The sequence below is a fragment of the Leucoraja erinacea genome, chromosome 2, assembly GCF_028641065.1.
Source record: "Leucoraja erinacea ecotype New England chromosome 2, Leri_hhj_1, whole genome shotgun sequence".
In the NCBI taxonomy this organism is placed as follows: domain Eukaryota; kingdom Metazoa; phylum Chordata; class Chondrichthyes; order Rajiformes; family Rajidae; genus Leucoraja; species Leucoraja erinaceus.
The window spans coordinates 29,861,378-29,918,877 of NC_073378.1; the positions used below are offsets into that span (position 1 = coordinate 29,861,378).

The 57,500-nt window shown below is 48.3% G+C and overlaps 1 protein-coding gene across 2 annotated transcripts; it reads left to right on the top strand.

Moving 5' to 3' along the window:
- Positions 1-24,575: 24,575 nt before the first annotated feature.
- cd83 (CD83 molecule) lies at positions 24,576-53,110 on the top strand. Of its 2 annotated transcripts, XR_008725337.1 has the most exons (6): positions 24,576-24,732; positions 30,424-30,551; positions 43,284-43,512; positions 48,643-48,740; positions 50,600-50,808; positions 52,947-53,110. XR_008725337.1 is itself a non-coding variant. In XM_055654110.1 (5 exons), exons 1-5 carry the CDS (start codon positions 24,684-24,686, stop codon positions 50,693-50,695), a joined length of 600 nt encoding a protein of 199 aa, XP_055510085.1. In that variant the 5' UTR covers positions 24,576-24,683; the 3' UTR covers positions 50,696-51,052. The 2 variants fall into 2 exon arrangements, 1 of the variants encoding a protein (XP_055510085.1); XM_055654110.1 differs by lacking the exon at positions 52,947-53,110 and having other exon boundaries at positions 50,600-51,052.
- Positions 53,111-57,500: the final 4,390 nt, after the last annotated feature.

Sequence of the window (57,500 nt, forward strand, 5' to 3'; positions counted from 1 at the left end):
TAAATGGAGTCAATGGAAGGGGGCTGTTCTTGAAAATGACCTGGATTAAAGGAATAAGTGAAGGAGTGAAGTAGAACCAAAAGTGAAAACAAACGGAGGCTGTAATGTGAAACTGAGTCCATCCTGCAAGAATCTGTGAAGCAAACTGATTTAGTTTCCTATAAATTTCTATTTAATTTGGCAATGCGGTGGGTTTTCTCCGGGTGCTCCGGTTTCCTCCCCCACACTCCAAAGACGTGCAGGTCTGTAGGATAATTGGTTTCGGTAAAAATTATAAATTGTTCAGAGTGGCGGTGCTGCACTGGCAGCAGCGGCTCACCGGCAGTCCCGTTTGTTTGTGTTGTTTATTTCGTTTCGGTTAGTCTAGTTTTTGGTTCTTAGTTTGTGTTTGGGGGGGGGGGGGGGGGGGGGTTGTAACGGGGTTTGCGGTCTCTCCCTGCCGGGGAAATGCGACTTTTTGGTCGTATTCCCCTTCTCTGCCTCTGTCTGTGCTGAGGCCTAATGGAGCTGACGACCTCGAGGCTCCGGAGGCAGAGCCCGTCAGGACTCGCCCTGAGCTCGCTCCCGTGAGGGAGGTCCGGCCCGGGGAAGAAGCGACGCCCATGCCGGGGCGGCCCAGCCCGAGGGAGAAGTCACGCCGAAGTCGGGGCGTCCCAGCCCGAGGCGGTACTCACGTGAGGGTGGCTGGGACGGTGTTCTAGCGGTGGTGGCCTGAGTCCGGGGTTGGGCCGTGGGCCAGCGGCTGCGTTTGCAGGACTGTTGGGCGGCAGCTTCGACCACCCCGGGCCGCGGTGTTTGAGCCGCGGGACTGATTTGTAACATCGCCCGGGGGGGTATCGCCTCAGCGGAGAGGGAGAAGAGGAGGGAAGAGACTGCAGACCTAAGACTTTTGCCTCCATCACAGTGAGGAGATGCTTGGTGGACTCACTGTGGTGGATGTTAATGTGTGTTTATTGGTGTTTTATTGTTGTTTTTATTGTATTATATGTATGACTGCTGAAATTTCGTTCAGACTTCGGTCTGAATGACAATAAAGGCTATCTACCTATCTATCTAGTGTGTGTGGGAATAATGCTAGTGTGCGGGGTCAGCGTGGACTCAGTGGGCGCTGCATCTCTAAACTCTATCTCTAAACTTTAATGCTACATGCTGTTTATACGCTCTATCTCTAAAGTCCAAAAGTCTACAGTGTAAAGAATTATACATACAGAGAGATCATTTGCAAAATTTATCTTTCTTGGTTTCTTGGTCCTCCAAAATATTCCAAATGGAATTTACACTGGAGGTGGCAATGAACTCCGAACTAGCTGAAGCCAGGAATCGTATTGTGGAAACAAGGAAACAACAGTATGTAAACTCATAACATTATGTAAAACCCTGTGAACGGTTGCTGATTCTGCCAGTCTTTCCAGCTAGTCTGTTTATCGGTAGCAGAGATGGAAAAAACCCTTTCCACTTGATTAGATGGGACTGCGGGTGAACATGAGGAAGAGGACTGAATTTCGGGGCCTTCCCTCACAGTGGGAAACGTTGATTCTGCTGTGGGGGGGATGTGTTTTATGTTTAATGTTAAATTCTAAAGTGTTGCGCTTATCTGACTTGTGTGCTGCATGGTGACTCAAATTTTACTGCACCAATTGGTGTATGTGACAATAAATTTCCTTTGTCCTTTTGTCCTTGATTAGCAATGCAGGAACAAGGAACTGCCGATTGTTAAAAAAACATTTGGACCGGTTTAGAGGGATATGGGCCAAAAGCAGGTAGGTGGGACTAGTATAGATGGGACATGTTGGCGGTGTGGGCAAGTTGGGCCGAAGGGCCTGTTTCCACACTGTATCACTCTATGACTCTATCCTGGTTTACACAAAAAGGCACAAGGTAATGGAGTGACACAGCAGGTCAGGCAGGCAGCGACTCCGGAGAACATGGAGTCTCGACACGAAACGTCACCCATTCCTTCTCTCCAGAGATGCTGCCTGTCCCACTGAGTTGCTCCAGGAATTTGTGTCTACCATAAAGATTCATAAGTTCTTGCAGCAGAATTAGGTCATTCGGCCCATCGAGCCTACTCTGCCATTCAATCATGGCTGATCTAACTTTCTCTCTCAACCCCATTCTCCTGCCTTCACCCCATCACCCCTGACACCCGTACTAATCAAGAACCTGCTTCAGAGAAAATCTTTCAATCCCTTGATATTTAAATGTTTTCAAATGGGTTTCTTCCTGTGAATTTCTGCATCTATGTAATTATTTTCTTGTAAATAAATTGAGCTGTGAAGTTTATCTGCGTTAATGTTATTTATTACCTGTTAAAGCAAATGCGAGCGCACCATATATTTCACAAGAGTAAGCATTTTGTTCATTTATTGGCTTGTTTTTTAAGTTTAGTTTATTGTGAAAAGCGGAAAGACAATACATGATTACAATCAAGGTGCCCGCTAGTCCAAGGTTCTTCAGTGAGGTAGATAGTAGCTCAGAATGTTCACGAAAGAACTGCAGATGCTGGAAAATCGAAGGTAGACAAAAGTGCTGGAGAAACTCAGCGGGTGGGGCAGCATCTATGGAGGGAAGGAAATAGCTAACGTTTTGGGCCAAAACCCTTCTTCAGACTGATGTAGGGTGAGGGGGGAGGGGGAGGGGGGGGCAGGGCGGAGAGAAGAAAGGAGAAAGGAAGAGGAGGAACCAGAGGGCTGATGGAGAGCTGAGAAGGGGAGGAGACAGCAAGGGCTACCGGAAATTGGAGAAGTCAATGTTCAAGCCACTGTTCAAGCAGACTGCCCATATCAGGTGCTGCTCCTCCAATTTCCGGTGGTACTCACTATGGTCATGGGGGAGGCCCAGGTCGGATTCGGAATGGGAGGGGGAGATCAGGTTGGTTAATGCGGACCGAGCGGAGGCGTTTTGCGAAACGATCGCCAAGCCTACGCTTGGTCTCGCCGATGTAGATCAGCTGACATCTAGAGCAGCGGATGCAATAGATGAGGTTGGAGGAGGTGCAGGTGAACCTCTTTCGCACCTGGAACTCAGGACCCCGTACCACTTGTTTAGATACTTTGCGCTGACTTGGCAAGGCCTGACGTTGCCTGTCAGTTATCAGTTACTCATCAGTTGCCTGTTAACAACTGGGAAGAAACAGTCCCTGAATCTGGAGGTGTGAGTTTTCACACTTCTGTACCTTTTGCCCGATGGGAGAGGGGAGAAGAGGGAGTGGCCAGGGTGCGACTAGTCCTTGATTATGATGCTGGCCTTGCCGAGGCAGCGTGAGGTGTTTCAATGGAGGTTGGTTTGTGCGATGGTCTGGGCTGCGTCCACAATTCTCTGCAATTTCTTGCGGTCTTGGATGGAGCTGTTCCCAAACCGTGCTGTGATGCATCCCGATAAAATGCTTTCTACGGAAAAATACATCCAGCAGCGAGTTGGAATTTATTGGAAACTGCTAAAAAGCCCACGCAAGAAATACAGACCAATTGTCTCATATATGATCTGTTATTTAACCATGCTGGGGGTCTATTATTCAGCCAAATTAATTAATCTTGAGTCCTTGCGGTTGGTGAGAACTTTCCTAAAGGCTCGTGGGTCGGCATAACCGGGTGGGGATCTGGAGACGTGGGACGTGAGGAGCAAGCGCTGGTAGGAAGATGCCTCGAGCATCTTCAAGGTCGGCTGCAGGAGGTGCCCTCCCCTCAACAAAGGTGGCCAGGAGAGGAGAGGGATGTGGGTTTGCGGGAACTGCTCCAGTACATCAAGAGAGAAACATTGCTGGTCTAACTCAGCGGGACAGGCAGCATCTCTGCAGAGAAGGAATGGATGACGTTTCGGGTCGACATCCTTCTTCAGAAACATAGAAACATAGACAATAGGTGCAGGAGTAGGCCATTCGGGCCCTTCGAGCCTGCACCGCCATTCAATATGATCATGGCTGATCATCCAACTCAGTATCCCGTACCTGCCTTCTCTCCATACCCCCTGATCCCCTTAGCCACAAGGGCCACATCTAACTCCCTCTTAAATATAGCCAATGAACTGGCCTCAACTACCCTCTGTGGCAGAGAGTTCCAGAGATTCACCACTCTCTGTGTGAAAAAAGTTCTTCTCATCTCGGTTTTAAAGGATTTCCCCCTTATCCTTAAACTGTGACCCCTTGTCCTGGACTTCCCCAACATCGGGAACAATCTTCCTGCATCTAGCCTGTCCAACCCCTTAAGAATTTTGTAAGTTTCTATAAAGATCCCCTCTCAATCTCCTAAATTCTAGAGAGTATAAACCAAGTCTATCCAGTCTTTCTTCATAAGACAGTCCTGACATCCCAGGAATCAGTCTGGTGAACCGTCTCTGCACTCCCTCTATGGCAATAATGTCCTTCCTCAGATTTGGAGAAGGAATGGGGGACGTTTCGGGCCGAGGCCCTTCTTCAGAAGTTGGATGCCGACCCGAAACATCTCCCCCGTTCCTTCTCTCCAGAGATGCTGCCTGTCTCGCTGAGTTTCTCCAACATTTTGTATCTATCTTCGGCATCTGCAGTTCCTCCCTACACCAGTACATCGAGCATGCGGGCCGACCAGACTTTGGACTTTGAATAATGTCGCGAAAACTGGCGGCGCCCCCATGCGTAATATATGCAAAAATAATTTCACTGTGCGGTTACATATGTGACTAATATGTGACTAAAAGACTCGCCTATTGAGTTTCAATCTTGATCAGAGGTTCTGTCTTCGACTACTTACTATTCCCATTTACAGGCAACTCATTTCACTCAGATATTTTGCATTTATTTTTTATGTTTTGTAATGTTACAGCTCAGATCCCCACCCTCCATCCCCAATCGACCATTTACACCAGTCCTACACTAATCTAATTTTCATCAATAGGTAGATAAAAGTGCTGGAGAAACTCAGCGGGTGAGGCAGCATCTAGGGAGCGAAAGAAATAGGCGACTTTTCGGGCTGAGACCCGTCTTCCAGCATCTGCTGTTCCTTCTTAGTCATTTTAATCAATGGTTCTTTTATTATCACGTGTACCAAGGTATGGTGAAATTATTTTTTTTGCTTGTGGTTCAATTAGATTATTGAGGGCACAGCTCAGACCATCTCACGCCAACCTCCCTTCCATTGACTCCATTTACACTTCATGCTGCCTCGGTCAGGCCAGCGGGGTCAAGGAGAGAGTGTTCACGTCGCGGCCCTGTTTCCACAATCTTTCCACCACCACACACAAGAAGCGACAAGACGGACACCATTGTACGCAGATGCTGAGAAGTGTGCTCAGCTCTGGCTGAACAACTCCAATCTTGTGTGTGGACTCGATAAGAAGAAGAAGGCCAGGCTAGCAGCATAATCAAGGACCAGTCTTACCCCAGTCACTCCCTCTTCTCCCTTCTCCCATCGGGCAAGAGGTACAGAAGTGTGGAAACGCACACCTCCAGATTCAGGGACAGTTTCATCCCGGCTGTTACCTGGCAACTGAACCATCCTACCAACAAGTAGAGAGCCGTCCTGAACTACTAACTACCTCGTTGGAGACCCACGGACTATCCTTGATCGAGCTTCACCAGACTTTATCTTGCACTAAATGTTATTCACATTATTCCCTTTATCATGTGTCTGTACACTGTGGACGGCTCGATTGTAATCATGTATTGTCTTTCCACTGACTGGTTTGCTTGCAACATAAGTTCTTCACTGTACCTCGGCACGCATGACAATAAACTAAACTCACGTCAACTCGTACGTAAACACAATCCCAGATTAAGTACAGAATGTATGGAAACAGCCACAGAGTCCATGTACAAGAGTCGCCAGGTTTGGTGCCATTTCCCAGTCCCAGCTACCGTTGGCCATAAAGGCCCGTTGCCGCTGTTGCCTCCGTCCCACGAACAGGTTGTCCCTCTCTTCGCCCGCCCACCTCAGCCTTCGTGCCCTGGGGGTGCCTACCCCAGCCAACCCCGAGGGTGCAGAAGATAAAGGGCCTGTCCCACTTGGCAATTTTGCAGGCATCATATCAGTGTTGCCAAAAGATTGTGAACATTTGTGGAATTCGCTTCCTCAGAGGGCGATGGAGGCCGGTTCTCTGGATACTTTCAAGAGAGAGCTGGATAGGGCTCTTAAATATAGCGGAGTCAGGGGATATGGGGAGAAGGCAGGAACGGGGTACTGATTGGGAATGATCAGCCATGATCACATTGAATGGCGGTGCTGGCTTGAAGGGCCGAATGGCCTACTCCTGCACCTATTGTCTGTTGTCTATAACATTTCAAAATCCAGCGACGACAAAAAAGTGGTTGCGACGCTTGAAAAAACACCGCGCGTCCATACGGCATCACGCCGCGTATTTTTCGGTGACATGATACGTCAGTCAATGATGCCGCAGTTGCCGAAAAAATCCCCAAGTGGGACAGGCCCTTAAGACCCCAGTTCCTCTTTCCAGCCCTTTCATTGTCCCCTCATTCCTATCAACCCCTCTCGATCCTATGACTCACATACACACGAGGGAAAATTTGTAGTGGGATTCCTTGAAGGTGGTGTCACAGGTAGAAGGGGTGGTCTAAAAGTCTTCTGGCACATTGGCCTTCATCAGTCAGAGTATTGGGTATAGAAGTTGGGAGGTCATGTTGCAGTTGTATAAGGCGTTGGTGAGGCCACATCTAGAGTATTGTGTTCAGTTCTGGGCACCATGTTATAGGAAAGATCAAGGTATCAAGGTCAGTTTATTGTCACGTGTACCAATTAAGGTACAGTGAAATACGAATTACCATACAGCCACACTTAAAAAAAAAGCAACAAGACACATAAATACATAAAAGTGAACATAAACATCCACCACAGCTGATTCCCCACGTACGATGTTGTCATGCTGGAAAGGGTACAGAGAAGACTTATGCTGGAGAAACTCAGCGGGTGCCGCAGCACCTATGGATAGAAAGGAACTAGGCAACGTTTTGGGCCGAAAACCCTTCTTCAGATTTATGAGGATGTTGCTGGGACTTGAGAGTCTGAGCAACAGGGAGAGGTTGAGCGAAATGGGACTCTATTCCATGGAGCTGAGGAGGAGAGGAGTGATCGTATAGAGGTGTATAAGACAAATAGATCGGGTAGATGCACAGTCTTTTGCCCAGAGTAAAAGAGTCAAGAGAGTTTTATTGTCATGTGTCCCAGTTAGGACAATGAAATTCTTGCTTGCTGCAGCACAACACAATATGTAAACATAACACAGAACAGGAGATAAAGGTTCAGTGTGTCTATATTCCATAGACCATATATATACACAATAAATAAACAGATAAAGTACAATATTAATAATACTGTTATTGTTCAGAGTTTGTTTGATGTTGTGTTTAATAGCCTGATGGCTGTGGGGAAGTAGCTGTTCCTAAACCTGGATGTTCCAGATTTCAAGCCGGACATACGAGTTTTTGTTGTCCAAGTGGTCCAGAGCGGAGTGGGGGGCCAGTGAGATCGCATCCACCTTTGACCTGTTGTGGCGGTAAGCAAACTGCAGAGGGTTCAGGTTTTTGTCGAGGTAGGAGTTGATTTGCGCCAGAATCAACCTCTCAAAACACTTCATCGCCACCGGCGTTAGTGCCACTGGGTCGATAGTCATTGAGGCACGTCACCTTACTCTTCTTGGGCACTGGTATAATTGATGCTCTTTTAAAGCAGGTGGGAACCTCAGACCTCAGAAGTGAGAGGTTGAAAATGTCCGTAAAAACTCCAGCCAGTTGGTCTGCACAGGTTTTGAGAACACGACCGGGTATACCATCAGGTCCAGGCGCTTTCCGAGGGTTCACCCCTCTGAAGGATCTTCTGATGTCGGCCTCTATGACTGTAGGGACTGTCCCAACGTTTAAGAGACATGTCGACAATAGACAATAGGTGCAGGAGTAGGCCATTTGGCCCTTCAAGCCAGCACCACCATTCAATGTGATCATGGCTGATCATCCACAATCAGTACCCCATTCCTGCCTTCTCCCCATATCTCTTGACTCTACTATTTTTAAGAGCCCTATCTAGCTCTCTCTTGAAAGCATCCAGAGAACCTGCCTCCACCACCCTCTGAGGCAGAGAATTCCACACTCACCACTCTGTGAGAAAAAGTGTTTCCTCATCTCCGTTCTAAATGGCTTACCCCTTATTCTTAAACTGTGGCCCCTGGTTCTGGACTCCCCCAACATCGTGAACATGTTTCCTGCCTCCAGTGTGTCCAAGCCCTTAACAATCTTACATGTTTCAATGAGATATCCTCTCATCCTTCTAAACTCCAGAGTGTACAAGCCCAGCTGCTCCATTCTCTCAGCATATGACAGTCCCGCCATCCCGGAACAGGTCACATGGATATGAGGTCTAGAGGGATATGGGCCAAATGCAGGCATGTGGGACTAGTGTAGATGGGACATGTTGGCCGGTGTGGGCACCTTGGGCCAAGGGGCATGTTTCCACACTGAAGACTCAATGATTCTAATTAACCTACCGACCCACACATCTTTGGGATGTGGGAGGAGACCAGAGCATTCAGGGGACACAGTCACAAGTAGAATGAACAAACCACGCACAGACAGCACCAGAGATCAGAGTGAAACCAAGATCAATGGACCCGTGAGACCACAATGCTCTCCCCTTTACTCATATGCCTTCTTTCCAAATGCAACACCTGTTGCTCATAGTTTCTGACCCCAGAATACACCTCTCACATTCACCGCCATCTCACACCACAGCAGACATCAAACTCCAAGTTTTAGTTTGTTTTTTGTTTGACAGATACAGCGTGGAAACGGGCCATTCGCCCCATCGATTATCCGGTCACACTAGTTCTGTGTTATCCCAGTTTCCCATCCACTCCCGACACGCACGGGACCATTTACAGAGGGCCGATGAACCTGCAGACACGCACGCTTTTGGGAATGTGGGAGGAAACTGGAGCAGAGGTTTAAGATGAGAGGGCAAAGATTTAATGGGAAACTGATGGTCAACTTTTTCACTCAGTGGGTGTATGGAACCAGCTGCCAGAGGAGGTAGTTGAGGCAGGGACTAGAACAACATTTAAAGGACATTTGGACAGGTACATGAATAAGAAAGGGATGTGGGCCAAATGCAGGCAGGTTTCAATGGGAAACATAGAAAATAGGCGCAGGCGCAGGCCATTCGGCCCTCGTTGCAATCATCTTTAAGGTCACAGAGGAGCAGCAGCCGGACCAGCGAGTGAGTGGGTTGGCTGAGACATCCTAATTAGTTGTGTGGATGGTTGACTTGATGAGATAAAATGAAGTTCAGGTCTAGAGTGGTAACGGCCTTGTTGAGGGGAAGTGCCTTGGTGAGGTTAAGCGGGAGTCTTTGGCTCAAGAGTCTACGGCGAGGAGGATTGAGGCAAGGAGGCTACACTTGCATCAGTTGATTGTATAATTTCAGAATCAGAATCAGATTTTATTCGCCAAGTATGTTTTGCAACATACGAGGAATTTCATTGTCCAGGCCAGTCAAATAATTAAAAGCAACAGACTCAAAACCATATTTTAACATGAACATCCACCACAGTGACCCCTACACATTCCTCACTGTGATGGAAGGCGAAATAAAGGTCAAGTCCTTCACTTGTGTTCTTCCTCGGTCGGGGGCCTCGAGCCCCCGTTGACGGGACGGTCTTGACTCCCGTAGCCGGCGGCGTTCGGGCCCTTCACGTCGAGGTGATCAGCTCCCGCATCGGGGGGGATGTCAGCTCCCCCGCGCTGAGCGATCGAACCTCGTGTCGGGGCTGGTTGAACCTTCAGCGGTGTTGGAGCTCCCGACTCGCCTCTCCCTAGACTGTGAGCCCTTGATGGTATGTCCACAGGCCGCGGCAAGGGATCAGCTCCGATGTTAAGTCCGCGCCCCTCGTGGGGCTCACGACAGTCCGAGGAGGCCTCCAGCTCCAGCGATGGTCGGCTGCAGAGCCTGGAGAATGTGATCCGAAAATCAATCACATCTCCGCGAAGGTAAGAACTTGAAAAAATGTTTCCCCCGATCCTCCCCCCTCCCTCTCCCCCCACATAAAACAAACAGATGCTAAAAAAAAACCAAAAAGATGAAAAAACGAATGAACCGCCAGCAGGGCTGGCCATCTCCCTGGCCCCCCTCGTGGTCTAATTTAAATATTTAAACTTGTGGCGGCAGGAATGTTACAAGATGTGGGAAGTCAGGGTCACCGTTGGTGTCACAGACCACTGCATGAGAACATACATTGCAAGGTTAGCAAGTTTGCTGATGATATAAAAGTGAGTGGTTTTGCAGATAGTGAAGATGGTTGTGAACGATTGCAGCAGGATCTGGATCGATTGGCCAGGTGGGCGGAGGAATGGTTGATGACCGACGTCAGGCAGAGCCATAGTGGTGGGGGACTCCATTGTCCGAGGTGCGGACAAGAGATTCTGTGGCGGCAGGCGAGACTCGAGGATGGTGTGTTGCCTCCCTGGCACCAGGGTCCAAAACGTCTCAGCCCGACTTACGAACATCCTCGAGAGGGAAGATGCACAGCCGGAAGTAGTTGTGTATGTGGGCACAAATGACCTGCGTAAGAAAAGGAAGGGGATCCTGCCAAGGTGAATATAGAGAACTAGGCAGGAGGCTGAGAAGCAGGACTTCCAGGGTGGTTATCTCCGAGTTGCTTCCAGTACCTTGTGCTAGTGGTGGTAGACACAGGGAGAAAGGGGATCTGAATGTGTGGCTGAGGAGTTGGTGGAGGGGGCAGGGATTTAGATTTCTAGACCACTGGGATCTCTTCTGGGGCAGGGGTGAGTCAACAATGTGGACGTGTAATTCCCAGGATGGCGGGGCTGACATATGATGAAAGAATGGGTCGACTGGGCTTTTCAAGAGAGAGTTAGATTTAGCTCTTAGGGCTATCGGAATCAAGGGATATGGAGAGAAAGCTGGAACGGGGTACTGATTTTGGATGTAGACAAAAATGCTGGAGAAACTCGGTAGGTGAGGCAGCATCTATGGAGCGAAGGAAATAGGCAAAGTTTTGTGTCGAAATCCTTCTTCACAAGAAGAAACGTTGCCTATTTCTTTTGCTCCATAGATGCTGCTGCACCCGCTGAGTTTCTCCAGCATTTTTGTCTACCTTCGATTTTCCAGCATCCGCAGTTCCTTCTTATTTTTTTAATTATTTTTTTAAATTAGAAGTAAGCACAATAATATGGTATCATAGATACCTAGTATATATTGACATGTTACATTTCATGTACAGCTTTTTTTTTTAAAGGAGACAGAAAGAGAATAGAGAAGAAGTAGAGAGGTGTGTGATATCGGAAAGTGAAAAGGAGAAAAGGAGAAAAGGAAGAAAATAAAGAGAAAAGAAGATGTAGAAGGCAGAAGAGTAAAGGGGAGATAGCTATTTATTATTCTTGACCACCATTCACCCAATCCTGAAACAGGTAATTTCTACGTTGGTGTTGCACCATCTGCAGTTCCTTCTTAAACATACTGATTTTGGATGCCCATCCATGATCATATTGAATGGCAGTGATGGCTCGAAGGGCCGAATGGTCTAATCCTCCACCTATGTTTCGATGTTTCTCTGTTTCTATCTGCAGTTCCTTCCAGCACAGTGAATGAAGACAGATGTTTCTGCAGTATTTTTGTCTGTCGAGCGCAGTGCCAAACCATGGTTACCGGAGTTACAATTTTCTACACATTGCATGTAAAGACTTGTTGACAACGTACTGGGAAAAGTCTTGAATCTCAGCAGAATGACGGGCTGGGAGGGAATGAACTGATCAAAGCTGTAAACATACGGCTCGTAGAACGTGCTGCTACAAAGCACAAAGCGACCAGCAGCGTGGAAAGGTGAAAACTGGAACAGGAGTGTGTTGAAGGTGTGAAAATGGTGTCCACTGGTGCAAGTGAGTGCTTAGAAAATGGACGCATCAATGTTCCAACGAATCTGAGGACTGAGATGAGGAAAAAACGTTTTCACCCAGAGAGAGTTCCTGGTTACATCCTCAAAAAATTCCAGAAGATTAGTAAAGCATGATTTCCCCTTCGATAACCCATGCTGACTCAGACCGATCGTAACTCAGCGGGTCAGGCAGCATCTGTGGAGAACATAGACGTTTCTGATAGGGACCTTTCTTCAGACTGATTATTTTGAGGGTGGGGGGGAGAGAGGGAAGGAAATATTTTGTAAACCAGCATCCAAAGTTCCTTGTTTCTTCTCTAAGATGTAAGAATAATTGTCTGACACTCTTGTGTTCTTCTCAAATTTATCTTGAGATCACGACAGTGGTGATCTTATGGTGTACAAAATCATGAGAGGAATAGATCGGTTATATAGGACGTTGGTGAGGCTGCATTTAGAGTATTGTGTTCAGTTCTGGGCACTGTGTTGTAGGAAAGATGTTGTCAAGCTGGAAAGGGTCCAGAGATTTATGAGAATGTTGCCAGGGCTCGAGGGCCTGAGCTATAGGGAGAGGTTACTTAGGCTGGGTCTCTAATCCTTGGAGCGCAGGAGGATGAGGGGCGATCTTATCGAGGTGTACAAAATCATGAGAGGAATAGATCGGGTAGACGCACAGAGTCTCTTGCCCAGACTAGGAGAATCGAGGACCAGAGGACATAGGTTTAAGGTGAAGGGGGAAAGATTTAATAGGTATCAGAGGGGTAACTTACACTCATAAAGGGCAGGGGATGTATGGAACAAGCAGCCAGATGAGGAATTCTCTTCCTGAGGGCTAACGGAATCAAGGGATATGGGGAGAAGGCAGGAACGGGATGCTGATTTTAGATGATCAGCCATGATCACATTGAATGGTGGTGCTGGCTCGAAGGGCTGAATGGCCTACTCCTACACCTATCTTCTATGATTCTAAGTAGTTGAGGCAGGAACTATTTTAAGAAACATTTAAGAAGTGTTTAAGGAACATTTGCATAGGTACATAGATAGGACAGGCTTGGAGGGATTATGGGCCAAAAGCTGCCAAGTGGGACTAGTGTAGCTGGGACATGTTGGTCGGCATGGGCAAGTTGGGCCGAAGGGCCTGTTTCCGCACTTTATGTCTCTATGACTCTTTAGTTTGTTGTCACGTGTACTGAAGTATGGTGAAATGCTTTTTGTTGCGTGCTATCCACTTAAGGAAAGACTCTACTTGACTTGAATGAATACATTGACGTGTAATGAATCAGAGAAGAAACTCTTGGCTTCCATATCCAAGATAGGAAACAGTCGCTACATAGAGGGCTGCAGTCTCTTCCCTCCTCTTCTCCCTCTGCGCTGAGGCGATACGCCACCGGGCGATGGTACAAACAGTCCCGCGGCTCACCGAGCTCCGCGAACGGGCCGGCTCAAACACCGCGGCCCGGGGTGGTCGAAGCTGCCGCCCTCCAGTCCATCGGACGCAACCGCTGACAACGTCGTCCACTGGCCCGCGGCTGAACCCCGGACTCAGGTCACCGCCGCCAGAACGCCGTCTCAGCCACCGGAGCACCGTTCCAGCCCCTAGCCAGGTCGCCCTCACGGGAGCGCCGTTCCACCCTCGGGCTGGGCCGCTCCGACGGGAGCGTCACAGCCGCTCACGGGAGCACCGTTCCACCCTCGGGCTGGGCCGCCCACTGGGGAGCGTCACAGCCCCTCACATGAGCGCCATTCCAGCCCCAAGCCGGACCGCCCTCACGGGAGCGAGCCCAGGGCAAATCCTGACAGGCTCTGCTTCCGGAGTCTCGAGGTCGCCAGCTCCGCCATTAGGCCTCAGCGCAGACGGAGGCAGAGAAGGGGGATACGACAAAAAAGTTGCATTCCCCCGAAGGGAGAGACAGCAAGCCCCGTTTCAACCCCCCACATAACCACAACCTAAAAACCATAAACTTAACTAGAAAAAACGAAAAAAACAACACAAAAAAGTAAAAACAAACGGACTGCAGGCGAGCCGCTGTTGCCAGGGCAGCGCCGCCACTTCCCTTTTTTTGTGTGTTTTTAAAGTTTGTGTTAATGTTCTCTGGTTTGTTTTATGTGGGGGGGGGGGTGGGGGGTGGGGGAGGGGGAAACTTTTTTCAATCTCTCACCTTGCCGGAGATGCGATTGTTTTCCGGGTCGTATCTCCAGTCGCTCTGCGGCCTAACGTCGTGGAGCTGGAGGCCTTGCTCAGGACTGACTTTAAACCCCACCGTGGGGACGTGGACTTACCATGGGAGCCTGCGATCGCTTGCCTGGGATCGACGCTCCAACTGCGGCCTGCGGATTCCACCATCGAAGAGCCGCAGTCTCGGGTGTCAGGAAGCTCCAAACGACGCAGAAGGTTTCAACATGCCCCGACCCGGGGTAGATCGCCTGGCGTGGGGGAGCTGACACCCCCTCGATGCTGGAGCTTGATCGCCCCGACGCGGAGGGCCCAACCGCTGGCTATGGGAGCCAAGATAACCCCGACAACAGAAGGCTCGAGGCCCCCGACTACAGCAGAACAAAGAAGGCAAGAGAGTGAACTTTTTCTCGCCTTCCATCACAATGAGGAATGTGCAGGAGTCACCGTGGTGGATGTTCATGTTAAAATGTACTTTGTGTGTTCTGTTGCTTTTTATTGGTATCACTATATGGCAAATGAAATTCCTCATACGTTGCAACACATACGTGGCTAATAAAATATGATTATGATTATGAATATGACTGCCCTTCCCCCTCCATTTGGCACGGTTTCATGCTTCCACCCTGGAGCGGAGACTGATTAAGCCGGTGCAGTCTTGCCAACATGTGTTGTCGGTAGTGCTTGATCGGACCTGCCTATGGGTGACTGGGTTGCGGTGTTCTCGTTCAACCAGGCAAAACCAGACCGGTTAAGGTTGTGTAAGAAGGAACTGTCTGAAGAAGGGTCGCAACCCGAAACGTCACCCATTCCTTCTCTCCAGAGATGCTGCCTGTCCCGCTGAGTTAAGGGCCAGTCCCACGGGCATCATTTACACGTCATTTACGCGGCAGACCGGTAGTGACTTGCGCGTGACAGTCGCGCGGAAATCGTCTAGCAGTACAAGTCGCGCGCCAAGTGCTCTTGAGGGCCCTGCTTCTTTTGGGAGCCATTTGTGGTGTCGTTCATACTTAGTCCAATCTCCGTGGCAAGGATCTTCCCAGTGAAAAGTTTCAAAACTCATGCAACTGTTAAAGATGTTATAGCAGCGCATTTAGAAAGCAGTGACAGGATCGGTCAAAGTCAGCATTGATTTAAAAAGGGGAAATCATGCTTGACTAATCTTTTGAATTTTTTTGAGGATGTAACAAGTAGAATGGATAAGGGGGAGCCAGTTGTTTACTATATATATATTAATGATTTAGACGAGGGAATTAAATATAACATTAGCAAATTTGCGGATGACACAAAGCTGGGTGGCAGTGTGAGCTGTGAGGAGGATGCTATGGGGATGCAGGGTGACTTGGACAGGTTGGGTGAGTGGGCAGATGTATGGCAGATGCAGTTTATGCGGATAAATGTGAGGTTATCCACTTTGGTGGCAAGAACAGGAAAGCAGATTATTATTTGAATGGTGTCAGCAGGTCCGGCCTTTAGGGGGGTGCGGGGCCCAATTGGAAACAAATTGGTGAGCCCCAGGTTCCCAGCCAAGGTCTGTCAGTCCAGTTATCAAGATTCAAGAGAGATTCAAGATTCAATTTAATTGTCATTTGGACCCCTTGAGGTCCAAACGAAATGCAAACATATATTTAGTATATATGATGAAATTGTACACTAAGGTGCTATGGATTATACACTGTGTGAATCTCTCCTGCTCCCGTTTGACCATCAGTAGCTCCGCTGGCTTCCAACCTTTACCGTAGCAGCTAATTATCATTAAACTATATTATAGCAAAAGGATTTGAGTATAGGAGCAGGGAGGTTCTACTGCAGTTGTACAGGGTTTTGGTGAGACCACACCTGGCGTACAGTTTTGGTCTCCAAATCTGAGGAAAGACATTCTTGCCATAGAGGGAGTACAGAGATGGTTCACCAGACTGATTCCTGGGATGTCAGGACTTTCATATGAAGAAAGACTGGATAGACTCGGCTTGTACTATATAGATATAGTTGGGATCACGGAGACATGGTTCCACGGTGACCAAGGCTGGGAGCTGAACATCCAGGGATATTCAATATTCAGGAGGGATAGACAGAAAGGAAAAGGAGGTGGGGTAGCATTACTGATTAGAGAGGAGATTAATGCAATGGAAAGGAAGGACATTAGTTTGGAGGATGTGGAATCGGTATGGGTAGAGCTGCGAAACACTAAGGGGCAGAAAACGCTGGTGGGTGTTGTGTACAGGCCACCTAACAGTAGTAGTGAAGTTGGAGATGGTATCAAACAGGAAATTAGAAATGCGTGCGACAAAGGCAAAACAGTTATAATGGGTGACTTCAATCTACATATAGATTGGGTGAATCAAATTGGCAGGGGTGCTGAGGAAGAGGATTTCTTGGAATGTATGCGGGATAGTTATCTAAATCAACATGTAGAGGAACCAACGAGAGAGCAGGCTATTTTAGACTGGGTGTTGAGTAATGAGGAAGGGTTAGTTAGCAATCTTGTTGTACGTGCCCTCTTGGGCAAGAGTGACCATAATATGGTTGAGTTCTTCATTAAGATGGAGAGTGACATTGTTAATTCAGAAACAATGGTTCTGAAGTTAAAGAAAGGTAACTTTGAGGGTATGAGACGTGAATTGGCCAAGATTGACTGGCAATTAATTCTAAAAGGGTTGACGGTGGATATGCAATGGAAGACATTTAAAGACTGCATGGATGAACTACAAAAATTGTTCATCCCAGTTTGGCAAAAGAATAAATCAGGGAAGGTAGTACATCCGTGGATAACAAGGGAAATCAGGGATAGTATCAAAGCGAAGGATGATGCGTACAAATTAGCCAGAAAAAGCAGCATACCGGAGGACTGGGAGAAATTCAGAGACCAGCAGAGGAGGACAAAGGGCTTAATTAGGAAAGGAAAAATAGATTATGAAAGAAAACTGGCAGGGAACATAAAAACTAACTGCAAAAGTTTTTATAGATATGTGAAAAGAAAGAGATTAGTTAAAACAAATGTAGGTCCCTTGCAGTCAGAAACAGGTGAGTTGATCATGGGGAACAAGGATATGGCGGACCAATTATTAGACTTTATTAGACTTTATTAAACTTTATTAATCCCCTTATTCAGGGGAAATTCAGATGTCCTTGCAGCACACTAATAAAAATACAACATAGCATTCAAGAAGAAATTCAACACCAAAACATTCCCCCACAGTGGAAACAACTGTGGGGGAAGGCACAAAGTCCAGTCCCCATCCTCTTGTCCACCCAGAGTTGGGCCTATCAAGGCCTCCACAGTCGCCGCCACGGCGCCCGATGTTCTCGCTGGGTGATGGTGCTCCGGCGTCGGGAGAACCCCCAGCGGCTTGGGGTGCCAGGAACGGCCGCCTTCCCACTGGAGACCGCGGCTTCCAAGCCAACAGACCGCGCCGGACGGAGCTCCACACACTGGCGAGAGATCCCAGGCTCCGGGATGTAAAGTTCAGCGTCGCAGCTGGCCGCTCTACAGAACCGCGGCTCCACGATGTTATTATCGGCGGTCCCAGCATACTGGAGTTCCAGCGCGGCGACCCAGGAAAGTCATCGCCCGCTCCACGACAGGGCTCCAGCGTTGCGCCGCCACCAAAGCCGATGTTCTGCGCCGCTACCAAAGCCGATGTTCTGGCCAGGTCCCCTCCTGGAAACGTCGCTCCAGGACCCGCTGGTAGGCCGCAAGGACAGGTCGAAGACGCTGATTAGAGGAATGCAACCCCTCCGACCAGGTAGGGACTTGAAAAACAGTATCCCCCTTCCCCCCCACCACCCCCCACACATAAAAAGGTTCGGCCCCCTGTGCGCACTCAACGTACTAAAAATAATAAAAAAGAAGGGAAAAACTCCAATAACTACTTTGGTTCCGTCTTCACTAAGGAAGACATAAATAATTTGCCGGAAATAGCAGGGGACCACGGGTCAAAGCAGTTGGAGTTGGAGGAATTGAGTGAAATCCAGGTTAGCCGGGAAGTGGTGTTGGGTAAATTGAATGGATTAAAGGCCGATAAATCCCCAGGGCCAGGTAGGCTGCATCCCAGAGTACTTAAGGAAGTAGCTCCAGAAATAGTGGATGCATTAGTAATAATCTTTCAAAACTCTTTAGATTCTGGAGTAGTTCCTGAGGATTGGCGGGTAGCAAATGTAACCCCACTTTTTAAGAAGGGAGGGAGAGAGAAAATGGGGAATTACAGACCAGTTAGTCTAACATCGGTAGTGGGGAAACTGCTAGAGTCAGTTATTAAAGATGGGAGAGCAGCACATTTGGAAAGTGGTGAAATCATTGGACAAAGTCAGCATGGATTTACGAAAGGTAAATCATGTCTGATAAATCTTATAGAATTTTTCGAGGATGTAACTAGTAGCGTGGATAGGGGAGAACCAGTGGATGTGGTGTATCTGGACTTCCAGAAGGCTTTTGACAAGGTCCCACATAAGACATTAGTATACAAACTTAAGGCACACAGCATTGGGGGTTCAGTATTGATGTGGATAGAGAACTGGCTGGCAAACAGGAAGCAAAGAGTAGGAGTAAACGGGTCCTTTTCACAATGGCAGGCAGTGACTAGTGGGGTACCGCAAGGCTCAGTGCTGGGACCCCAGCTATTTAAAATATATATTAATGATCTGGATGAGAGAATTGAAGGCAATATCTCCAAGTTTGTGGATGACACTAAGCTGGGGGGCAGTGTTAGCTGTGAGGAGGATGCTAGGAGACTGCAAGGTGACTTGGATAGGCTGGGTGAGTGGGCAAATGTTTGGCAGATGCAGTATAATGTGGATAAATGTGAGGTTATCCATTTTGGTGGCAAAAACGGGAAAGCAGACTATTATCTAAATGGTGGCCGATTGGGAAAGGGGGAGATGCAGCGAGACCTGGGTGTCATGGTACACCAGTCATTGAAGGTAGGCATGCAGGTGCAGCAGGCAGCAAAGAAAGCGAATGGTATGTTAGCTTTCATTGCAAAAGGATTTGAGTATAGGAGCAGGGAGGTTCTACTGCAGTTGTACAGGGTCTTGGTGAGACCACACCTGGATTATTGCGTACAGTTTTGGTCTCCAAATCTGAGGAAGGACATTATTGCCATAGAGGGAGTGCAGAGAAGGTTCGCCAGACTGATTCCTGGGATGTCAGGACTGTCTTATGAAGAAAGACTGGATAGACTTGGTTTATACTCTCTAGAATTTAGGAGATTGAGAGGGGATCTTATAGAAACTTACAACATTCTTAAGGGTTACACAAAAAAGCTGGAGAAACTCAGCGGGTGCAGCAGCATCTATGGAGCGAAGGATGCTGCTGCACCCGCTGAGTTTCTCCAGCTTTTTTGTGTAACCTTCGATTCTCCAGCATCTGCAGTTCCCTCTTAAACATTCTTAAGGGGTTGGACAGGCTAGATGCAGGAAGATTGTTCCCAATGTTGGGGAAGTCCAGGACAAGGGGTCACAGCTTAAGGATAAGGGGGAAATCCTTTAAAACCGAGATGAGAAGAACTTTTTTCACACAGAGAGTGGTGAATCTCTGGAACTCTCTGCCACAGAGGGTAGTTGAGGACAGTTCATTGGCTATATTTAAGAGGGAGTTAGATGTGGCCCTTGTGGCTAAGGGGATCAGGGGTTATGGAGAGAAGGCAGGTACGGGATACTGAGTTGGATGATCAGCCATGATCATATTGAATGGCGGTGCAGGCTCGAAGGGCCGAATGGCCTACTCCTGCACCTAATTTCTATGTTTCTATGTACTCACTAGAATTTAGAAGATTGAGGAGGGATCTTATAGAAACTTACAAAATTCTTAAGGGGTTGGACAGGCTAGATGCAGGAAGATTGTTCCCGATGTTGGGGAAGTCCAGAACAAGGGGTCACAGTTTAAGGATAAAGGGGAAATCCTTTAAAACCGAGATGAGGAAAACATTTTTCACACAGAGAGTGGTGAATCTCTGGAACTCTGCCACAGAAGGTAGTTGAGGCCAGTTCATTGGCTATATTTAAGAGGGAGTTAGATGTGGCCCTTGTGGCTAAAGGGTTCAGGGGGTAAGGAGAGAAGGCAGGTACAGGATACTGAGTTGGATGATCAGCCATGATCATCTTGAATGTCGGTGCAGGCTCGAAGGGCCGAATGGCCTAATCCTGCACCTATTTTCTATGTTTCAATGTTTCTATTTGTGTTGTACTTCCGGTGGCGCTGGTGCCAGCAGCCTCCACCTTCAGCCGGGTATCTTTTTGTTTTTTTGTTTTTTTAGTTATGTTGATGTGTGTTTTTTATGATTTTTTAAATGTCTTTATGTGGGGGAAGAGGGCACGGTGCGGGGGATACCGTCCTTCAGCCGCTTCTTGGTGAGGACGCGACTATTATTCGAGTCGCATCCTCGCCCCCCCTCCCCCCACAGCGGCCTACCTACCTGGATTGGTGCGGCCTTTCCTGCCGGGATCGACCGGAGCTCCAGCAGCGGCGGGACAGCGCTGGAACATCGCGGGGCTGGCGATGCCTTACCGGAGGTCGCCGTCTGGAGCCCGGAGTGCTGGACCTGCTGCACCAACATCCTGGAGCTGCGGTTTGCAGAGCTCCCAACGCGGGCGGCGCTGATGGACAGCGCGGGGTCCTGTGACTCTGCCCGGCTCGGCCTGTGGACTCAGGAGCTGCAGACTCCGGCAGCGGGAGGCGGCTGATCAGGAGGTCCGGGCCGCTGAGGAGGAGGATGCTCACCGTCGGGGTTCGGCGTCGGCGTTCCACTAGCCCGGCGTGAGGGCCTAAACATCGGGCCATCCGGGGCGGCGACTGCGGGTGCTCGGAAGGCCCCGACCACGGATGAACACGGAGGGGAGGCTGGCTGGACTATGGTGCCGTCCTCACCTGGGTGCCATTTATGTTATGTTGTGTCGTGGACTTTCTGTGTTTGTGCTTTTTTTAAATTCAATTTCAATTTTATTTTTATTTTTTAATGATTTTTTTAATGATACTGCCTGTAAGGGAAATTCATTTTGTTGTCTCAAATTGAGACAATGACAATAAATTTGAATACAATACAATACAATACTATTATGAGATTGGACACAATGCCCTTGGAGACAGCAGCTGATTGGACGGGAAGAGATCTATTTGTTGATTGGACGGGAATTTTAAGGCAAGCTGGTTGGTGATTGGACGCAACCCCCTTAGAGACAGCGATTGATTGGCCGCCAAATAATCAGGCACAAAATAATTGACAAATAGGAAAACAAAAATCGCTGATCTGTACAAACTCAGTGGACTATCTGGCTGTATCTCCAAACTAAACAGTATAACATGCAGGTACAATCATTTAAAAATAAAATTCAGTGATTATTTCACATGATTTCTCACTGTGTAAAGCTCAATATCTGACCAATTTTTGTTTAACATGTTTGGTCTGCCGTGAGCAATTTTCTCTCCCAAAACAGTTCATATCTAGCAAACCAATCAACGAACCAGACAGCAGTTGGGCGCAGTCATGCGATTAGCAAGCGATTGATAAGGTTTGATGGGGCACCCTGAGCTTTTTTGCACTAGTATTATGGTTAAGTTATGTATTTGTTTCTCATTTGTTCTCATACAATCTTTGAGTATTGTGTTTACACGCCTGTTATGATGCTGCAAATAAGAATTTCATTGTTCTGTTGTGGGTACACATGACAATTATAAATTCTTGACTCAGCTCTTCACTCATGCATTTGTGCAATAGAAAACGGGTAACGATTGCACTCTTTGTGCCAAGTTAAAAGGAGTCAGCAGTTAGTCAGGAAGTGACTATTCGCCTATAAGCCCCCTGGTGAGTAATTGCATTTCTCTGAAATTGAAGATAGACATAAAACTGGAATAACTCAGCAGGACAGGCAGCGACTCTGGAGAGAAGACCCTTCTTCAGACTGAACTGAACTCTCGTCGGTGAGAGTACTTGTGATTGTCTGAAGAAGGGTCTCGACCAGAAACACAACCCTCTCCCCAGAGCCCATGCCCATCCCGCTGAGCCACATTCAACTTCAGAGCCAAACAAAAAACACAGGGTGCTGGAGGAACTCAGCGGGCAAGACGACTGCCTCACCCACTTAGTTTCTCCAACATTTTTATCTACCGCAAAACGTCAATGATTCCTGGAATGCCGAGGCGACAGGGTGAGAGAGAGGGAGCGAGAGAGCTAGAGAGAGACAAGATGGGGAGCGGGAGAGAGAGAGAGAGGGAGGGAGAGAGCGAAAGACAGAGAGACACAACATGGGTCAGTAGGTAAATGAGTAACCTGCACACCAAGAAGAAGCCCCTTCTCGCGGTCCGGGGCCCTCACTCATGATGGTGAGTTTTAAGAAATTCTTCGGTACACAAAATTGCTGGAGAAACTCAGCGGGTGCAGCAGCATCTATGGAGCGAAGGAAATAGGCGATGTTTCGGGCCGAAACCCTTCTTCAGACTCAAGAATTTAAGAAATTCTTAATGTGTCATCAATGCATCGATCTACATTCCTCAGTAAATGCAATTGTACTTTGAACAAGTGTTAATGACACAGCGTCAATTTTATTCAAAGGAATGTGGCGTCATTAATACTTGTTCAAAACACATTTACATTTACTGAGGAATGTGGATCGATGCCTTGATGACACATTGTATAACTACTTGTTAACTACTGGCTGTTAACAAGTGCTAACAGTAGTAGTTAACAAATTGTTTGTATCTGATGGCCGTGCGGCGGCTGTTATCCATGTTCATTTTAAAAAAAAATCCAGATGGCGAATGTTTTAAAAAAAATCTTTATAAAACAAATTCGTATTTCCGTACGAAATATGGAACATTAATGCGGCGCCCCCCTTAGGCGAGGTACCCAATTGGGAGTAATCGATCCAATTGGCTTAAGGCCGGCCCTGGGTGTCAGATTAGGTAAAGGGGAGGTACAACGAGACCTGGGTGTGCTTGTGCATCAGTCACTGAAAGTAAGCATGCAGGTACAGCAGGCAATGAAGAAAGCCAATGGCATGTTGGCCTTCATTGCGAGAGGATTTAAGTTTAGCAGCAAGGAGGTCCCACTGCAGTTGTACAGGGCTCTGGTGAGACCGCATCTGGAGTATTGTGTGCAGTTTTGGTCTCCTAATTTGAGGAAGGACATTCCTGCTACTGAAGGAGTTCAGTGTAGGTTCACCAGGTTAATTCCTGGGATGGCAGGACTGACGTATGATGAAAGAATGGGTCTACTGGGCTTGTATTCGCTGGAATTTAGAAGGATGAGAGGGATTCTTATAGAAATATATAATTCTTAGAGGATTGTACAGGGTAGATGCAGGAAAAATGTTTCCGATGTTGGGGGAGTCCAGAACCAGGGACCACAGTTTAAGAAGAAGAAAAAACTTTTTCACCCAGAGAGCTGTGAATCTGTGGAATTTTCTGCCACAGAATGCAGTGGAGGCCAATTCATTGGATATTTTCAAGAGAGAGTTAGATTTAGTTCTTGGGGCTAACTGAATTGTTGTGAGGCAAATTAGACTTTTACACTTCTCGTAATTTACTTAACTTCATTTAAGCTTTCAGCAACTCAATTCTGTAATACATAAACTCAGAAACGTCTGGCAAACATGGCTGATTCCGCAGGTCTTTCCCGCCCACTTCAGGAATCAAGGGATATGGGGAAAATGCCGGAACGGGGTACTGATTTTCAGATTCAGATTCAGATTCAGATTCAACTTTAATTGTCATTGTCAGTGTACAGTACAGAGACAACGAAATGCAGTTAACATCTCCCTGGAAGAGCGACATAGAATATGATTTCAATAAATAAATCTGTTTACATGCATACAGACATAGTGTTTTTCCTGTGGGAGGAGTGTTGGGGGGGGGAAGGTGATTGGCAGTCACCGAGGTACATTGTTGAGTAGTGTAACAGCCCAAAGGAAGAAGCTGTTCCTCGACCTGCTGGTCCGGCAACGGAGAGACCTGTAGCGCCTCCCGGATGGTAGGAGGGTAAACAATCCATGGTTGGGGTGAGAGCAGTCCTTGAAGATGCTGAGCGCCTTTCCCAGACAATGCTTGGATGATCAGCCATGATCATATTGAACGGCGATGCTGGCTCGAAGGCCTACTCCTGCACCTCTTTTATATGTTTCTATGCTGGTTTATACCAAAGACAGACACAAAGTGCTGGAGTAACTCGCTGAGTAACCCCAGCACTTGGTGTCTATCTTTGACAATTAAACTCTTGAGCCTTTTTTCCCCACAGATGCTGCCTGACACACTGAGTTACTCCAGCATCATGGTGTGAGTGTATTTTTCCCCACAGATGCTGCCTGACACACTGAGTTACTCCAGCATATTTGTGTGTGTGTTGTATTTTTCCCCACAGATGCTGCCTGACCCACCGAGCTACTCCAGCATCTTTGTGTGTGTATTTTTCCACAGATGCTGCCTGGCCCACCGAGCTCCTCCTCCAGCAGCAGCTCCTTTATTTTTTTGTAAACAACGTGTCAACTGGTTTCTCTACCGCCACGACATCGTACTCGGGGAAAACGAAACCTAACGAACTGAAAGCAACAGTTTGTACGTCTGCTCTCTGCTGCGTGTTGTACCAAGGATCAGATCCGCTCCATGAGATTCGCTTGAACAGACTGTATCAGTGGACTCTCAGTAAAAACAGCGAGCATGGAGAAGCTGGGACTCAACATTCTCCACCTCTTAATGTTGCAACCTGGTATTTATTATTCTATTATATTCTCTGTGCGCTATTAATATTCTATTATGTTCTTTGCATTCGCTCAACTCCACAAATACCTTGTTGCTTTAGTTCCCTTGTTAGTGCAAACGTTCACCAGCTTTGCAAGCACATTAGTCTGCTGGAGCTGCAGTCACAAACAGAAACCTGGAACAAACAAAGACCTGGGACACAAACGGCTGGACTACTCAGCGGGCCAGGAATTTTTTTTTAAATTTATTTTATTAGAAGCAATTGTACAGGAATAAGACAGTTGACATAAGTTATACAATTATTGTCAACTTCATTTTTAACATTGAAACCTAAATTAAAGAAAAATTTTTTTTAAATTGAAAAATGAAGAAAAATAAGTAAAATAAAAGAAAGAAAAGAAAAGACCACTAAACTGCCAAAGAAGTGGAAGAGGAAAGAAAATAAATTAGAAACAGGAAGAGTGAGATATACTCCCTTCCCTCTCACCCATCCCTGGCATCGGTTTTACATTTATGTTTAACCATTTAGTTGTTACAGGCGACCATGTATTGAGAAATTGATCAAAAAGGAACTGCAGATGCTGGAAGATCGAAGGTACACAAAATTGCTGGAGAAACTCAGTGGGTGCAGCAGCATCTATGGAGCAATAGATGCTGCTGCACCCGCTGAGCTTCTCCAGCAATTGTGTGTACCTATTGAGAAATTGATCTGCTTTTTCAGCCAAGACAAGCCTAATGTTTTTTTTTAAATGTAGTGTCTCGGACATATCAGGAGTTACTCCAGCTTTTTGTGACCACGGTTTAAACCAGCGTCTGCTGTTCCTTTGCACACTGCTGGAAAAACTCAAGCGGGGGTTGCATTGCAGTTATATAAGACTATGGTGAGGCCACATTGTGCTCAGTTCTGGGCACTAATGTTGCAGGAAAGATGTTGTCAAGCTGGAAAGGGTGCAGAGATGATTTACCAGGATGTCGCCAGGACTAGAGGGTCTGAGCTACACTCGTTTGAAGAAGGGTCTCGATCCGAAACGTCACCCATTCCTTTCTCTCTAGCGATTCTGCCTGTCTGTCCCGCTGAGTTACTCCAGCATTTCGTGTCTATCTTTGAGCTATAGGTTGCGCAGGCTGGAACTCTATTCCTTGGAGTGCAGGAGGGTGAGGGGGTGATTCTATAGAGGTGTACAACATCATTTGAGGAATAGACCAGGTGGAGATGCACTGAGTCTCTTGCCCAGAGTAGGTGAATTAAGGACATAGGTTTAAAGTGAAGGGGAAAAGATTTAATAGGAATCCGAGGGGTAACTTTTTTTCTACAAGGGGTGGTGGGTGTATGGAACAAGCTGCCAGAGGGGGTAGTTGAGGCTGGGACTTACAACATTTAGAAACATAGACATAGAAACATAGATTAGAAATGCGTGCAACAAAGGCAAAACGGTTATAATGGGTGACTTCAATCTACATATAGATTGGGTGAATCAAATTGGCAGGGGTGCTGAGGAAGAGGATTTCTTGGAATGTATGCGGGACAGTTATCTAAATCAACATGTAGAGGAACCAACGAGAGAGCAGGCTATTTTAGACTGGGGTATTGAGTAATGAGGAAGGGTTAGTTAGCAATCTTGTTGTACGTGCCCCCTTGGGCAAGAGTGACCATAATATGGTTGAGTTCTTCATTAGGATGGAGAGTGACATTGTTAATTCAGAAACATTGGTTCTGAACTTAAAGAAAGGTAACTTTGAGGGTATGAGACGTGAATTGGCCAAGATTGACTGGCAATTAATTCTAAAAGGGTTGACGGTGGATATGCAATGGAAGACATTTAAAGACTGCATGGTTGAACTACAAAAATTGTTCATCCCAGTTTGGCAAAAGAATAAATCAGGGAAGGTAGTACATCCATGGATAACAAGGGAAATCAGGGATAGTATCAAAGCGAAGGATGATGCGTACAAATTAGCCAGAAAAAGCAGCATATCGGAGGACTGGGAGAAATTCAAAGACCAGCAGAGGAGGACAAAGGGCTTAATTAGGAAAGGAAAAATAGATTATGAAAGAAAACTGGCAGGGAACACAAAAACTGACTGCAAAAGTTTTTATAGATATGTGAAAAGAAAGAGATTAGTTAAAACAAATGTAGGTCCCTTGCAGTCAGAAACAGGTGAGTTGATCATGGGGAACAAGGATATGGCGGACCAATTGAATAACTACTTTGGTTCCGTCTTCACTAAGGAAGACATAAATAATTTGCCGGAAATAGCAGGGGACCGCGGGTCAAAGGAGTTGGAGGAATTGAGTGAAATCCAGGTTAGCCGGGAAGTGGTGTTGGGTAAATTGAATGGATTAAAGGCCGATAAATCCCCAGGGCCAGATAGGCTGCATCCCAGAGTACTTAAGGAAGTAGCTCCAGAAATAGTGGATGCATTAGTAATAATCTTTCAAAACTCTTTAGATTCTGGAGTAGTTCCTGAAGATTGGCGGGTAGCAAACGTAACCCCACTTTTTAAGAAGGGAGGGAGAGAGAAAATGGGGAATTACAGACCAGTTAGTCTAACATCGGTAGTGGGGAAACTGCTAGAGTCAGTTATTAAAGATGGGATAGCAGCACATTTGGAAAGTGGCGAAATCATTGGACAAAGTCAGCATGGATTTACGAAAGGTAAATCATGTCTGACGAATCTTATAGAATTTTTCGAGGGAGAACCAGTGGATGTGGTGTATCTGGACTTCCAGAAGGCTTTCGACAAGGTCCCACATAAGAGATTAGTATACAAACTTAAAGCACAAGGCATTGGGGGTTCAGTATTGATGTGGATAGAGAACTGGCTGGCAAACAGGAAGCAAAGAGTAGGAGTAAACGGGTCCTTTTCACAATGGCAGGCAGTGACTAGTGGGGTACCGCAAGGCTCAGTACTGGGACCCCAGCTATTTACAATATATATTAATGATCTGGATGAGGGAATTGAAGGCAATATCTCCAAGTTTGCGGATGACACTAAGCTGGGGGCAGTGTTAGCTGTGAGGGAGGATGCTAGGAGACTGCAGGGTGACTTGGATAGGCTGGGTGAGTGGGTAAATGTTTGGCAGATGCAGTATAATGTGGATAAATGTGAGGTTATCCATTTTGGTGGCAAAAAACAGGAAAGCAGACTATTATCTAAATGGTGGCCGATTGGGAAAGGGGGAGATGCAGCGAGACCTGGGTGTCATGGTACACCAGTCATTGAAGGTAGGCATGCAGGTGCAGCAGGCAGTAAAGAAAGCGAATGGTATGTTAGCTTTCATTGCAAAAGGATTTGAGTATAGGAGCAGAGAGGTTCTACTGCAGTTGTACAGGGTCTTGGTGAGACCACACCTGGAGTATTGCGTACAGTTTTGGTCTCCAAATCTGAGGAAGGACATTATTGCCATAGAGGGAGTGCAGAGAGACAGTTCACCAGACTGATTCCTGGGATGTCAGGACTGTCTTATGAAGAAAGACTGGATAGACTTGGTTTATACTCTCTAGAATTTAGAAGATTGAGAGGGGATCTTATAGAAACTTACAAAATTCTTAAGGGGTTGGACAGGCTAGATGCAGGAAGATTGTTCCCGATGTTGGGGAAGTCCAGGACAAGGGGTCACAGCTTAAGGATAAGGGGGAAATCCTTTAAAACCGAGATGAGAAGAACTTTTTTTCACACAGAGAGTGGTGAATCTCTGGAACTCTCTGCCACAGAGGGTAGTTGAGGCCAGTTCATTGGTTATATTTAAGAGGGAGTTAGATGTGGCCCTTGTGGCTAAGGGGATCAGGGGGTATGGAGAGAAGGCAGGTACGGGATACTGAGTTGGATGATCAGCCATGATCATATTGAATGGCGGTGCAGGCTCAAAGGGCCGAATGGCCTACTCCTGCACCTAATTTCTATGTTTCTATGTTTCTATGTAACTCAGTGGGTCAGGCAGCATCAGTAGAGAACATTGATAGGCGGCGTTTCACGGAGTGCTGGAGTAACTCAGCGGGTCAGGCAGCATCTCTGGGGAACATGGTTAGGTTGAAGGTTGTGAAGAGGGACTATGGGGACTGTAATGATTACTTATGTAACTTTGTCGGTGTTAGATACGTGGTGACTCTTTGTGTACCTTCAGCATTGTATGTAAAACAAAAAATTTCACTGTTCCTAGGTACATGTTACAATAACATAGCATTGAATCATTGTTGGTACACAAAATTGCTGGAGAAACTCAGCAGGTGCAGCAGCATCTATGGAGCGAAGGAAATAGGCGATGTTTCGGGGCCGAAACCCTTCTTCAGGACTGATGGGGGGGGGGGGGGGGGGGTGGGGGGGGGGAGAGGGGGAGAAGGAAGAGAAGGAAGGAAAAAGGGAGGAGGAGGGAGCCCGAGGGCGGGGGGATGGGAGGAGACAGCTCGAGGGTTAAGGAAGGGGAGGAGACAGCAAGGGCTAGCAAAATTGGGAGAATTCAACGTTCATGCCATCAGGACGCAAGCTACCCAGGCGGATCATTGTTTATGCACGCTGTCTGACCCGCTGATTTACTCCAGCATTTTGTGACTTTTTGTGTATTAACCAGCATCTGCAGTTCTTTCTTTCTACATTGATGGGGTTTTTTTAGTTTTGAGATACTGCGCGGAAACAGGCCCTTCGGCCCACCGGGTCCGCGCTGAATAGCGATCCCCGCACATTAATACTATCCTACACCCACTAAGGACAATTTTTACATTTACCAAGTCAATTAACCTACAAACCTGTATGTCTTTGGAGTGTGGGAGGAAACCGAAGATCTCGGAGGAAACCCACGCAGGTCACGGGGAGAACGTGCAAACTCTGTACAGACAGCACCCGTAGTCGGGATCGAACCCGGGCCTCCTGCGCTGCATTCGCTGTAAGGCAGCAACTCTACCGCTACACCTGTAATATCTGATTTGACTGGTATAAACCAGCATCTGCTGCATGGGTGATGCAGCAGTAGAGTTGCTGCCTCACAGCGCCAGAGACATGGGTTCGATCCTGACTACGGGTGCTTATCTGTACGGAGTTTGTACGTTCTCCCCATGACCCGTGTGGGTTTTTTCTGGGCGCTCCGGTTTCCTCCCACACTCCAAAGACGTACAGGCTTGTGAAATTAATTGGCATCGGTAAAATTGTACATTGTTTCTGGTGTGTGTAGGATAGTGTTAGTGTGCAGGGATCGCTGGTCGGTGCGGACTCGATGGGCCGAAGGGCCTGTTTCAGTGCTTAGGTTCTGAGGGAATGTGTGGGGTGGAACTGCAGATGCTGGTTTAAACCGAAGACAGACGCAAAAAGCTGTGGTAACTCAGCGGGTCAGGCAGCATCTCTGGTGAAAAGGAATAGGTGACGTTTCGGATTGAGTCTGAAGAAGGGTCTTGACCCGAAACCTTTCTCCAGTGATGCTGCAGAGATGACCAGTTGAGTTACTCCAGCGTTTTATGTCTGTTGCAGGTTTGGAGGGATATGGGCCAAACTCAGGCAGGTGGGACTAGTGTAGATGGGGTGGGTGTGGGCAAGTTGGGCCGAAGGGCCTGTTTCCATGCTGTATTACTCTGTGACCCTGGCTGTGGTCTCATTATGCTATTACAATTGGAATGCCTGTACATAAGCCTTAAAGGGCCTGATTCCTCACTGTGTGACTGTGACTCTATGACGATGCCCCTAACCTGTGAATGCCTCCCTGTTACAGCATTGCTGTTCACTCTGAGCACAGAAGATACAAAGGAAATTTATGTTGTGTTGGGCGAGAGAGCGGTGTTACCTTGTGAAGCACACGAGAAGCAAGAGGTTGGCTACAGCGCTATCAGCTGGTACAAGGTAAGGACAACTACAGCATATGGGTGCTGTCTGTACGGAGTTTGCACGTTCTCCCCGTGACAAGTGACATGTTCCCGATGTTGGGTGAGTCCAGAACCAGCAGCTACAGTTTAAGAATAAGGGGTAAGCTATTTAGAACGGAGATGAGGAAATACTTTTTCACACAGTATCTAGCTCTCTCTTGATAGCATCCAGCGAACCGGCCTCCAACGCCCTCTGGGGCAGAGAATTCCACACTCTCAACTCTCTGTGAGAAAAAATGTTTACTCGTCTCTGTTCTAAATGGCTTACCGCTTATTCTTAAACTGTGGCCTCTGGTTCTGGACTCCCCCAACATCGGGAACAGTGTACAGATACAGGATAAATGGTCGCCGTTCGTGATGCGGGAGAGGGTTTATGTTTGTTATGGTCGCGTGCACTTGGCAAGGCCACCAGCGTAATCACGGACAAGTCTCACCCCAGTCACTCGAAGAAAGGAGGACTCGGCATGGAGGGGGGGGGGAGACTACCGTGAGGGAGGGGGAAGGACAGTGAACAATGGGGTCTGGGGGGGGGGGGGGGGGGGGGAGAGAACAGAGGGGGACCTGGCGCGGATACTGTGTATACTTTGTCAACGCCCTTTTGTGGCAGCTATTTGCGTACGTTGGCTGTGGCAAGCAAAGAATTTCCCTGTGACTTGTCAAAAAACGATTCATTAATTCCCCCCTCAGGCACGAGGTTCAGAAGTGTGGGATGCAAGAGTCCTCGTGACAGTAGTCACGCCCAGCCACGTAGCACATGATTCTGGCCTGAGACATATGTTGTTTGTGATGTATATTAAGTTCTTGGATAGAGTGGATACGGGGAGAATGTTTCCACCAGTGGGAGAGTCTAGGATCAGAGGCCACAGCCTCAGAACAAAAGGGCGTACCCTTATAAAGAAGATGAGGAGGAATATCATTCGTCAGAGGCTGGTGAATTTGTGGAATTCATTGCCACAGAAGTCTGCGGTAGCTGTCAGTGGGTATATTCAAGGTGGAGATTGCCAGGTTCTTGATTAGACAATAGGTGCAGGAGTAGGCCATTCGGCCCTTCGAGCCAGCACCGCCATTCAATGTGATCATGGCTGATCATCCCCAATCAGTACCCCATTCCTGCCTTCTCCCCATATCCCCCGACTCCGCTATTTTTTAGAGCCTTATCTAGCTCTCTCTTGAATAGACAATAGACAAATTAGTACAGGTGTCAGGGGTTATGGGGAGAAGGCAGGAGAATGGGGTTGAGAAGGAAAGATGGATCAGCCATGATTGAATGGTCGGAATAGACCAGATGGGCCGACTGGCCTAATTTTGCTCCTTCCTATCATTTGCGAGCTCATATACGACTTGGACGTCAATGTATCGGAAGGAAGTGCAGATTCTGGTTTCAATCGAAGATGGGCACAAAAAGCTGGAGTAACTCAGCAGGACAGGCAGCATCTCTGGAGAGAAGGAATGGGTGACATTTCGGGTCGAGACCCTTCTTTCAGACTGAGGGTCAGGGGATAAGGGAAACGAGAGATATAGACAATGATGTGGAGAGATATGGAGGACTATGAATAAAAGATATGCAAAAAAGTGGCGATGATAGAATCTAGGCCAATGTAGATGGGTTGGTTACTAAAGCCCCTGTCCCACTTTCACAACCTAATTGTCGACCTCTGCCGAGTTTGCCCTTGACTCGTACTCGCAGCATGGTCGTCACGAGGTCGTAGGAGGTCTTCGTAACTCTTCCCCACGCTCGTGAGTGGTCTCCGCGTACTCGTGGCCTCAAGTTGGTCGCGGCGCTTTTTACAGCCTGATAAAAAATGCCCACGAGTAAAAAAAAAGGCCGGCATGGAAAAAATGGATACTTTTTATTCGTAGGGAGGTCGTAGTAGGTTGTGATAGTAGCCATAGATAGTCGTAGGTCGGTAACTGGCCCGAGAAATAAAAAATGCAAACATGACATCAATTTATCATGTGATCATTTTCCACTCGTAGATAGTCGTAGTTGGTCTTAGGTTTGGAAGACTACGGTGGAGGGGAGGTCGTAGACATGGCCCTAGGAGGTCTTCTAAACTCGTAGATAAGGTCGTCCAAGTAGGACAGGCCCTATAGTTTGTAACTGGTACTAAACACTGGTAGAGTTGCTGAGTTTGAGGAAGTATACAGCAAGATAGAGATCAACGTCAAACTTATTCGTCATATGAACCAATTAAGTAAAGGGGAAATGAATTGCAGAAATGAGCAGAGAAATAGCAGAAGGGGTTTAATTCGAACATCTGTGAGCACTTCCACTTTGAGAGGTTGGATGTACAGTTAATGCCAAGACCCTTAACAGAGGTGATGTTGGGGGTGCAAGTCTCTAACTCTATGAAATAGAGTACGGAATGCAGGCCTTCATCGGCCAGGGGGATTGAGTGCAAGAGTCGGAAAAACATGTTGTTTCTTTGTCAAACTGTGACAGTTGGAGTTTTGCGGGCACTTCTGGTCGCCTCATTACAGGAAGGATGTGGGCGGCTTTGGAGACTGTGGGGAACAGCAAAGATCCTATCGCGAGCAAGATAGACCAATCGACGAAAAATACGTTGTACGGTCATGGGCAATTTCTTGGGTAATTTAAGGCCAAAAATTCCGTAACCGGCTTCCGTCTCCGCACCAAAGATCTCATAGGATACTAGTGCGGAGACGGAAGCCGGTTACGGAAACATCCTCGTAAACATAAAAGTTATTTGGTAAAAATCGTCTCATTTTCAGAATTATAATTTATTAACACAAACTGTTCCTCCGCAACGTTGATTACACTGCGAGTGGGGTCGGGTCCGGTTACGGAAATGGATTAAAAAAAAGGCTCACATTCCATTCTGTTACACCTCAGCCCATTGCATTTAGCAGGAGTGGTCCATCTTGCTCTGCTATAGGATCTTTGGGGAATGGTAGGGAAACAAAACAAGACTGAACTAAACTAAAGAGGTGTCCCAGAATGCTGCCTGATTTATAAATTCAAACGTTCATAAGGACTAGGAGCAGAATAAGGCCATTCGGCCCATCAAGTCTACTCCGCCATCCAATCATGGCTGATCTATCTCTCCCTCTCAACCCCATTCTTCTGCCTTCTCCCCATAACCCCTGACACCCGTACTAATGGGTGAATCTGAATCTGACCCGAAACACCAACTATCCATGTTCTCCAGAGACGCTGCCTGACCCGCTGAGTTACTCCAGAACCTTGTGTCTTTTTGTGTAAACCAGGTTAGAGTCATAGAGTTTAGAGTGTGGAAACGTTGGCCCAACTTGCCCACACCGACCAACATGTGCCATCTACACCATTCCCACCTACTTGCATTTGGCCCATATCCCTCTAAACCTGTCCTATCCATGTGCAGGTCCCAGGATGGCAGGACTGACATACGATGAAAGAATGGGTCGACTGAGCTTGTATTCACTGGAATTTAGAAGGATGAGCGGGGATCTTATAGAAACATGTAAAATTCATAAAGGACTGGGCAGGCTAGATGCAGGAAAAACATTCCCGAAGTTGGGAGAGTCCAGAACCAGGGGTCACAGTTTAAGAATATGGGGTAGGTCATTTAGGACTGAGATGAGGAAAAACTTTCTCACGCAGAGAGTTGTGAATCTGTGGAATTCTCTGCCACAGAAGGCAGTGGAGGCCAATTTTACTTCGGACTCACGTGAGTGACTACGTGAAGAACCCGCCAGGATGCATGCGTGTCATATCGTTTCACGCATTGCGAAACGGCAGGCGGGGGAGCTTTCCCCCGCAGCGGTAATTTTGAAACCGAGACTGACAGGTAAGTGAATTACTCTGCGGTCATGTTTTGTTTCCTGCGCTGTTTTTTACAGGTGAAACTATGGACAAAAATAGTGTCCACAAGGGCTGCGTAAGCTGGCTGGGGAGGACCGCGGAGTTGCGGGCAGCCAGCAGCAGCTGAAAGCACCAGCATCACCGTGAGTAGGATCAGCTGTTCCCGACTTGGCACCCGTGCCGGCCAGAACAACACCACGGCCGGGCGGGAAGCCTATACGGAACAGAGCCGTTGACTCTGACAAGTCGAAACGGCAGGCGGGGGGAGCGTTCCCCTGCAGCGGCAAGTTTAAAACCGAGACCGACAGGTAAGGGAATTACTCTGCGGTCGTTTTTTGTTTCCCGTGCTGTTTTTCACAGGGGAAACTATGGACAAGAGTCCACAAGGGCTGCACTGGCCGGGAAGAACCGCGGAGTTGCGGGCCGCTAGCAGCGGCTGACGGCACCAGATTACTGTTAGTGGGATCAGCTGTGCCCGACTTGGCACCCGCGCCGGCCAGAACAACACCGCGGCCGGGCGGGAAGGCAAAACGGAAAACTAACAGAGCCGTTGACTCTGATGAGTCCGACTTTGAGGAGATGCCGCGAGCGGCCGGCGACCGTGAGCGCTGGAGCCGAATGGAGCGACTTATGGAGCAGATGCTCCAACGTGACAGACTCCGGGAGATGGTGTCTAGTCACCATGGGTTATACAAAACACCCACAGCAGCACCTTACGTAGGGCTGTACAGTGCATCTCCCTCATCAGAGGGGAGTACTGGGGGTCAATTGTGGGCTGACCCTGAAGGGGGGGTTTGCTGAACAAACAACAAATGTGCAGGGGGTGCAGGAAGGAGAAACCCTACTGGACATGGTGTCCAATTACATACAGCCAGATCAGACTGGAAAAAATCTAGAACAAAAACTAGCATCCAGCATTGATTTCCTATCATTCAAGTAACTGCAGGAACAGGCTGTGATGGACACCACTGCCAAATATTTGGCACCAGGAAATTGTGTATCCCTGAATGTTCCAGTGGTGAACAATTGTATTTGGAAACACGTCGGAGTAGGAGTAGGAGTTAGAAGCTTAGATGTAAAACTCCAGAAATTACTAAAATTACTAACAGCAGGGATCACAGCATTCGCTCGCACAGTGGATGAGAAAGAAATGTCACAAGAACAACAGGATGCACTGGCACTATTCTGCAATACGCAGTATGAGATCAATAGTATCAGAAAGAATGCCATCCGACCTGCCTTAAATCCAAAGTTCGCAGGCCAGTGCAAACCTGGAGACACAAAGCCACCAATATTATTATTTGGGGGCAACCTGTCCAAACAGGTTAAGGAGCTCGATGAGGAGGCAAAAACCCTGGGGCTTATAAAGGCGACAACAGGAAGGAACTCCTACACTCAAAGACAGCACCCTTACGCAGCCACCAGCAGAGCAAGACAATCAGAAGTTGGTGAAAGCTCAAAGGCCGGACATACAGGCCAGCGGTCTTTTTTAGGCCATGGCCCAAATCGGCCTTCGTGGAAAATGCGCAAACCCCAAACCCAAACCCAGACAGCCTCAACCTCCTCGAAGACTACACAGGAAGAAGTAAACTTTCCGCTGGTAACCATGGAGGTAGGTGGGTCTGGTCCCTTACAAATTATAGGAAGTGTGGATAATACACATATCGGTGGGAGATTACACTTCTTTTGGGAGGCATGGAGTGCATTAACAACAGACACTTATATCCTAAACAGTATCCAGGGATATACCATTGAATTTGTGCACAAAAATAGCCCCCCAGTTCAGCATGTACCGAACCGAACGTTCGTACTTTCCCGAAAAGAAAAATTGGAAGCACATGCTGAACTGGTGAGACTCCACGCTAAGGGGGTTATTGAAAAAACCCAACACGATTCTCTGGAATTTGTGTCTAATATCTTTACCAAAAACAAAAAAGATGGTGGTTGTCGCATCATCATAGATTTGACCAAATTGAATACCACATATAGACCCCGACCTCGGGTGGACTATGAGGGGGAGAACTGGATATTTTTAGTGCCTTCCCTCACAGTGAATTCTGCTGTGGGGGGACGTTTCATGTTGATTTCTATAGTGTACTGTTCTGTGTCTTTTTTCTTTTTTCTCTTTTTTGTTTTGTATGGATTTATTGACATTTGTTCTGTTCAATTAATTTAATCAATCTCTGTAAAGCACTTTGGTTCAAATACTGGTTTTGTTGAAAAGTGCTATATAAATAAAGATTATTATTATTATTATTTGTGCAGTATATTCATTTCAAAATGGAAACCTTTGTTGGGAGAAATGGGAGATAAATTGTTTCAAAAACAACATCACTTACAGCACGATGAACATAACGTCTGTTCTGGAATTCCTGGCAGGCCTCCATTATGACGAGGGGCTCAGTTATAGTGCCATTAACTACGCCAGAAGTGCCCTTTCAGCATATCTGTGGCGAGGATCAGCGGCATTCTGTTGGGACTCACCCCCTGGTAACCAAACTTATGAGGGGAATTTTTAATACCAATCCCCCAAGAACCAGGTACTCTCAAAACGGAAAACTAACAGAGCCGTTGACTCTGATGAGTCCGACTTTGAGGAGATGCCGCGAGCGGCCGGCGACTGTGAGCGCTGGAGCCGAATGGAGCGGCTTATGGAGCAGATGCTCCAACGTGACAGACTCCGGGAGTGGAGTCTAGTCACCATGGGTTATACAAAACACCCACAGCAGCACATTACGTAGGGCTGTACAGTGCATCTCCCTCGTCAGAGGGGAGTACTGGGGGTCAATTCTGGGCTGACCCTGAAGAGGGGTTTGCTGAACAAACAACAAGTGTGCAGGGGGTGCAGGAAGGAGAAACCCTACTGGACATGGTGTCCAATTACATACAGCCAGATCAGACTGGAACAAATCTAGAACAAAAACTAGCATCCAGCATTGATTTCCTATCATTCAAGTAACTACAAGAACAGGCTGTGATGGACACCACTGCCAAATATTTGGCACCAGGAAATTGTGTATCCCTGAATGTTCCAGTGGTGAACAATTTTATTTGGAAACACGTCGGAGTAGGAGTAGGAGTTAGAAGCTTAGATGTAAAACTCCAGAAATTACTAAAATTACTAACAGCAGGGATGACAGCATTCGCTCGCACAGTGGATGAGAAAGAAATGTCGCAAGAACGACAGGATGCACTGGCACTATTCTGCAATACGCAGTATGAGATCAATAGTATCAGAAAGAATGCCATCCGACCTGCCTTAAATCCAAAGTTCGCAGGCCTGTGCAAACCTGGAGACACAAAGCCACCAATATTATTATTTGGGGGCAACCTGTCCAAACAGGTTAAGGAGCTCGATGAGGAGGCAAAATCCCTGGGGCTTATAAAGGCGACAACAGGAAGGACCTCCTACACACAAAGACAGCACCCTTACGCACCCACCAGCAGAGCAAGACAATCAGAAGCTGGTGAAAGCTCAAAGGCCGGACATACAGGACAGCGGTCTTTTTTAGGCCATGGCCCAAATCGGCCTTCGTGGAAAATGCGCAAACCCCAAACCCAAACCCCAAACCCAGACAGCCTCAACCTCCTCGAAGACTACACAGGAAGAAGTAAACTTTCCGCTGGTAACCATGGAGGTAGGTGGGTCTGGTCCCGTACAAATTATAGGAAGTGTGGATAATACACATATCGGTGGGAGATTACACTTCTTTTGGGAGGCATGGAGTGCATTAACAACAGACACTTATATCCTAAACAGTATCCAGGGATATACCATTGAATTTGTGCACAAAAATAGCCCCCCAGTTCAGCATGTACCGAACCGAACGTTCGTACTTTCCCGAAAAGAAAAATTGGAAGCACATGCTGAACTGGTGAGACTCCACGCTAAGGGGGTTATTGAAAAAACCCAACACGATTCTCTGGAATTTGTGTCTAATATCTTTACCAAAAACAAAAAAGATGGTGGTTGTCGCATCATCATAGATTTGACCAAATTGAATACCACATATAGACCCCGACCTCGGGTGGACTAAGAGGGGGAGAACTGGATATTTTTAGTGCCTTCCCTCACAGTGAATTCTGCTGTGGGGGGACGTTTCATGTTGATTTCTATAGTGTACTGTTCTGTGTCTTTTTTCTTTTTTCTCTTTTTTGTTTTGTATGGATTTATTGACATTTGTTCTGTTCAATTAATTTAATCAATCTCTGTAAAGCACTTTGGTTCAAATACTGGTTTTGTTGACGTGCTATATAAATAAACATTATTATTATTATTATTATTATTATTATTTGTGCAGTATATTCATTTCAAAATGGAAACCTTTGTTGGGAGAAATGGGAGATAAATTGTTTCAAAAACAACATCACTTACAGCAAGATGAACATAACGTCTGTTCTGGAATTCCTGGCAGGCCTCCATTATGATGAGGGGCTCAGTTATAGTGCCATTAACTGCGCCAGAAGTGCCCTTTCAGCATATCTGTGGCGAGGATCAGCGGCATTCTGTTGGGACTCACCCCCTGGTAACCAAACTTATGAGGGGAATTTTTAATACCAATCCCCCAAGAACCAGGTACTCTCATATATGGGATGTGAGTATTGTCCTAACGTTGCTAAGGAACTGGTCTCCAGCAACAGCTCTGCCCCTGCAAAAACTGACGCATAAAACAGTCATGCTGATGGCTTTGGTCTCAGCACAAAGGGCACAGTCTTTACATTAGTTAAGGCTGGACGATATGACTTCTTCAACAAGAAATATAATTTTTCATATTCACGAATTAGTCAAACAGAACAGACCGGGATCATCAGGCCTCAAAATAGAATTTAGGGCTTACGCTATAGATGCCCTAGTAAGATTAAACGAGAACTTACCAGTTCGAAGTTTGATCATCATTTTATGAGGAGTAAACGTTGAGGGATTACGTGCCCTCCGCTCCCACCCTTGATCATAAAGTTCAACTGGTATCCTCTTCTCTAATCTTACTATGTTCAGTCATTACTGTTATCTGTGATTTCACACCGCTGCTTTGAAGAATGACACGCATGCGCCCTGGCGGGGTTCTTCACGTAATCCCTCAACGTTACTCCTCATAAAATACAGATCAAACTTCAAACTGGAAAGTTCTCATTTAATCTTACTATTCACTGGGTGTTTTCAAGAGAGAGTTGGATTTAGCTCTTGGGGCTAATGGAATCAGGGGATATGGGGAGAAAGCAGGAACGGGGTACTGATTGTGGTTGATCAGCCATGATGATGTTAAATGGCGGTGCTGGCTCGGAGGGTCGATTGGCCTCCTCCTGCACCTATTTTCAAAGTTTCTACCTGTCTAAATGTTTTTTAAACCATCTGCAGTTCCTTGTTCTTACATCGCTAACAAAGTAGAAAGGTTTTTTCCATCTCTGATAAACAGACCAGTCTGAAGGAAGTTCTCGACCCGAAACGTCGCCGATGCCTCCTCTCCATAGATGCTGCCGCACCCGCTGAATTTCTCCAGCATTTTTTTGTCTGCCTTCGCTTTTTCCACCATCTGCTGTTCTTTCTTAAACAAGACCAGCTTGAAAGACCAAAAGGGTCTGGTCACCTATTTCCCTCGCTCCATAGATGCTGCCTCACCCGCTGAGTTTCTCCAGCATTTTTGTCTAGCTTGAAAGACTGGTCTGCCCACTATAGTCGCCAACTATTCACATTGCGCTGTCTCTCTGCTGCGGGTTTGTTGTTTCATAATAAGATTCCTGGCATCGGCAGGTGAAAGATAAATATTGCAAACAATCTCTCTGTATTGTATGGTAGACAGAAATGCTGGAGAAACTCAGCGGGTGAGGCAGCATCTATGGGGTGAAGGAAATAGGCAACGTTTCGGGTCGAGACCCCTCTTCAGACTGATGTGGGGGGGGGGGTGGTGTGGGAAGAAGAAAGGAAGAGGCGGAGACAGTGGGCTGGGGGAGAGCTGGGAAGGGGAGGAGAAAGCAGGGACTACCTGAAATTGGAGAAGTCAATGTTCATCTCTGTGTATGTATAATTAATCAGACTGTAGACTTTTGGACTTTAGAGTTAGGGTGTGGAAACAGCATTTAGCATTACAGTTTAGAGATGGTTTAAGGATACAGCTCGCGCACGCGCGGAAGCAGGCCCTTTGGAGTAGATGGGCCAAATGGCCCACTTCTGAACAGATCACTTATGGGGAGAGCACATGTGACAATCAACTGAACTACCATGGGTAGGGCTGAATGGGCTGAATGGCCTAATTCTTGTATCTCTTATGGGGTTATTTTTGGAAATGCTTGCACGCAATGTGGGAAGAGGAACTGAAACTCAAAACGCTCTTCGTGGTGGGTGGGGACTGCCACAGAAAACCAAACCCCAGCTAATGTGTTAATAACCCCAGGAATTACCCAGTGCAATTCCATTGTTTCAAGTCATGTATTGTCTTTCCGCAACTGGATAGCACGCAACAAAAATTTCGGTGCACGTGATAATAAACTACACTAAAGAGTCTTAGAGTGAGACTGCGTGGAAACAGGCCCTTCAGCCCAATCTGCCCGTGCCGCCCAAAAATGCCCCATCTACACTAGTCCCATCTGCCTGCGTTTGGCCCATATCCCTCTAAACCGGTCCTATCTATGTACCATGTCCAAAGATTTCTTCATCAGCGGTCACTCGGAACGAGTATGACTGTCCTCTCCTGAGGACACCTGTGCGTGACTTTGTTTAACGTGGGGAGACTGGTGCACAGACAGCCACCCCACGGTCCTTGACAGATCTGGGTCAGGATCCAGTGGCATGGAGTCCAAGACGACCTGGAGACCCTTTTCTGCTGCAGCCTTCATCCGCCTTCCCAGCCGTTGTGACGCTCCACTAAGGTCAGCCATCGTCCTCCGCCTGTTCCACCGTTGAGATCTTGGTTGGATTGCTCTTTGTCAGGGACCTACCCCCTCGACCTTACCGCCATGGGTGGCCCTACCAGGAGCACAGCTCCAGACGGCATCGCTCTCAGGATCTCAGGACCACACAAGCTTCTCCACCACGACAAGGTGACAATCCACGGAGAAGAAATGTTTCTTAAACGTTGCGATAGTCCCTGCCTCAACTACCTCCTCTAGCAGCTCGTTTCATACTACCACCACCCTCTGTGTGAGAAAGATACCCCTCAGGTTCCTATTAAATCTTTCCGCCCTCTTCTTAAACCTATGTCCTCTGGTCCTCGATTCCCCTACCCTGGGCATGAGACTGTGTGTCTACCCGATCTATTCCTCTCATGATTTTATACACCTTTATAGGATGACCCCTCATCCTCCTGCGCTCCAAGGTATAAAGTCCCAGCCTGCTCAACCTCTCCCTTTAGCTCAGGCCCTCGAAACTTGTCACTGGAACTGTTGACTGTCTTTACAGTTGGCAATACACCTATTGGCACATATCCAAGTTTTAAATAATGCCCCCTTTGTTCACTTAATCAGCGTCTGTAAATTCTTGAACTTGCCCCAACTCGAAACCCAAACAGACGACGCTCAAAATAGTTTCAAAATGAACTTGTCTCAACCAGTTTATAAAGAAAAACAGCCCAATCAAGATCAAGGCTGAGTTCATGAAGAACTTGCACTGTTTACAGTTTCGTTTATTGTCACGTGTACCGAGTTACAATGCAAAGATTTTGTTGCGTGCTAACCAGTCAGTGGGAAGATAATACATGATTACAATCGAGCCATTTACAGTGTACTGAAACTTGATAAGGGAATAACATTTAGTGCAAAGTAAAGCCGGCAAAGTCCGATCAAAGATAGTCTGAGGTAAACAAAAATGCTGGAGAAACTCAGCAGGTGAGGCAGCATCTATGGAGCGAAGGAATAGTTGACATTTCATGTCGAGACCCTTCAGAGGACTAGAGGGTGTGAGCTATAGGAAGAGGTTGAGTAGGCTGGGTCTCCATTCCTTGGAGCACAGGAGGGAGGGGTGATAGAGGTGTACAAAATCATGAAAGGAATAGATCGGGTAGACGCACAGAGTCTCTTGTCCAGAGTAGGGGAATCGAGGACCAGAGGACACAGGTCTAAGGTGAAGAGGAAAAGATTCAATAGGAATCTGAGGGGTAACTTTTTCACACAGAGGGTGGTGGGGGTATGGAACGAGCTGCCAGAGGAGGTTGGGACTATCCCAACGTTTAAGAAACAGTTACGACAGGTACATGGATAGGACACGTTTGGAGGGATATGGACCAAACGCTGGCAGGTGGGACTAGTGTAACTGGGACATGTTGGCAAGTTGGGCCAGAGGGCCTGTTTCCACGCTCTATCAGTCTCTGACTCAATTTACAATAACATGTACAATACAAAATGATTCAAAACAAAACCCACCACCATAATGAAAGTCAAACAAATATTATATTCAATATATTATTCAACAACTATTTCCCCATCCAATGATTTGACTGGTTGTGTACAAAGCATTTTATTGTACCCGGTTAGGTGTGATGATAAAGCATGTATAAGCAGGAACTGCAGACGCTGGTTTAAATCGAAGGTAGACACAAAATGCTGGAGTAACTCAGCGGGACAGGCAGCATCTCTGGAGGGAAGGAATGGGCGACGTTTCGGGTCGAGACCCTTCTTCAGACCGATGTCAGGGGAGGGGGCGGGACAGAGATAGAATGTAGTCGGAGACAGTAAGACTGGTGGGAGAACTGGGAAGGGGGAGGGGATGGAGAGAGAGGGAAAGCAAGGGCTATCTAATGTTAGAGAAGTCAATGTTCATACCGCTGGGGTGTAAGCGGACACGAGGTGCTGTTCCTCCAATTTGCGCTGGGCCTCACTCTGACAATGGAGGAGGCCCCGGGACAGGAAAGTCACGTTGGGATCAAAAGCATCATTGGATCATTGACTCTAACTCTCCATCTGTTTATTCCTGTGTAGGTAGGTGACGATGGCATCAGGTTGTCAGGCATTGTTCTGAGGAATTTCAGGGAGAAGAGGGTGAGGAACTATTTAGGATGCACCATGATTGTCACAGCCTCATCCGTCCGTCCCTACACCTTGACCATCAACAACGTCTCCAGTGAAGACCTGGGAACATATCGTTGCTCCCTGTGGGCGCCGATCGGCGAGGAAAATAAAAGCGGACTCGTGAGAGCGACTGTCAAGGGTAAGTTAGACAATAAACAATAGGTGCATGAGTAGGCCATTCGGCCCTTCGAGCCAGCACCGCCATTCAATGTGATCATGGCTGATCATCCCCTATCAGTACCCCGTTCCTGCCTTCTCCCCATATCCCCTGACTCCTTAAGAGCCCTATCTAGCTCTCTCTTGAAAGCATCCAGAGAACCTGCCTTCACTGAGGCAGAGAATTCCACAGACTCACCATTCTCTATGAGAAAAAGTCTGGATGCTCTCAAGAGAGAGTTAGATAGAGCACTTAAAGATAGCGGAGTCAGGGGATATGGGGAGAAGGCAGGAACGGGGTACTGATTGTGGATGATCAGCCATTATCACATTGAATGGCGGTGCTTGCTCAAAGGCCCGAATGGCCTCCTCCTGCACCTATTGTCTATTGTCTATTGTTACTTATGACCTTCGATACATCTTAGGTAAGCATCTCAGATACAGTACAAGTGTATAGCAGCAGTACACTGAGACGGTTTGTATGTTCCACCTGTGACCACGTGGGTTTTCTCTGGGTGCTCCAGGCTTCCTCCCAAACTCCAAAGACGTGCAGGTTTGTCGGTTGATTGGTTTTGGTAAAGTTATAAATTGCCCCTGGTGTGTAGGGTAGTGCTAGTGCACAGGGGCGATCGCAGGGCGGCGCGGACTCGATGGGCCTGTTTCCGTGTTGTATGTCGAAAGTCTAAAGTGGTCAATGCACGATGCTGGGAGTGAAGGAAATGAAACCGACGGGAATCAGAAGTCACGATGATCTGGCATGAATCAGAAACTATTTGCAAGGCAAAACTTCCTCAGTAACCCAGAGTATTTGCATGCGTTGAAGTCATGCCAGATGGAATGCCAACTGAGGGACTGAAAGGTTATCACAGATCGATTTTGTTCGTGGTTCTTAGGTTCACAAGATCGTAGGTTCACGAGATTGATCCCTGGAATGGCGGGACTGTCATATGAGGAAAGATTGACAAGACTAGGCTTGTATTCACTGGAGTTTAGAAGGATGAGGAGGCCCCTTATTGAAACATATAAAATTATAAAAGGACTGGATAAGCTAGATGCAGGAAAAATGTTCCCAATGTTGGGTGAGTCTAGAACCAGGGACCACAGTCTTAGCATAAAGGGGAGGCCATTTAAGACTGAGGTGAGAAAAAACATTTTCACCCAGAGAGTTGTGAATTTGTGGAATTCCCTGCCACAGAGGGCAGTGGAGGCCAAATCACTGGATGGATTTAAGAGAGAGATAGATAGAGCTCTAAGGGCTCTAGAGAGGGGATCTCATATAAGATTGTTAAGGGCTTGGACACGCTAGAGGCAGGAAACATGTTCCCGATGTTGGGGGAGTCCAGAACCAGGGGCCACAGTTTAAGAATAAGGAGTAGGCCATTTTGAACGGAGATGAGGAAACACTGTTTCTCACAGAGAGTGGTGAGTCTGTGGAATTCTCTGCCTCAGAGGGCAGTGGAGGCCGGTTCTCTGGATGCTTTCAAGAGAGAGCTAGATACAGCTGGCCCTCTATTTACCTACTCTGGGCAAGAGACTCTGTGCATCTACCCAAACTGTAGATTGATGATGCATATCAAACAATCACACACAAGCCAGCATCACTTAACTCCACCCCACTGTGACACTTATACTAACACTTGCTTCCAGCCCGGTTCAGTTCGTGCAGCTAGGATGTACTGACAACTAACCATCCTTTATGCTGTTAAAGTCTCAGTGCTGATTAAAGATGAATTTTAATCACAATCTGTGTCTGGTGTACATCTACATGGTGTCAGAAGTGATTTGATCCTTCTGTATATCAGGATTCTTTTATCATTTTTGTGAGTTTTTATTTTGCTTTATGATGGCCTCTTGTCGAAAGCCCGACCCACTGGTCTTTGATGCGGATATCGGCTTGTTCAGGATTGTTACCAGCGGTTGGTGGCCCGTCTCGACCGTGAAGGAGTTTCGATTTCTCTATTACCTACAAAAGGGGTAAGGACATGCACTTCGCGGACACTCTCGTTCACCTCGAGCATCTTGCGAACAACATCCCTACGAACAGGGAAATTTCACTGTGTTCGGTGTTGATTTTGTCTCCACCAAGCAACTGCGCACCCTGGCCGGGCATACTGCCACTGATGTTACCCTCCGGATTCTCTCCTCCATCATCACAACAGGCCGGCCAGACAAACAATCCAACCCGCCTTCAGAGGCGCAGCCGTTCTTCCTGGTCCGTGATGAACTGGTGGTTCAGGATGGTGTAGTATTTATAAATACTTCCAAGAGGCACACAGCGGACACCCAGGAACCAATGCCACACTGGCACGCATTCATAGCCTGTTCTACTGGCCGGGAAAATATATATATTATATATATATATAATATATATTTATATTATGGTATATGGACGCACTTATTTGCTTTGTAGTACTATGTTCTGTGTGCTGAAGCAAAGCAAGAATTTCATTGTCCTATACAGAGACATGACAATAAACTCACTTGAACTTGAACTTGAATGGCCAAGTACACCCGGGACCACATAGCCTCCTGCGCCACTTGCAACAACCTGGCGCCTCATCAGCAGAGGCAGCCCCTTCTGCAACAACCTCCACCAACACTGCCCTGGACGTCGCTAGCGGCAGACATTTTCGAATGGTGCGGAAAGCACTACCTCGTTTTAGTCGGCTCCTTTTGCAACTGGTTTCCAACTGGACCAGCTGACCTCCCTCACGTCTCACGAGATGGTCATCAAGAAGCTGAAGAGACACTTCTCCGCCTACGGCGTTCCTGTCAGCCTGAGAACCGCCAACGGTCGGCAGTTCGCCAGCCACACGTTCCAGCTTTTCGCAGACCGATGGAACTTCCAACACGTCACGAGCAATCCCGAATACCCGCAGAGTAATGGTCTCGTCCCGAACGCGCTGTCAGAAGCGCCAAGCACCTGTTGGAGGGAGCGCGCATTTCAAAGTCAGACAAAGTGTATCTCGACCTCCTGAATCTCAGAAACATTGCCAGAGACGGAACCCTGGGATCGCCAGCCCAGCGACTCGTGTCCAGATCGACAAGACCTCAAGTCCCGATCGCACAACAGCAACTGATCCCTCGGGTGCTGAAGCCTACCGCTGTCCTGAAACGTCTCCAAGAGAAGCGGTCATACGACAGCTCCAGCAGACCACTCAAGCCTCTACTGCCGGGCCAGGTCGTCCGTCTACAAACTCCAACTGGACATTCCCGTCTGGGCACTGTTGTCAGCCCGACTGACGTACCACGATCCTACCTTGTGGACTGTGAGGGAGCGGTATACCGGAGTAGTCGACAACACCTGCTTGCTGTGAGGGAGCCCTGCGCACCGCCTGCCGGTCCCTATGCTCCACCGCTCCAGTTCCAGTTGCCTTCTGTGATGTCTCCCACCCGTCCCCGCATGCCTTACACCCCTCCACGTCCCACCGTCTCCACTAACCACGGGGACTCACCTCCTGCAAGCCTCTCCCGCGCCATCCTCACCTCCAGGCTCCCCGCCTCACCTTTCAGGAGAGGGAGGGGAGGAGGGTTGGGTCCGCACGCACTCGGGCCGTGTTGGCAGACCACCAGACAGATATGGCGAATATATTTAACTCCATGGCCTGGGTGTCCCTTCCACACTTAGTCTATAGGGGGAAGGATGTAGATTGATGATGCATGTCAACCAACCACACACACAAGCCAGCATCACTAACTCCACCCCACTGCAACACCGATACTAACACTTGCTTCCAGCACGGTTCAGTTCGAGCAGCCAGGATGTACTGACAACTAACCATCCTTTATGCTGAAAGTCTCAGTGCTGATTAAAGATGAATTTAAATCACAATCTGTGTCTGGCCTACATCAACACAAACTATTCCTCTCATGATTTTCCCATTGAGAGTAGGGAAGATTCAAACATGAGGACATGACTTCAGAATTAAGGGACAGAAGTTTAGGGGTAACATGAGGGGGAACTTCTTTACTCCGAGAGTGGTAGCCGTGTGGAATGAGCTTCCAGTGGAAGTGGTGGAGGCAGGTTCGATTTTATAATTTAAAAATAAATTGGATAGGTATATGGATGGGAAAGGAGTGGAGGGTTATGGTCTGAGAGCAGGTAGATGGGACTAGGTGAGAATAAGTGTTCGGCACGGACTAGGATGGCCGAGATGGCCTGTTTCCGTGCTGTAATTGTTATATGGTTATACACCTCTGTACGATCACCGCTCATCCTCCTGCGCTCCAGCGAATAGAGTCCCAGCCCGCTCAACCTCTCCCTATAGCTCACACCCTCGAGTCCTGGTGACACCCTCGTCAGTTTACCAAGGTGAAACACAAAGTGCTAGATTCTTGAAAATACTTGAAAATAATGTCTGTTGTATCATATAACTCCGTACGGACAGCACCCGCAGTCGGGATCGAACCTGGTGCTGGGCAGTCACGGTGGCGCAGCGATAGAGTTGCTGCCTTACAGCAAAATGCAGCGCCAGAGACCCGGGTTTGCATCCCGACTACGGGTGCTGTCTGTACGCAGTTTGTACGTTCTCCCCGTGATCTGCGTGGGTTTTCTCCGACATCTTCAGTTTCCTCCCACACTCCAAAGACGTACAGGTTTGTAGGTTAATTGGCTTGGTGCAAAGGTAAAAATTGTCCAAATTCAAGTGCTGAGTGATGCTCTCCATCTAGAGCTGTTCAGCGTACTATATCCAGATCCAGATGTGCTGCCTGGTTTTCAAGAGAGAGTTATGCCCCTGTCCCACTTAGGAAACCTCTGGAGACTTTGCGCCCCACCCAAGGTTTCCGTGCAGTTCCCGGAGGTTTTTGTCAGTCTCCGTACCTGCTTCCACTACCTGCAACCTCCGGCAACCACCTGCAACCTCCAGGAACCGCACGGAAACCTTGGGTGGGGTTTCCGTTCAGGTTTCCTAAGTGGAGCAGGGGCATATGATTTAGCTCTTGGGGCTAAAAGAATCAAGGTATATGAGGAAAAAGCAGGAACGGGGTACTGATTTTGGATGATCAGCCATGATCATATTGAATGGCGGTGCTGGCTCGAAGGGACGAATGGCCTACACCTGCAACTATTTTCTATGTTTCTGTTTACTGAGTGAAATTTGTTTCTATCTAGGTGATGCAAGGAGAGAAAGTACGGTCTCGACCATGTGGTTGATGGTATCCATGGCAAGCGGCCTGTGCGCACTTTGTTTAATCTGTCTTCTGATCAAGGTAGGTCAGCTAAAATTTGATTTGGATAAGATCAGTTCCGTTTTTTACTAATAGATATACAGCGCGGAAACAGGCCCTTCAGCCCACCGAGTCCGCGCCGGCCAGCGATCCCCGCACACTTCACACTAAAGACGCACACCTCCAGATTCAGGGACAGTTTCTTCCCAGCTGTTACCGGGCAACCGAATCATCCTTTCACAACGCGATAATACATTTGTTAATAAATTAAATGGAAACTAGATTCGGTTTTTTTCGGGATGCAGCGCGGAAACCAGCGACTCCACGCCAACCAGCGATCCCCGGACACTGACACTATCCTCAGTGTCAGATTCGGCCCAAAACGTTGCCCATTTCCTTCGCTCCATAGATGCTGCCGCACCCGCTGAGTTTCTCCAGCACTTTTGTCTACCTTCGATTTTCCAGCATCTGCAGTTCCTTCTTAAACAATAATCAGTTTAGTTTATTGTCACATGTACCGAGGTACAGTGAAAAGCTTTTGTTACGTGTTAACCAGTCGGCAGAAAGACAATACATGATTACAATCGAGCCATTCGCAGTGTACAGATACATGTTAAAGGGAATAATGTTTGAATTACGTTTAGTGCAAGATAAAGTCCAGTAAAATTCGATCAATGATAGTCCAAGGGTCTCCAATGAGGTAGATACTAGCTCAGGCCCGCACTCCAGTTGATGGTAGGACGGTTCAGTTGCCTGATAACAGCTGGGAAGAAACTATCCCTGAAACCTGAATCCAAAGCTTGTTTTTCATCGCTAGCAATATCGTGGGAAGCACGGTGGTGCTGCGGTAGAGTTGCTGCCTCACAGCGCCAGAGGCCCGGGTTCCATCCTGACTACGGGTGCTTAATAGTACCCAGTTTATACGTTCACCCCGTGACCTGCGTGGGCTTTCTCCGAGATCGTGTGTTTGTCGGATAGTATTAATGTACGGGGAGCGCTGGTCGGTGTGGACTCGGTGGGCCGAAGGGCCTGTTTTCGCACTGTATCTCTAAACTAAAACTAAACTAATCTGTTAGAACATAGAACAGTACAGCAGCACGGGCATATGTTTGTGCAGAACACGATTCCAACACCAACCCTTACTTGCCTGCACTTGATCCATATCATGTGACAGGAGCAGAATGAGGCCACTCGGCCCATCAAGTCTACTCCGCCATCCAATCATGGCTGATCTATCCCTCCCTCCCTCCCAACCACGTTCTCCTGCCTTCTCCCCACCACCCCTGACACCCATACTGACCAAGAATCTATCCCTGCCTTGAAAATATCCACTGATTGGGTCTCAACAGCCTTCTGTGACTGAATAGACAATAGACAATAGGTGCAGGAGTAGGACATTCGGCCCTTCCATCCAGCAGCGCCATTCAATGTGATCATGGATGATCATCCCCAATCAGTATCCCGTTCCTGCCTTCTCCCCATATCCCCTGACTCTGCTATTTTTTAAGAGCCCTATCTAGCTCTCTCTTGAAAGCATCCAGAGAACCTGCCTCCACCGCCCTCTGAGGCAGAGAATTCCACAGACTCACAACTCTCTGTGAGAAAAAGTGTTTCCTCGTCTCCGTTCTAAATGGCTTACTCCTTATTCTTAAACTGTGGCCCCTGGTTCTGGACTCCCCCAACATCGGGAACATGTTCCCTGCCTCTAGCGAGTCCAAACCCTTAACAATCTTAAATGTTTCAATGAGATCCCCTTTGAAACATATAAGATTCTGCTCATGCTGTGACATATACGAGTTAGGCCGAAGAGCCTGTTCCAGTAGGGCGTGAGTCTCTGCCTCCATGACTGATGTCGCCTCTAACATCTTCCTGGGTTTGCCCCGTTTTTCCCGTGTTCCCAGGTCTGCAGCGGACGTAAGGAAAACTACGGCAAGCTGGGCCAGGATTTGTCAGACTGCACCATCCCAGCCAAGGACCATGGGGTCATCAAGACGTGACGAAAAGAGTCCGGCTCTGTTAAAGAGAACTTCAAAACACAGCTCAAAGACTGTATAAGAGGGTCAAATGCACTGACCACTGGCTGCTGCTCCTCAAGCACAGATTAATCTACGTACAGGTGCACAACCTTTTATCCGAAAGCTTTGGGACCAGACACCTTTCGTAATTCAGAATTTGTCGGTCTTCGGAATGGAAATTTTTTTGCGTAGATTTTAATGGCTGGCTCAGTGGTAGAGTGCTCAGCTCATATCCGCAAGGTCGCGAGTTTGCGCCTTGATCCCGGCAGAAGAAGTTGGAGCGGGGCTGGGCTGGGCTGCTGCTGGCTGTGGGTCTCTGGGATCTCTGTGCTTGCGGTGGGCCTGGTGGTCGACATCCAATTGGTCCTGACGTCTCCGGTGACTGCACTGACCTGCAGCCATCGCCGTCGTGAAGACAGTACACCCCACCTACCCCCCTCTGCTTCCCGGCCATGTGAGGGTGACCCTTTCCCTCCCCTCTCCAGCTCCCCGCCCATTGCACCGGCGTGGGGGCTTTGAACTGTTGAAGGTCGCGACAATCTGCACAGTGCCTGCACCGGAGAGTTAGAAAGTTCCCACCCAAGACCCACGATACACTGTATCGTGAGATCTCAGATCAGCAACTTTCCAGCCCTCCCCGTTAAAAGGTCCAGAAGAATTGTCAATTATGGGCAGAACCCTGGTGTGCAATAATCAACTTCTCTTTTATGAATGGGGATTTGTTCCCCTTTCTCGGGCTGTGACCGGAGGTGCCACTGTCGCCGTAGCGGGCCGCCCTCGGGGACGTCCTGTCCCCTGTCCCTGGGGAGGGGGGGGGGGTAAACAGCACTGTTTGATCACCCCCTCCTACTCCAGGGAGGGATCCAGGCTCCCCGAGGGCCGCTACGCGACAAGTGACAGCGGAACAGCCCGAGTCGCGCTACCCCTGGAACAAGAGGGTAACTAAATCCCCATCAGCTTCTGCCCATACACTGGTGTTCCTCTGGAGTTGGAACGGAGGGTGGGCTGGAGTTGCTGATATGGATCTGCCTGCTTGCAGTGGGTTAAAAACGTCGGTAGACACGATCCAGTGTAGAGGGCAGCAGCTTGGGCGCTGGGCGAACTGCCACTTGTCCCCGTAACACCCCTCTGCTCCCCGGCCATGTGTGTGACCCCCTTCTCCGGCCCCTCTGCAGTTTTCCCTCTGGAGTTGCAGCGGGGCTGGGCTGCTGGGGCTTTGGGTCTCTGTCTTCAAGTCTTGCGATGGCTGCCAGGGGGTCAGTGCAGTCACTCCTGACGTTCAGGACCAATTGCACGTCGCTGCTAGAGGCCCACCGTTAAGACAGTGGAAAACCCCGCGAGGTGCAATGAGCGGGGCAGCAGGAGAGGGGAGGGATGGGGTCACACTACATGAACCGGGTTGCGGATGACGGGGCGTAGCTCGGGGCGAAACTGAAGGGAGCGACAATCTGCGGGTTCCTGTTGGTCCTGACGTCAGGCTCACGGCCACCTGCTCGTGTCTCCGTGGAACTGTACCGCCCAGCAGGAGAGTGGGGTTGTTTATTGTGCAGAGGGAGGGGGCAAGGGCGGCACATTTCCCAGTCTCAGCTCCAGTATGAATGGGGGTGGCTGGAGACCCAGGACCTTCGGGACAGCGACCCCCAGGCCCACTGCAAGCACGGAGATCCCAGAGCCCCCACAGGTGCAACATTTCCAGCCCAGCCCCGCTCCAACTCCAGAGGAACGAATAAAGGGCCGAAGCTATTCGGCAAGCTGTTCGTTATGGCGCAGCTCGGGCTGTGGGCAAAACCACTTGTGCACCGTAGCTAGACTTTATCGGTCACATGGGATTCCTCTGGAGTTCCACAGGGGGGTATTCCACCTGTCAGGCATAGCCCCTGCTATCCCAGGGACAGGGAGACACAGCGGATTTATTTAGCTTGGTGGGCAATCACTTCAACAAAGTTAAATGTTGAACATAAGTCAGTACACACCTCTCCTACACTGCTTTCATACGACCCTTGTTGCATTCTGCAGAAAAAAACGACATTGAAGACTTCAACTCGCGCCCGAGGAGCCTGCCTGGATCAAGGCGCAAACTCGCGACCTTCAAGAGGGGGATCCTGCAGCCGGGGGACTCTAACTGAGCCATCATTAAAGTCTACGCTAAAAAATTTCCATTCCCAAGACCGCCAAATTCTGAATTACGAAAAGTGTCTGGTCCCAAGGCTTTCGGATAAAAGGTTGTGCACCTGTACTAGACTTTAAGTGTCACATGGTGTCACATGGGAAGCCTGATTCCACAACACAGTATTCCACCATTCAGGCATAGCCCCCAACTGATAGGCACGGCAAGCGTAAAGTGGATTTATTAAAGCTTAAAATGACTTAACATATAACAACAGTTTAAATGTTGAAGATAAGATTTATTCAGTACATTCTTTATTGCTGCGACCCTTGTTGCGTTCTGCAGCCGGGGGATGGGGTCGGCTTCAGGCGGGGCCTGTTGGGAGCCAGTGGGGGATGGGGCGCTGCAACCGGGGGCGGGGAACGGCAACAGTCAGAGGCTGGTGGGAGGGGGCATCCTGCAGCTTGGGATGGAGATGGGTCCGACTACAGGCAGGGCCCCGGCAGGGGAGTTCTGTATTCAGGGGGAGAGGGACGGCTTCAGGTGGGGCTCTGTCGGGGATTGGTGAGGGGGTGGAACACTGCCGTGGCCCGGCTCCGCTACCTAGCCCCGGCCGCTTGGCGTGGCCTGTCGCCGGCTGCTTATCGCTGCCTCTCTTTCCCGGCTTCACTCGTGGCTCCCGCCTGGGGGCCTATCCTGCCGCTGGGGACGGCTTCAGGCGAGGGCTGTCGGGGGACGTAAGGGGGGGGGGAGCGTCCTGGCAGGAGCTAGTGGGGGGAAACGATCCTGCAGCTTGGGATGGGGATGGCTCCCGGCCGCTCCACTCAGTAGCTCCCGGCCCGGGCCCCGGCCTCACTCAGCGGCTCCCGACTCCACTCCGCGGTTCCCGACTCCACTCAGTGGATCCCGGCCCGGGCCCCGGCTTCACTCAGCGGCTCCCGACTCCACTCCGCGGTTCCCGACTCCACTCAGTGGATCCCGGCCCGGGCCCCGGCTTCACTCAGCGGCTCCCGACTCCACTCCGCGGTTCCCGGCTCCACTCAGTGGCTCCTGGCCCGTCGTGGTGGGCGCTGCAGATGTTCTCTCCACGCTTTATTCTGCTCGCCGCCGGTGATTGAAAGCGGGTGCTGGAAGGGGCGTCGCCGTCCCGGCAAATGGCAGGAGAGAAAACCAATCTGTTGACAGAAAAGGAGACCAATCTGCGCACGCGCGTTTTTCTTTAACGATTTTTAAACTGTTAACGGCTTTGTAATTTTCCACCAATCAGAACGAAACTCAGTGCACTTGCAGGAAAAGGAGAACGGCGCAAACCGGAAGATAACAAGATCAGAGTTTTAGTTACGTAAATAATAATAATAAAAATAGTAATAATAAAATAATATAATATAGAAATAGAAATAATACTAGACCAAGTGGGACCCAATGGGTCCTGTCACACGGTAGGCCTGGTCCACAAATGCAACCCGTTCCCCAACGTAATAATCCACCACTCACACATTGCCCCAAGGGGGGGATGAAGAGAGAGGGTGGGTGAGAGAGGAGGGGGGGTGGTTAAAGAGAGGCCGGGGGAGGGAGAGAGCCGGGGGGGGGGGGGGGGGGGGGGGGGGGGAGAGAGACACATAGCCAATAGGTGCAGTAGTAGGCCATTCGATCCTTCAAGCAAGTACTGCCATTCAATGTAATCATGGCTGATTATCCCCATTCAGTACCCCGTTCCTGCCTTCACCCCATGTCTCCTGACTGCTATTTTTAAGAACCTTATCTAGCTCTCTCTTGAATGTATCCAGAAAACCTGCCTCCACTGCCCTCTGAGGCAGAGAATTCCACAGACTTACAACTCTGTGAGAAAAAGTGTTTGTGTTTCTAAATGGCTTACCCCTTATTCTTAAACTTTTGTCCCTGGTTCAGGACTCCCCCAACATCGAGAACATGTTTCCTGCCTCTAGCTTGTCCAAACCATTAATAATCTTATATGTTTCAATAAGATGCCCTCTCATCCTTCTAAACTCCAGTGTGTACAACCCCAGCCGCTCCATTCTCGCAGCATATGACAGTACCGCCATCATGGGAATTAACCTTGTAAACCTACGCTACACTTAATAGCAAGAATGTCCATCCTCAAATTAGGGGACCAAAGCTGCACACAATACTCCAGGTGTGGTCTCACTAGGGCTCTATACAACTTCAGAAGGACCTCTTTGCTCCTATACTCGACTCCTCTTGTTATAAAGGCCAACATGCCATTCTCTTTCTTCACTGCCTGCTGTACCTGCATGCTTACTTTCATAGACTGATGAATAAGGACCCCCAGATCCCATTGTACTTCCCCTTTTCCCAACGAAGCCATTTAGATAATAATCTGCCTTCCTGTTTTTGATACCAATGTGGATAACCTCACATTTATCCGCATTAAACTTCATCAGCCATGCATCTGCCCACTCACCCAACCTGTCCAAGTCACCCTGCATTCCCATAGCATCCTCCTCACAGTTCACACTGCCACCCAGCTTTGTGTCATCCACAAATTTGCTAATGTTACTTTGAATTCCTTCATCCAAATCATTGATGTATATTGTAAATAGCTGCTATCCCAGCACCGAGCCTTGCGGTACCCCACTAGTCACTGCCTGCCATTCTGAAAGGGACCCGTTAATCCCTACTCTTTGTTTCCAGTCTGCCAACCAATTTTCTATCCATGTCAGCACTCTACCCCCAATACTATGTGCCCTAATCTTGCCACCTAATCTCCTATGTGGGACCTCATCAAATGCTTTCTGAAAGTCCAAGTACACTACATCCACGGGCTGTTTAAGAAGGAACTGCAGATGCTGGAAAATCAAAGGTACACCAAAATGCTGGAGAAGCTCAGCGGGTGCAGCTGCATCTATGGAGCGAAGGAAATAGGTAACGTTTCGGGCCGAAACCCTTCTTCAGACTGATGGGGGGTGGGGGGGGCGGGAAGAAGAAATGGAAAAAGGAGGAGGAGCAGCCCGAGAGAGAGGTAGGAAGGGGAGGAGGCAGCAAGGACTAACAAAATTGGGAGAATTCAATGTTCATGCACCTAGGATGCAGACTGCCCAAGCGGAATATGAGGTGCTGTTCCTCCAATTTCTGGTGGTGCTCGTTCTGGCCATGGAGGAGGCCCAGGACAGAGAGATCGGATACGGAATGGGAGGGGGAGTTGAAGTGCTGAGCCACTGGGAGGTCAGGTTGGTTATTGCGGACCGAGCGGAGGTGTTCGGCGAAACGATCGCCCAGCCTCCGCTTGGTCTCACCGATGTAGATCAGCTGACATCTAGAGCAGCGGATGCAATAGATGAGGTTGGAGGAGATGCAGGTGAACCTCTGTCGCACCTGGAACGACTGCTGGGTCCTTGAATGGAGTCGAGGGGGGAGGTAAAGCGACAAGTGTAGCATCTCTTGTGGTTGCAACGGAAAGTGCCCGGGGAGGGGGTGGTACGGTAGGGAAGGGAAGAATTGATAAGGGAGTTATGGAGGGAGCTGTCTTTGTGGAAGGCAGATATGGGGGGAGGTGGGAAGATGTGGCGAGTGGTGGGGTCACGTTGAAGGTGGCGAAACTGACGGAGGATTACTTGTTGTATGTGACGTCTGGTGGGGTGAAAGGTGAGGACTAGGGGGACACTGCCCATGTTGCGCGTGGTGGGATGGGGAGAGAGAGCAGTGTTGCGGGGTATGGAAGAGCTCGGGGGGGGGGGGGGGGGGGGGGGGGGGGGGGAGAGAGAGCCCGGGGGTGATGAGAGCCTGCGGGGGGGAGAGAGCCCGGGGAGGGGGAGGGGGAATTTACCCCGAGGAGAGAGAGCCCGGGTGGCGAGAGAAGAGGTGACCGAGGAGCTGAGAGAAAGCTCGGGTGCTCTTTGGAAACCCGAGACGAGGCGCGAGCGTGCAGCGCTCGGGACCGCGGAAACCCTCGGAGGTGCTCGGGAATGCTCAGGAGCTGCAATACAGAGCTCACTTGCTCGTTCTTTCTGCGTCTTTTGAAGAACTGGGGTGGGGGTGTGACATCACTCGCTGCGGGCCACGAGGAGCCATTGTGACATCATCAGCGAGACCATCTCGTTTGTTTTCCAAGTTATTTGAAATTTTTGCACATTTTCACATATAACTCGAGAAATAAGGCATGAAATTTTCAGATAAGGCGATGTTTGACATCACAGTCTAGACCCTTGGTCCAGTAACAATTATAAGCCATGCAGCTCCGAAAGACTCAGTAGAGTAAATACAGCACAGATCCACCCCATTACAGATAAGCCAATGTCCTCTTACCCTTTAGACCTGATCTTATTGTTTTACGATGTGTCATTTGTCCTTTGACAACAGAGAACAGTACGGAAGATAGACACAAAGTGCTGGAGTAACTCAGCGGGACAGGCAACAACTCTGGAGAGAAGGAACGACTGAGGTTTTGGGTCGAGACCCGAGACTCTTCTTCAGACTCTTCTGTGTGTTCTGTCCTGGGCACCGTGTTATAGGAAAGATGTTGTCAAGCTGTTGCCAAGAGAAGATTAACGAAGATGTTGCCATGACTCAAGGGTGTGAGCTATAGGGAGAGGTTGAGTAGGCTGGGACTCTATTCCTTGGAGCGCAGGAGGATGAAGGGTGATCTTATAGAGGCGTAAAATCACGAGAGGAATAGACATTCAGGCAAGAGGAATATTAAAT

Coding starts and splice junctions, on each gene's coding strand:
- cd83 (XM_055654110.1), top strand. CDS start 24,684: ATGGAGAAGCTGGGACTCAACATTCTCCACCTCTTAATGTTGCAACCT. Junction 30,552..43,283: donor GCGCTATCAGCTGGTACAAG/GTAAGGACAACT, acceptor ATTCCTGTGTAG/GTAGGTGACGATGGCATCAG. Junction 43,513..48,642: donor CGTGAGAGCGACTGTCAAGG/GTAAGTTAGACA, acceptor GTTTCTATCTAG/GTGATGCAAGGAGAGAAAGT.